Raw genomic sequence first — 57,765 nt, 5'->3', positions numbered from 1 at the left:
AAAAAAAAAAAAAAAAAAAAAAAAAAAAAAAAGCTAAACACAACACTAGAAAAAGATTGTGTGTGGACTGAATAAACACAGTTTTTTTTTTTCTTGTCATTCCCTGAATAACCCAAAGACTATTTGGGTAGTGTTTACATTGTATGAAGCATAACTATTTACATAGCTTTGACATTATGTTAGCTATCTAGAGATGATTTAGCGTCCACAGGAGGATATGTGTAGGTACTGTGCAAATACTACTCTTATTTTTTATGAGACAATTGAGCATCTACAGATTTGATATCCACAGGAGCCCTAAAACCAATCATCTGAGTATATGAGGAATGATTATATTCTATGATTGGGGAATCTAACTTCATTTCTTTGCCAAAATTCAGGACCCTAAAGGCAACTTTTTGTATTCACATCCAGTAGAAATGTTGGCTTGTAGCTTATGATAGCCTCTTGTTCCCACAGTAGCTAAGAACACGGGTCAGTGGCCAAAGTTGATCCTCAATTGAGTGACCTGGGGAAAGCTGCTGTATGTCCTGATTTGCGTATTTGTAACGTGGGGATAATAACAGTACAGACCTCACAGGATTATTGCAGTTAATTTACAAGAAACTCTTTAGAATCTGTTTGGCACATTTCTTGTGCTCAGTACATTTTACATTTCATTATTCTTGGGCAGATTGGATTTACTCTAACAAGACCTCTGAGAGCAGGGCCTAGGAGTGTGTATTTTAAATAAGTATTCCCAAAAGATTCTGCCATACACTGGCTTCTGGGGACCATAAATGCTCCAAACATCTTTTTTTTTGGTACCGGGCATCAAATTCAGGACCTTCTGATCCACTGAGCTAAATCCCTGGCCCCAAACATCTTATTTTATGAATTACTCACCCAAGTTCATAAAGAGCTTGCATAATCTACTGCTTAATCTATCATTAATCATTGCTGGTTTGAACAAGTGCAAGTAACACTGAGTTTGATTTTTAGATGCTTTCTGTACCCAGGGATGTTTTATCTCCAGGGAAGCTAAAGGGCACCAGGGTCACAGAACTGGCAAGGGTGGGAAACCCAGTTCTAGCCACCAAACTCAACTCTTTCAACATCTGCAGCTAGAGTACCAAAGCCCATGAATTACTTTTTTCACTTCCTCCATCCCTAGTCCCCCAAGTTCATTGATAAGGATGACCTTGACCATCAGATTTGTTCTCCAGTCTGACCACATGCAGCCAAGGCAGGGGGCCTTGCTGTGATTTGTGTGCGTGACCCAAGAGGAGCCAATGAACTGGCTCTGAAGTCACCAGGCTTCTCAGACACCAGAACAGAGAAGCCACCGGGAGGACACAGGACATTGTCCATTTGGAAGCAAATTTTCACTTTCTTCCGTAGCCATACTTAAAGGTAAAGCTTCCTTTCTCTTCCTCGACCCCTACAAACCCATGAAAACCTAGGGAACTGTTTTAATGTTTCTTCTTTATGTAAATAATAACAGAAGAATTTTTAGTGAGGCACAGGCTACCCAGCTAAAAACTATGGAATAGTCTTTACTATGGAATGTGGGCAGAAAGGATGTGGTCCATTTCAGAGACACAGCCTGGAAGGAAAGAAGCCTGCCCTCCCTGCCCTTCCCAGCCCCCTTTCTGCTCTCTGGAATGTGGACAGGGCTGAGAGCAGAGAGGTGGCTCCAGATGTATAAGGCCCACCCTGAATTGCACAAGGAGAAAGAGGTGTCCTATATTTAAGCCATTTGGAGTTCATATCACCTAAATCCCCCTCCTAATTCAGAATTCAAGTATCTAATGCAGCTGGGTGTGGTGGCACATGCCACCAGAACTCAGGAGGCTGAAGCAGAAAGATTGCTGTGAGTTTGAGGCCAGCCCGGGCTACATAGTGAGTTCAAAACTAGTTTAAATTCCATACATAGGAAGACCTTCTCTCAAAACAAAGAATCTACTACAGTATCCTACCTCCTCCTACTGTGGGTGGTCAAGGCCAGGCAATGGCTTTGGTTTCAGACTTTGGGCTTGAATTCATGCACTGTCAGACACTATTAATTTGCTAAGGCTACACTAACAGAGTATCACAGGCTGAATGGCTTAAACAACAGGAATTCACTGTTGGTTCAGGAGCTGGGAAGTTCCAGATCAGAGGGCGCCAGGATGGGCCCAGTGCAGGTACTTCCCTCCACTCCTGGTAGCACCTTGGCTGGTATTCACAGCTTCCATCTCTACCTTCGACCTCATGTGATATTCTCTTCCTGTCTCTTAGCCTTCCCTCTGTCTCTGTGTTTAATTCTCCCTTTTATGAGGACATCATGCATATTGGTAAGGGCCCACTGTCATGATCTCATTTTAGTTTGACTTCCTCTATAAAGACCCTATCGGCATACGAGGTCATATTCTGAGGTACTGAAGGTTAACACAGTTCAACCCATCCCATTAACTCCCTTTACCCACACAGATTTGGGGTATGACTTAATGTCTTAAAATTTCATTTCCCCCTTTGGAAGTCTGTAGGACACATTGCAATTTTTGTGTTTCTGTTTGAAGGTGGGAGACCCCTCCTACCAGCCAACCATCATTAAATATATGCAGTAGTCTTTGTCAGTTTTTTCAGGCTACTATCAGCCCCTTCCAGCACCTGGACTCAGTTATTGCCTTGCAAGACCTGTGGCCCCTCTGCCATGAAAATACAGGATAGGCCAGACATTCCCTTTCTCAGCCTCCTGCATAGCTACACAACCCAACTGACCATTCCACCTCTCAATGAGGCTGCGAGTTCGGAAAACTCTTTTTGATTAAAGCTATCTATTCTATTGCTTGCAAGTAACAGCCTTGAAAGGTACACCACACAAAATGTAAGGCAAGTGGTTGACTGGGAGAGTGGAGCAGCTTCCAGGCAATCTACCAGGATGTAAATAGCAGGAAAATCAGCACAGAAGAATACAGTACAATGGCTTTCACTTCAGAAAGACTCAGATTCAAATCTCAGCTGTGCCGCTTACTAGCTAAGAGACTGTGAGGAAGTTAATTAACTCTAGGCATCCTTTTCCTCATCTGCCAAGTGATGATAACAGTAAGTTACTTAAAATTGATTGGGAAGATTAAATAATAATATACCTAAAACTCTTCAGTGGTGATACAGGTGATGGTTCATGTTATGGGTCAATATGACTGAGTCACCTGGGTACTTAGTGAAATACTGCTTTGGGTTTGTCTGTAGGTGAGTCTTGGATGGTATTAACATTTGAATCAGTAGACATAGTAAATCAAATTGCCCACCTGAATGTGGGTGGGCTTCCTTCATTCACATGAAAGCCTAGATAGAACAAAAGTTGACCTCTCTCAAGTAAGAGGGAATTCTGCTGGCAGAAAGCCTAAGATTCAAAATGTACTATCAACTGTCCTGGGTCTCTAGGTCACTGACTTCAGAACTTAAGACTTGTCAGCTTGCAGAATCACGAGCCAGTTCTTACAACAAATCTCCGACTCTAACACTATCTTTGGATGAATATTGCTATCCGTCTAGATATAGGTCTAAGTAAACGTGCAGATAGCTCCTGCCAGTTCTTTTTCTCTGGAGAACTCAAACACACAATAATACAAGGAACAATAATGTATGCTCAGTAACTATGGTAGCTAATTGTTACTAATTCTATTGTTATGCTACAAATGATGTGACCAGCACACAGGCCTCAGCCAAGGCCCCTCAAACACAATAGCAGCCTCCTCCTATTTTCCTGAAGTCTGGGAAAATTCATTGACCTTTCTTCTAGAACCCTGAACCTGTTGCTCTTGCCTGTCCCAAGAGCATGTATATGCACATGTATGTGCATGTGCACACACACACACACACATGCCCATGAACATGCACTTCCAGGAGACAATCGAGGCCAGACTGCGTGAAGCAGATCCCAAGAGTGCCCTGTGCATTTCTGCCTCTGGCCTCTTTCTTCCCATAGCCTCCAGGAGTCATTCTTCTCCTCCTTCCTTGCAGTCTCCTAGGAAAAGAAAGCACATGACTCACAGGGGCTGTGTCTTGGGACATTGGTTAGGGGAAAGTCTGCAGAGAGAAAGAGCAAGTGGGAGATATCCCTGGGACAGGCAGACTTTACTGCCCACTGCAGGAGTCTCCCACCTACTGCCCCTGCCCAGGATAGCTCTCAAAATGGTGGCTCAGCTGCTGGGCACAGAGAAGGACACAGCTCTGCCATGCAGTGCTGAGGAGGCCTGGGAGCAGCTCGGTGCAGTTGACAAATCCAGCGCCCAGCCTCATAATCCCCTGCTTCTACCCACTGAGGTTTTTGTGTCCCTTCAAGCATGGCTCCCTGATCCTAACCCTGCCCCCCTGCCCCCTAGGTACAGGAAGCCTGGGATGGGCTGCAGGCTGGCAACCTCCAAACCCAAGACCTTAGGCTCCAGAGCCCACAAGGGATCTTGTTAAAACAGATTCATCATCCATAGCTAAACACAGCAATAGGATCCCTGGGATTGGACCCCAGAATTGCCTTTTTAACAAGCTCTTCAAATATGTTAGTATGCACTAAGGCATGGCCAGAGGAAACAGCCCCAAGCTGAAAGAAATTTCTGCCCCTGCCTGAGCCAGGTCTCCTGGTTTCTTGGTGTCTGTGATATTAGGTCATTGCTTGACCTCTCTGAGCTTATTTCCTCATCTGAAATGTGGGAATGATAATGGACTAATAGGAAAATGTAAATGTTTAGTTGCTAAACTGAGTGTGGTCGTGGGTAATCCCAGTACTCAGGAGATGGAGGCAGGAGGATTACCAAGAGTTTGAGGCCAACCTGGGCTATGTAGTGAGTTAGATCAAGAGGTGAGGCAGGAGGATCACTGTGCATTTGAGGCCAGCCTGAGCTACAAGTGAGTTCAAGGCCAGCCTGAAACACATATCATGACCTTATCTCCAAAAAACAAAGAAAAACAAGCAAAGAATGTATTGGGCACAGTGGCACATGCCTATGATCTCAGCACTAGGGAGGCTGAGGCAGGAAGAGAATCATCACTAGTTTGAAGCCAGCCTGGACTGCATAGTGATTATAAGGCTAGCTTGAACTACACAGTGAAACCCTTTTAAAAATATATCTGGTTGCTATGGTTGAATGTCCCCATCCAAAATCATTTTTGAAATTTAGTCCCCATTGTGAAATACTAAAAAGGTAGGCACTTAATTGAACTATGGTATTTGAAGGTAGGATCTTTGGTCAGTAATTAAGGTTAAATGTGGCCATAAGGGCGATGCCCTAGTCCAATGGGACTAGGGCTTGGTAAGAGAAGGAGAGAGCTGAGCAAGAATGCCTGGTCTTTCTTGGTATGTGATGCCCCACACCACCTCAGGACTCTGCAGAGTCCCCAGCAAGAAGGAGCTCATTCTATTCAGCTGCCTGATCCTGAATTTTCTAGCTTTCAAATTCATGAACTGAACAAAACTCTTTTCCTTACAAATTACCCAACCAGTGGCATTCAGTAATAGCAACAGAAAATGGACTAAGACAGTGAAGGGCCCATCATTATGAGATATTACTGAGCATATGTAACTGCTCCCCTCCAAACCATCTTTGGCCCAGATGTAAAATGTGGAACGTCACATCTTTCCATGTGAGTACTGTGCCTTCTAGACTATGCAAGCAAGCCCAAGAAGCACTCTTCCCAAACAGCTGCATCATGTAACCATGTGCCTTTAAAAAAAAATACACGGCACCTTCCTGAGCACCTTATATGGGTCATGTTCTACCAACAATTCTGCCTGATGGGCAATATCATCCCCAATTTAAGGTAAGGAAACTTTTTTTTTTTTTTGTACCAGAGATTGAACTCAGGTCCTTGCGCTTGCAAGGCAGGCCACCGAACCGCTGAGCTAAATCCCCGGCCCCTGGAAACTTGTCTTAAAGAAAAGATATGGAAACTTGTTCAACGTCACAGGTCCACCAAATGGCAAAGTTGGAATTTGAACTCAGGCCTCACTCAGGAACCCACCTATCCCACCTCCACAATGCTGTTCATCCAGAAGAGCTCCTAAAATGCCCATTTTTCTAGAATTAAAAATTCACATTAGTATCTCTAGGCAAAATCTGTTTATAGGCTAAATCCTTATAATTAAAAATACTCTTCTAGATGGGTGTGGTGGTGCACACCTGTAATACCAACACTCAGGAGGCTGAGGCAGGAGGATCACTGTGAGTTCAAGACCAGCCTGGGCCACATAGTGAGTTCCAGGTCAGTCTCAACTACATAGTGAGACCCTGTCTCAAAACCCACCCTCAAAAAAACATTCTTCTAACTTAAATAGAAAATGCCAATGAGAAATGGTAGTCTATGTTTGAACTCTTCACTGAGCACAGGCCTCCAAGAAAATAGTGCTCTACAATTTGTAAAGTAGGAATATCTTTTGAAAAGGAAATTACATACTTGGGAGGATTCCTCTTACTGCCCACTCAGCTCTCTGAAACTTGTCTCTCCACAGGTTTTTTTTTAACACCCTCAGATAGAGTCAAGGTCTTACATCACAACTCACCCCACAAAACCTGCACCTTCAGGCCTGTGCACCCTGAACTCCACGCACGGAGTTCTGGGAAGGAGGGCTGTGTTGATACAGCAACATTCAGCACTGGGTTTTGCATGAAACAGGTACTCAACAAATGTGATACTGGTATTCAGTAAATGTGATTTGATCATGTTTGTCATGATTGATAGGGGAGAGAATGAAGGTGTTACTGATTCCTTGGGTTCTCATTTTATTGAAAGAATCAGACAAAAGCACTTTGGCCTGCAGCTGACCCAGAGGATTCAGGAAAGGAGTATCCCACTTCTGGTCCCTGGCTTCTCCACAGCACAAGGCAAAAGATTTGACAATCAACAGACAGACCTGACTGAAGAAGGGCCCAACACCCAGGAGAAAAGTCTAGATAAAAGACTGAAGGCATACCCTTCCACAGAGACTTTGTGAAAGACAGTCTTGGAAGATAGGCTTGGAGAGAGTGACAGGTAAATGAGCATCTCCCGGGATCCCCTGGGTGGGGCCTATATTCTGTTGTGGGAGGCCAGGTTCAGCGGGAATAATCACCAGAGGGGGTGGTCCTGAAGAAGAAGACATTTAATCTAGTGTTATGTTTCAGCTCTGGCACTGCTGTCAATATCCACCAAAAAGTGCTCTGAATTATTACAGGTAAATACAGGGGGGGAGCTAATTGCTTTTACTAAAATCAGAGTCCTCTTTGTTTTGGTGAAGGGTTGTGCTTGAGTGGTTCCTAGGGTTTGTCAATATCTAGCTGACATTTGGTGCCACTGCTACTGAATTTACTACCATAGACAGGGTAACATAGTGGTGGCTGGTAATTGATTTTCTCTCCATGCTAATACCAGGATTGCCCAGAGGTCATAAATAATACTGTGACTCAATCCCAAAGAATGGGGCACTGGACCAAAGAATCTGCAAACCCTAGCACAAAAAAACAAACAAAAAGGACCAGGGATTTAGCTCAGTGGTTCCGCCACCTGCCTTACAAGCATAAGGACCGGAGTCCAATCCCCAGTACCAAAAGTACAACACAAAACAAACAGAAACATGAAAAGACAAGGCTACAAGATGCCTCCCAAAACTTGCAACTCAAATCAGTACAGGGGGCAACGACAGGAAGGAAATCATAAGCTACACAGCAGATAGGTCTCAAAGGAAACTAACGGAGGTAAAACAGTTCTACAAGGCGCTTGATAAATTTTAAAAAGATATAACTAATCACATAATGAGAACAATGAAACAAATACCAGCAAATCTAGAAAAGACACTAATAAACAGCTAGTAGAGCTAAAGAAAGACATGAAAAACATGAATGCCCAGCATAGAAAAGAATGGGAGCAGAAAACTTCTCAGACATGGAAAGAGAATTGAACATACAGATACATAAAACATATAGAACCATGGATAGCCACAGTCAGAAAAAACCCACTCCACACCACATAATAATTAAAATAACAGAAATACAACACAAGAACAAAATCTTAAAGGTTGCTAGAGAAAAGCAACAAATCATCTACAAAGGAAAACCTGTCAGAATTACAACAAATTTCTCAACACAAACATTAAAGGCAAGATCATGGAATGAAGTGTTGGAAGCTCTTAAAGAAAACAACTTCTAAGCCAGACTCCTATATCATGCAAAATTATCCCTCACTGATGGAGAAATAAGATATTTCCATGATAAAGAAAACCTAAAGAAATGTATGACCACCCAACCAATACTCAAAAAAATCCTTAAAGACATCCTAACAGGAGACAATGAAGCTAAGAATGTCAAAGGCCCAATAAAATGAATGCATCACATAGGGCTAGTAATTAAGTAGCAGGAAAAGAAGTAAAACAGCAGCAGAAACTTAATACAATAATAGGAATGTCAGTGTCTATAAATTATAACTATAATGTAAAAGGACTTAACTCACTAATCAAAAGACATAGATTAGCAAAATGGATCAAGAAATAAAACCCAATGTTTTTCTGCATACAAGAAACACATTTAACACAAAAAGAAATTCATAGACTAAAAATCAAAACGTGGAAAACAATAACCCATGCAATGGGAATCCAAAAATAAGCAGGAGCAATTATCCAATTTTCAGAAAAAGTGGATTTCAAGCCAAAGCTGATCAAAAGAGGCAAAGAAGAACATTATGTAATGGTTAACAGAACTATTCAAAAGGAAGAGATAACAATTACAAACATATATGCACCAAATCACAGCACACCCAATTTCAGATAAAAGCACCATAGCACAGGAACCAGGCTTGTAGTTTTATTCTCAGGCACAAAGGTGTAGGGAGGTGGCACATGGAACAAAGAAATCCCAAGCTGAGCCAAACAAAGGAAAAAGGTGTACAGCTTTTAAATCACATAAGGGCAGGCAGGACCTTGGCTTCTGGATGTCACCTCATGTACAGATGGAGTTTTAGGTGTGCCTGCTCTCTTCCTTACCATGTCTCTTCATGAGACACTTGTCTCTTCACCATTTTAAGACTCCGCCTCAGGGTATGATTTTTACTATGTTAGTAAAATAGAGGTGAATAGAAGTTATATCAGTGACTATTCTATGCATACATTTTTCTCTTACCGCCTGGAATTTGTTCCTTATCATCTGGGAAAGATCTTAATTGGATTTTGGAGAAGGGCAGATCTGCTCTGCTTCACAGGGTTTGATTTTAATGATCTTGAGCTTTTGTTTGTTTGTTTGTTCGACTTTGGCTTTTTGGTATCTCTGCAGACTACAGAGTCTTTGAAGGCTGTGCTGAGTTCTCACCCTCCTATCTCTTAGTATGTTATCTGAATTTCGTAGCCTGGAAGACTGACACACTAAGTAACTCCTAATTCCCTAGTATGTTTGTTAATCCCATAAATCTGAGGGATAGTTTAGTATTTTAAAAGCATGCATTTTGTTTAAGTAGCCCTTCTCTGAAGAATGTTTACTTTCCTGCTAAAAAAAAGAAAAGGAGCTGCCTCAGACAGTTTCATGGAAAAAAAACCAGAATAGTGATATATACACCTGTACTCCTAAATGGTCCAAAAATAAGTTTAAAGACTATCTAATGGTTCAGCTTAACAAATACTTTTGAGGATCTGCTCTGTATTTGACAATCCAACACATGGAGCCAAAGATGAATGCCAATCCATCCCAACCCTAGTGGACTGATTTTCAGTTGGAATAGAAGTACAAGGGAAGATCAAACTATATGGTAAATATTTAAAATTTTAGAATTTATTACAATAAAGATCTATTGCCATTAATCCTCCTCAAAATACTTCCTCTTGCTTCAAACACACTTATTCCACCATTCTTTCTACCTTCTGCAGCATTTCTGGAAGCCCTCTTTTGTGTCTTTATGTCAAAAAATATGGTGAATTCTGCCACTTAGTGCCAGCAGGCTCATAAAAACATTGCAGTGCCTCTTCATCCACTTTATTCACTGGATCTAGCTTGATGTGATTTCTGCTCTTCCCCAAAGTCAAAATGACCATGAAAGGTAAGTATTTTGAATGTTTTCATCACTTGGAGACAGCTGTAGCAGTGCTACTAAAGACATAAAAGAGGACCTCCAGAGCTGCTTTGGAAAGTGGCAAGGACAATGGGGTAAGTGAAGGGAAGTGTTTTGAGGAGGATCAATGGTGGTATGCCTTTTGCTGCAATACATTTTTAAAATAGTTAAGCCTTAACCACATTTTTTATTTCCTATATGAGGGCATTCTGATGTGAGAGGTATATATAAATTTTATCCAGAATAGCTGAATATTTACTCTCCTCTGCTGAGAACCATTCTCCTGTTGCAGCCAAATCATCATCCCTTACATAGATTAATTTTTCCTAGAGCTCTAGCTAAAATCCTGTTTAGAAAAAAATCTTTCTTTTCCTTTATCACATCCTTCAAAATAGCTTGAGACTAATTTTAACAGTCTTCCAAAATATTCCACCTTCTGAAGAGACACCAAGGGATAAGAACATCTTATTCATTAGGCAAAATATCATTGAATGCGAGTTTGAATTGGTAGCTTTGCATAATACGAATTTAAAATTACAACATATACCTGTAGCAAAAGAGCTATTTGAGCCAAAAGTTAATAGTTAAATAGTCATCTTATCTTTCCTATTTGCTATATTGTTACCCCAGCTTTCCACAAATGTTTGATTTATTTCTCTAAACAGATATTAATAAACTTTAGAACTTCCATTTTGTTTTTCACTTCAACAGACGCAAAACGAATTTATTTTCTTCTGTTATAATTGATTCATTTTCCATTATTCCAGTTTGCTTGCGATGAGTTGCATGTGAAGTACAGAATGTTTGCAGGATGTACAATTTAGCCATTTGGATTTCATCCATTTCTCCAGCACTCCACTGTTCAAACATTAATTAAATCATTCTGCAGAGTTTTAGAACAGAATCAACAACTGAGCTTTAACGAGAGGAGGATGAGTAATGGACAGAGATTTCTCAAAATCAAATTTTGAAGCTACCAAGTGTTGGTCAGTGGTAGAGTACTTGCCTAGTATGTGAAGGGGTGTTCACTCCCTAGCACTACAAAACAAAAACTTAAGATTGAGGCAGGGAGTGGAGGGAGGGAGAGTAAAGAAGGACTGCCTTGATCAGCTTTCTGTTATTATGACAAATACCTGAGATATAAGGTGGAAAGTTTTATTTTTGTCTCACAGTTTTAGATGTTTAAGTCCATGGTCAGTTGATCCTGTTGGTTTTGGGTCTGTGGTGAAGCAGACATTACAGTGGAAGCATGTAGTGGAGAAAGCTGTTCACCTCATGGCTGGGACACAGAAGAAAAACGGAAAGAGATCAGGGCCCCACAGTCCCTTTGAGGGCATGTTCTCATTGACCTAAAGACTTTCCACTAGGCCCTGCCTCCTAAAGATTTCACAATAGTGCCACACTGAGGGCTAAGACTTTAACACATGGGCTTTGGGGGACATTCCTCATCCAAACTATAGCAAGGACCAAGGGAAGATGTGGCCCCACCACCCTCCTGAAGGTGTAGGTAATATTCACCTTGGCTATGGTGTCTCAGAGGAAAGGCAAGCCATGAGCAACAATGTATGGACACTGTCCTCTTCACATCCATCCAAGTTCTGATGTTCTTCCCAATATTTCAGAAGTTCCACTATATGAGCAAAACAATGACACCCACATCTTTAGTGGTTCTTCCCTCTCCACTTTTGAAGCTCAGTTTCTCCTCAAAATGCTTCCTCAGTGCCTGGCTAAGCTTATATCTTCAGCTTCTCATTTCCACATGCAAATTCAACAACTTCCCACTATAGCTACTTCCTGATAACTCCATGCTTACATCTTCCATCTCCAAAGCTACTATCTCAGGGACATTTCAGATGTTCCCTAAGTGCCATGAGACCCAAGAGATCCTAATCAGCAGGAGACTGGGAAAGACAGACAATAGACATGGAGCTCTCTCCGAAACCAGCGAAGTAGCTTTTCTGCTGGGCTAGTTCTGGGAACCAGTGATCTTGAAAGATAACCATGAGGGTCCCACTATTTGTGGATGCTGAGAAAAACATAGAAACACAAGAAAAACATAGAAACTCAAGAAAAACAGTTTGTAGCACTGTCTACTCTGTCTGTGCTTATGAAAGCTGTGATTCCCTTTCAAACTGTCTGGGGACTTATCTTTTGATCCCTCTGGTCCACAGCCTGCTCTTCCCCTGGAGGGCCCAAGGTGACTTTACTCACCTTGAAATACTTGAAACTTGATCATAGACTGCTTACGACACCTCTTGAGTTGTTTAGCTTTTATGTTACACTTAAAGTTTTCCGCATGGGATATTTGATCTCATATCCTTGACAGCAAGAGAGGCCCCTGGCACCAGCTGGTAATCTGGACATGGCTGTAGGCATAGCAAGATTAGGAGGATTGGTTACTCTTTTGCCTATACTGATAGTGTTAAGATGTATGGTAGGAAAGCTGGAATCCATAATGAATAGAAAGATCTACTTTTGTTTGAGAATATACAAACTAGCAAGGGGACCTATGGCACTTTTTAAAAGATAATAGAGTCTAAAATAATATTTTTAATTATTTGGACACTTTAGACATGAGTTATCTAATTTTCTTAGTCTTTTATTCCATTTGATATTTGTAGTGTTCTAGCTTGGATCAGCAATGTCTCACAGAGACCCAAGTGTTAAGGGTTTGTTTGTCAGCCTGTGGAGCTCTCTTTCCAGCTGTCATGAGTAAGCAGTCTCTCTGCCAGGCACTACTGCCATTATGCACTGCCTCACCGCAGGGCCTAATCCCATGTCCCTAAGTGACCATGGGCTGAAACCTTTGAAACCATGAGCAGCTACTTGACACAGTTGGGTTATAACACAAATGCTACAGGGATCGAGGGAGAAAAAGAGAAGGCACTCTGGAGCTGTATTTAGCATGTCACTTTGGGGGTGGGGTGGGGGGACAGGGTCTCACTATGTAGCCCTTCTCATTTGCAGAAATCCTCCTGCCTTAGCCTCTCAAGTGCTGGGATTATAGGCATGTGCAACCATGCCTAGAATTTTTTTTGGGGGATGGTGGTGGTTCTAGCCTATGATTTAAGTCTTGGAAGATGAGTCATTGATTGAGCCCTTACGTACAGAACAAGAAAACATATTTGTGATGGAGGTGTACTTTATACCAAGACAGAGAGACAGAGTATACCAAGAAAGATCCTAGAGTATACCAAGAAAGGCAGACTGTTGTTTGGGGAGGAACTGCTTAAGGCTCTGGGGTGTGTGTGCGTGCGTGTGTGTGTGTGTGTGTGTGTGTGTGTGTCTGTGTCTATACTCTTGTGTGTATGTTTAGCAGGGAATGGATGATGACACTAGAGAAATAATCATATTAAAGCCATGTACTATTTATATTTTACCCAGTAGATAAAAGGAAAGCAGTTGAGTTTCTTTCAGTCATGGAAGTAAAATGATTATAGAGGTTTAGGAATGTTCTGCTATAAAGAAAGAATTGGAGGGATATCATTCCAGAGGCCAAGAAACCAGAGTCTTGCTTAGACTCCTGCTCATCAGTCTATACAAGAGCATAAAGAGCTGGAATAAAGCAGGAGGTTTTAGAGAAATATAGGAGAGAAAGCACTGACAGATCTGGGGCCATATGAAATGTGAGGTGGCATGTAGCTTGGGAATATTCCAAACACCTAACTTGTTCTGTGCTGTTTTTGTTTTGAAGTATATTCCCCACCCCTTCAAGAGTGCAAGATCTTACCAGACCCCACATCTTGTAGGGAACTCCCTCTCCCCTCAGGAATGTTACATAAGAGCTCATCAGAGTCCATATATGGATTCCTAACCTAGTCTCTACCCTCAACTACCTCAAAACACACAGAGATATCCTATATCTCATTGGCATGTTGTATATCATTGACTGTCACTTTAAGAGCTTAGGCCATAGCAAGTTTATATTCTGCTGGCCGCTTCTCTGAAGATCTAGAGTTCAGGCTTTAAGGTGATCCCATTAGCTAGTCTCCAAAGCCTTGCCTGCCAATGCCTGTATCTTGCAACGGCATTAAAGGGCCTCACATGACTCCATCTCCATGGTAGTGTTCAAGCCAGCTTTTCCCAAAATTCATACAAGATAAACCTCAGGGGCTTGGAAGTGTAGCTCAGTGGTAGACCACGAAGCTCTGGGTTCAATCCCCAGCATCCCCTCAAAGGAGGATACCTCAACTTATATTACTTTCCTTTCCAGAGGCTTGTTTCCATCCTAACACAAGTAGACTTTTAACAATCTAATATTCTAATTGAAGAGCACTTTAACAATTTTGGAGCTCATTTACTATGTAGTCCACATACCTACCTCATCTATGGAATAATTGCTTTGTTCATACCACTCTCCTCCTCTTTAAGCACTGTGTGCTTTGGATAACAGTAACTGTGTGACTTGAGAAATCATAACTGAATCATCTCCTTATTTCCATAATATGCAACAGAGGATCAGGGAGAGAGAGAGGGAAGGAGAATTTTGAGGCAACCCCTGAACAACAAAGCCCACCTGTTGACATAAGTGAATCCTGGAAACAGGGTGTTTTTCTTTTTCTTACTGATAAGAGAGACTACATTTATATTTGCACCAATAAATAAAAATATTACTCATGGTTTCTGACTTTTTGTATCAGCTCACAATGTATCCTTTCATTTGAAAAACACAGTCAATTTCACACTGTGGCAAAATACCCTAATTAGAGATATCCTGCAGTTATCCAAATCCCTTTCCTCCTCTGCATACTTTCCCTTCTCCCACAGCAGACTCCTTCTACAGAACCCCCTCCCTAGCCCATGACATCAATCAGAGTTCAGACTTAAGACAAGCATTGAGCAGTTCTGGGCTCTGGTGCAAGTATGATTTCTATAAAAAGGCACTTAGAAAACAAAGAGCAATGTTGCCATTTTGCCTTTAATGGAAAAGTGACCAGCAGTTACAGTTAGAAAAAAAAAAGTTCTTTTATTAAAAAAAAATTCTACCCAACTTGTAGACAATCACTGTTTGAATTTTCAGAAATACACATACACTTAAAAACCAATAATCTTTATAAAAATAAACTCTGAACATGTGATTAAAAGGGGAGAGGCCCAGTCTTTTTTAGCTGCACAACTGCATAATAAAAAGGACACAGTTTGCCTGAGATGGTTCACCCCACCGTGGAGGGGGCTTTGACTTTGGACGACAGAGCCTGCTTAAAGCGCCTCTTCAGGTCCTGCATATTGGGGGAGCGTGGCCGGGGTATGATAGAGGCCCTTCTCCGCTCCCCACTGAGGCTGTGCAGCTTGCTTACTTCCTTGCAGAGGTGCTGAAACACATCACAGACATCTTCATAGTTTTCACTAGTAGATATTTCAAGGAATAGGCTGCCCAGCTCATTGGCTAGCTGCATACCGTCATGTGTTTGCACCTGCCGGGCATGCAGAAGGTCCCCCTTGTTGGCCACAATGATGACAGGGACTTTGGAGTCAGGGTGGACCTTACGGACCTGCTGGTAGAGGGGCCGGATGGACTGGTAGCTGTTGTAGTCTGTGATGGAATAGACCAGCAGAAAGCCATCTGCCCACTGCACACACTTGGACAGGGAATCCACTGCCTGGCTGAGGCTGTCTTGGGCCTGATAAAGATCAAAATGAGATGTGGTCAAGGAAGCCTTCAGTGAGAGATGAGTTTAAAATATATCATCAAAATAACCATTGAAGAAACTTTGGAAAAAGAAAGCATTAAATATAGTTGTCAGGTTCTACCCAGCTTCTGCAGAAGGAGGCTTTTGATAGAGAAACTGTACATGCTCAAACTCCCTGGCTACATTATTTTATTAGCTGTTATTGATGCATTATTTTTAACCTCCCTGCTTGACCTGGTGAACCATGGCTGACTGAAGAACAACTTTAAACCAGAATGGCTCAATTTTTAGAGAACTACTTCATAATAAACAAAACTTTGAAAATAAGCCAAGACAAATATCTTTTCCCAAACCCATAAAAATATTTTTAGCAGGCAACTTCATGAGAATGCTACAGAAACAAATTCCTTTCTTTGGATTCTTCCCCAAGACCTTTCCTCCCTAGAAGGGATTAGCATTAATAACTTGTTGGTTAAGTTACATTCCAGACCACTGGCCAAGAGGTTATCTGATTGCAATTACTGACTTAAAAAAAGCAGCCAACAACAGGAGGACTTGGGGAGTCCTTGGTAGGAAGAAGACCCTCTCCCACCAGAATCCCATCCTTTCTTGCTTTTGTTTACTAGTTAACTTTTATAAGGTGTTGAGAATCAAACGGGGCATGGAGGGGGGCTTGGGGTCAAGACCATACAGACGCTAAACACACTCTTTACCACCAACCTATACCCCCAGCCCAGATTTTCTTATTTGTTTATTTCATGCCTGAGCTCTGAAAGTGGTGAGACCTGCCTTAGTGACTGACTGGGGTCAGGACTGCAAAGTGAAGGTAGGCATCAGGTCAGTGACCCATATATGGAGTCTGGGAAGGTCTCCTGTAACATTCCTGAGGGAAGAGGGAGTTCCCAATCAGATGCACGGTCTGCTAATTTTCTGCAGTCTCAAAGGTGCCTCTAATCAACCCCCTCCATTGGAGAGTTTACAACACCCCAATCCCAGACCTGTCAGCAGACAGCCCTACATTTAAATGCACACCATAGGCATTTAGTCGTCTTGCTCAGGACAGTCCTACAGGCTGGCTATGCTCGGGTAGCCCGGAAGGGGTGAGCTGTTCGCTCCAGTCAGTCCTTACCTGGACGCTACCAGGTGTGTCCTGGATCTGCAGGGATAGCTGGTCCCCTTCGACAAAGACAAGCCGGGAATACAACTTGCCTGGAAATATGAAGGAAGAGTTTACTTTTAAATTCCCTTACTCGCATCAGAAAACAAACATGCAGGCAGAAAAACAGAAGCACAAAGTTATTCTAACCTGTATTCGGTTCATAGTCGCCAATGAAACGCTTGGTCAGGAAGCGAACAATCATTGCTGAAAAGGAAACAGGAACATCGACTCGGGGAGGAACAGGACAAGAATGCAAACTGGGGACACTCCGGTGGAGCTGGGGCGAGTGCTGATGGGCCGCCGAGTCCCGCGCACTGCCCGCAAAGCTCGCACAGTTCTGCAAAGCCTAGGGTGTAGCCGAGTGGCCTTCCGAGGTACTGGGACAGGCACGACCAGAGGGAGCCCCCTCCCGCACCCCAATCTCGACCAGGCGCCAACGGAGGCCACAGCCCACGATGCACCGAAGAAACAGGTGGGCAGAAGGGCGCCAGGACGGATGGGAACCCTTCCGTGGCCAACCCGGCCAGGTTCCTTCGGTCCGGCCCTCCCACCTCCGCCGAAGCCCTGGATCTCAGAAGCGCGGTCCCCGCCCCACTCACCGCTCTTGCCCACGCGCCCGGCGCCCAGCACAGCCAGCTTGATGTCTTTGGGCAGGGGGTAGTCGGAGGACGACTCCGGGATGGGCGCGAGCAGAAAGTGCCCGGACATGGTGGGCAGCCGCATGGAGCTCGTCCCTCGGCGGGGCGAGCGAGCCTACCGGTCCGGGCCGCGCCCGCAACCAGGGGATCCTCAGAGCCCGGAGCTCGAGACCCGGCGCTGTCCGGGCCCGCAGCTTTTAAAGGGCAGGGCGCGAGGGGAGTCGGGGAAGTGGCGCGGCCTCCAGCTCCTCCCACTTCCCGCCCCTTTCCCGGAGCGGCTCCCGGGAGGTTGTTGCCCAGTCTCCGTCAGCATGAGGGCAACTCCCTGCTTGACGCGCTCTACTGGAGACCCCGGTATCCCGCCACCATCCTGGCGCCCACTGGAGCTCTCTGCTCCCGCTGTGCCTGCCCAGCTTGCTGGCCCCTTCATCGTACTGAAGCACACCTGAGTCTTTAGTTCTGTGAGTGAATTTTAGTTTGGGGTCGGTGGAGGAAAGAAAAAGAGAAGTACAATCAATTAGATACATCTTCAATACTGGGAGGAATAGATTCCTATTGATTTTGCCCTTTTTATTTTTAAAAGGTGCTGATGGGTGACATTAATCTGGGGAAAGGGAGGGGTCATAAGCCCTAAATAGGTATCCATTACTGCAACTGCAGTCACTTGCTTCCCCTTGAGGGCAGCCACTGCAGCTCAGGATCCAGACCTGGCAGCCGCTTCCCTGCTGGCGCTGGGCGGGCTGATTCATCCCGGAACACTCAAGAGCATTCCACCTTCTCTGTGCTGCAGTTCAGGATTCCTCCATCATTCATCCCGTACTCTGCACTTGAGTCATGAATGTGCTTCATTATTTCAGTATTTACTTCTAGTACAGATGGGGTTGAGAGAGTAGGAAGAAGAGAACAGAGGAGAGGTATGCCCAGTTCTTGGAGCCCACCATGGCGAGCAAAACTAAGTTTATCCTTGCAGTTAAAAAAAACCTTCACATTTTTCATGTCCCGTGTTCCAGCCTTATCTGTTCAACTGCCTATAAGCCCCAAACTATTCACACCCTTTCCCTATCCTGGTTTTTATCAATTAACTTCTACTGTGTGATAAGCCAAGCAAAACTTAATGGCTTAGAGCAACAATCAACTGTACTTGCTTACAGGGATGTAGCTGGGGCTTGTGGGGGGGGTGGTCTGCTACCTAATATAGGTCAGGCAAGCTCTGCTGATCTTGGCTGATTCCTTTGCTGCAGATAGAGCTCCCAACTCCTGGAGGAAAGATCAGGTCAGATGCCTCAGGATGGGCTCACTCAGGTCTGGTAGATGGCTGTAGGGTGTGACAGCAAAGGGGCAGTAGCTGAGTCACACATCTCCCTCCAGCAGGCTGGCAGGGCTTATTATCATGGAGGTTGAGCAGAATTCCAAGAGTGAGTACAAGTGTTCAAAGCTTCATGAGATCTAGGCTCTTGGTGTGGAATCTGCCACTTGTGTTGCATTCTGCTGGCCAAAGCAAGTCAGGAGGCCAGCCTTAATTCCACAGGTGGAGAAATATACCCTCTTTGTGGAAGGAGGGGCAATGGCCCACATGAAAGGACTTGGCGGAAAGCAGTAGAGAACATGATGGTTGTGCTTCCACCCACCCAGTAGACAAAACCAGGCCTTGTGAGTTGTCCAGTTTCATTTCATTGGTTAATCTCCAGGTCCCATCATTTCTGCTATCTACATTTCTTGCTGTCTCTTCCTCTCTATCGCTATTTCTCCTTTCTCAATTGAAGAATCCTAAACAACCCTGAAATAGGCTAGAATAGATGATGACTCAGTTTGTTTCTCCTTTGAAGAAGCCTTCTCTGATCACTACCAGTACCCCTACTGCACCTTGTGGGTACTCAGCCTCAGGAAACCCTTGGTAGCATTGACCTCAGCCACCTTTATTTTGTGGTGGAATATTTATTTTATGTTTGTCTCCAGAGAGCAGGAGCCCCAGTTTATAGCTCTAGAATGTAGTAGTACCTGTTGTAATAAACTGGCTTTCTGAATAAATGGATAAATGTTTCACTGTATGAACTTGAAAAGACAGAAGTTTATCATTATCCCAATGAATTGCTTTCGAAAGCAACTTGTTACAGAGGAAATGTCCCAAGAAACATTTGAGATGAATTGCCATATTGGAGTTATTCTGATAGTGATGGTTCACAAGGCAATCTTCCTCTATTTAACTTTAAAGACAAGAAACTATAGGGCACCTTTCTCCCAGAGAGGGGGAAAGGGAACCATGAAGACAAGAACTCCTTAGAAAGCAAAGGTGAAACATTTAGGTTCCAGGGATTGTGAGTGGCCTGTTGGGGGGCTGGTCTGCTTTCTCTTGATTCTCTTGGCTTCTTGTTGGATACAAGATGGCTCCTGTAGCATCAAGTCCTCACCCAAATAGAAAAGGGAAGATTATTTGCTTTGAAGGGAAGGTTATTTTTACTATGAAATAGAATTCTCACAAGAACTCAACTGATTTCTCTTACATATTACAAGCCAGAGCAGAGAAGCTAAAGAAAGATGATCCGAAAATCTAGCAAATAAAGTTAGGATGGTCATGACTACCTTAGACAATCATTTGTCCTCTCCAGTGGGTGGAGACAATACTGCCCTAATTCAAAACCAAGAAAGATAACTGAGGATGGCTGTTACACAATTGCCACAAACTTCCTTCATTTCTCTGGAGTTAAAATGCAGAATATCGGGTTTGAACTTATAGCTAAGTGGTACAGCACGTAATTTTTTTAAAAAAAAATTAAAGGAAAAGAGCCCCTTCTTGGGCCTTGAATCTTAAGCATATCTCTTCACCTCATTCCCAATTTTATTTTCACTGTGTGGAATAAGATCATTTTAGCTTAAGGTCATCTGATAAGAATTACTGAAACTATTTTCTACCCAGGGATAATTATGTTCCATTTTCCATTTACATTGCACTTTTGCATAGAAGAGCTCAAAATGTTATCCCATTCTCCTTGTAAAGGTTCTTTGCATTTATAGATATTCAAGATAATCTGTGACCTTTTTGAGAAGACAATAAGCCACTAGAGAATTATAAATAGCCTTGCCTAAATTGTTGCTGCTTGTGTTCTATTTTGTTTTAGATTCGTGTCCAGAGTTACATAAAATTGTGGTGCAACCAATATAATACAGGCATGCTTTTAAAAAAGATAATAGAAAAGCGTAGGCATAGAGATACACACATCTGTGGGTGTTTAGAATGAGGGTGAAGGGCAGAATTTGATAAAACAGAGCCAGGCGTGGGTGGTACACGCCTGTAATCCAACGCTCAAAAGGCTGAAGCAGGAGGATTGCTAGGAGTTTGACCAGCCTGGCTACATAGTCCATTCCAGGTCAGTCTCAAGTACATAGTAAGACCCTGTCTCAAAAAACAAAAACAAACAAAAAAATTGATAAAACACAAATTATGTCAGACTTAGGAAGTTAAGTCTTTATCAGCCAAATGAGAGCTTGAATTCTAGTGTGTGGGCAAAATTTGCCAAGGGCCCTCTAGTTCATGAACATTCCCTCTCAACCTACCACCCAGTCCCTGAATTTTTAATTTACTAATGCCTCAGAGGCTCTTCCTTTGAGTTACTCTTCCCACAACAGGAATCATTCTGTGCTCTCCCAGCTCCCTGCATTATTTCAATTTGGTCGTCAACATTATTGAAAATCTCCTCTCTGCAAGCTTCTTTGGAAAGAACATAAAAAGCAGCTATTATCAAACATTCACTGAGAGGACAGTGAAGTATCAAACATACCTACCTGCTTTCTCTGATATCTGTAGTGAAAAAATTGCCATTTGCAAACATTGCCGAGTTTACTAAAAATATTCTCAAATAGTTATCTTAATGTTTAAGTGTATTAATCCTGTAAAATGGGTTAAAAGAATCTTCTAAATTGAGGTTCCAGTAAACATAGTAATTTATCTAAAGTAACAGAGTAGTGGAGATCCCAAGGACTCTTACAAATCTTGACCCTTCCCACCAGTGTGGGGGGCAGGATGAACACTTTGGTCACCTACATGAAGGACAAAGCACAGGTCAAGTGCAGGCTCCAAAAGAACTGCAACAGGGAGTTAAATCTGAGGTGGGCAAAGGTTTCTGTGAATGCTACCAGGAGAAGCAAACTGGTCTCTGCAGCCTAAGTAGTGTGTGACAGGAGCTGCAGCAGAGACAGGAGTATATGAAGTGCAGGGAACAGCCTGTCCAAAATCACTGGGCAGGAAACATATGGCAAGCTTCAGGAACGTTGAGTAGTCTCATGGGGGAGGATGTGGTGGGGATCCAAAAAGTTGAGTCTACAGCCATATACCCTGAATGTGCTCGATCTCATATGATCTTGGAAGCTTAAGCAGGGTTGGGCATGGTTAGTACTTGGATGGGAGGAAAACCAAAAAGTTGCTTGAAGACTAGCCTTTGGATGGCAGTATGTGTCAAGCTAAGGAATTTTGGTGGTGGTAAGGAATTTTGAGACAAGGTCTATTGATTTTAGGCTGGTTTTGAACTATGTGGCCTGGGCTGGCCTCAAACTTGTGGCAATCCTCCTGTGCTGAGATTACTGGCATGCACCACTATGCCTGGCAAGGTTAAGGAATTTCCAGGAGGCTGTGGAAAGGCTGTTCCCACTGGGGCCAACACTGTCTGTGCTAGGAGCATACAAAGGACAGGATACCGTCTCTGCTCTCAATGATCTTGTGTTAAGATTTAATTACTCACCTTTCATGAGCACTTCTCTTCCTTCTCAAGTGGATCAAAAATTAAAATCCAGTTGCATCTTCCCTTAGCCACCACCTCATTAGAGTACCCCACTGGAATTCTTTTCTAAGCTATGCCATTTCCATAAATTCTAATCTTGCTGGAAAAGTATGTCTGAGAACAATTTTTTCTATGCCTTCTCCATTAGTGGCTTTTGCGAGATGGCCTGTCAGGTGCTCCCTTACCACACACACTTCACTGTTTGAAAAGAATTACAACACAGAACCTCAGCTGCTTATTCCTTCCTCAATACATATTTCCCAGCTCACCATAACAGCTGCAGATGCTGCCTCACTGTTACTATTTATCACTTAATGTCCAAGAATCTGCAAGTTTTCTGCATGCATAATACCATTTTCCTTCCTTAAGGAATGCTAGATATGAACAAATATGGTATAAATGCTCATATTCTAAGTAAATCAAGTCCAGTTTCAAATTACTTCTCTTATGCTTGGAAAAGAATAAACCTTATTTAAATTTTAGCAATTTTATTGCAAAATTTTAGCAAATATTTATAGTATAACATTTTCCCATTCCAATAGAAAATTATTAATACTACCCTAACAGGAATATGGAAGAGACATGAACTTGAGTATTTTATTTTTACCACACATTCAAAGACTTCAAAAGAAGTATGATATAAATTTGGATATGGGTTCAATTGAATAAAAACAGAAGATAATTAACTAGTTCAGAAAAGAGAATTAAAAAGTTCATAATCATGGCTCTAACTTTAACAAAGGGCTAAATAGGGCCAAGGATTCAGCTCTTGGCACTGTACCTGCCTCAAAAGCAAAAGGTCCCGAGTTTGATCCCTGGTACCAAAAAAAGGGTGGTGGTGGGGAAATATTTCATAGTATTTTTCTTCATTTTCATTGTTAAGTATAAGAAAAGAGAATTGTATAAGGGGTGAAATTTATAAATTCACAATGTGTGGGGACTGCTCATTATTTAAAAGGAGCTACATTTCAAGGCAGACATGTAATTTTATCAATGCACACACAAATACACTTCAAGCTTAAATTTCTATTGAATTCATCTCTTCATTTAACCTTCTAAAACCATAGGACATCCACTCAGGACTGCCCAAGAGAAAGGTGGAACTACCAATCTAGAGCTTCAGAGATTGTGAGCTTAAGTATGTTAAAGAAGGGTTCTCAAACTTCAGCATGCATTTTTTTTTCATTAAGTTTACTGGTACATAGAGCTTGTTAAAGATGGAGGGCTGAGCCCCACCCCAAGAATTTCAGATTCAATAGGTTTGTTTTGTAGTGCTGGGGACAGAACCCAGGGCCTCATACACTAAGCAAACCATCTACTACATCCCCAGCCCTAGATCTATATTTTTAACAAGTTCCTAGATGATGCTACTGTTGCTGGCCAGAGGACCACACTTTGAGAGCCATTGGTTTAGATTACACAGGAAGAAATTAAGAGAGAAGTCAATCACAAATGTGGAGTATCAAGGAGTCAGGTGGGTGAAGAACCTTAGAGAAGATCGCAGAAGTCTCTGGAAAAGAAATTGGTTGGCCCTGCCAAATACGGAGATAACAAATTAAAATAGGCCTCTACATGTATTAAATAACCAAGTTTTTGGCAACCTTAGAGGATACAGTTGCGTAATAATGGGAGGCAGAAGCCAGATTTGCAGTGGGCGACCAGGAAATGTAACTATCAAAGGAACCAGAAAGGCACAGGAAAAGACAGTCTGGCTAATGTGTTAGGTTTTCAAGTCTAAAGGCTGAAATCAAGGCAGTGAAATGGGGCCAGGATACAAGATAAATGAGGAATAATTTGGGTGTCAAGAAGCAACAGCTGTACCTGGGCATGGTGGCACACAATTGTTATCCCAGCAATGCCAACACCCTCAGAGGCTGAGGCAAAAGGATCACAAATTACAGCCCGGCCTGGGCAACTTAGTGAGATAGTCTCAAAAAATGAAAAGGGTTGGGAACGTAGCATAGCGTGAAGGTTCATGGTTCAATATTGAGTATTGCCAAAAGAGGAGGGTGGCATAGAAACAAGAGCTCTGTCAAGGCCAGCTCTCCCTTTGTTCTTTTACACTTCCATTTACTTTGTGGGAATATTTCTGCTTCTTCTACATCGTCACCTCCTTAAGGAATACAGTTCTATGGTGCTGCCTTCATCCTCCTTCCCCAGCAGAATATTTCCTAATTTAAGATCTATAGATACAAGTTGATTAAAAACTTAAGGCTCCTTCAATAAAACATACTAGGAATCAAAAAGTATTAGGGCCGGGAACTTGGTTCAGTGGTTTCGCCGCCTGCCTTGCAAGCGCATAGGGGCCAAGTTTGATACCTCTCTGTACTGAAACAAAATTATTACAAAGAGTAATAAAGGCACAGAAAAATAAAGTCTGTTGTTTTTCATAGACATTAGGGGACAATCTTGATAAAACTTGAGCAGAGGCTATGCAAAGAAAAGGGGACAAACCATAGAGATCTATGAAGGAAAAAACCTTCTACACAGAGGAAACATTAAATACAAAAGGTCTGAAACAAGAATGTGCTTGGCATATATATCAAAGGCTCAGCAAGGAAGCTGTGATTGAAACCAACTTTGAGGACAAAGTCGTCAAAATCAGAAAGGTTGCCCAGATAATGGAGCGTTTTGTAGGCCAGGGTCATTGTCAGGTCAGGAATGATATTCAAAACTGTGAGGCTAAATATCACCCAGAGAATAAAGGTATGGAAACATTGGGAGACTAGAAAGTGATCCTGTAGACTGCAAAGGAGATAAAAGGAAACCAGGAAAGTGTTCAAATTCAGTACAGAAAAATGTAACATTTCCTCTCACCAAATTACCAAGACTGTATAGTAATAATCACTGCTGGGGAGTGCTATGAAGCCAGCATTTTCATGCATTGCAGACTGGAGTGCAAAGTGGTACAAGCCTTTAAGAATCCATTTTCAAAATGAATCAAGCATCTGGAAAACACACATTCTTTAACTGAGATTTGCTTGTGAGGAATATATCTTTAAAGATTAACTCAAAACACTAAAAAAATTTTATGCATATTCATATTACTGCCATTAAAGGCTTTTCGGAAAATTGCTGTGCTAGCAAATGGAATTTTCCCTAAGAATGTTTTTCCACACCAGTTCTCACTCTTCCCATTCTCAATGTCCAGCTTCATCAGCTGTTCTGAATTGATACATCCCCATTTCCTCTCTAAGTGACAATACCACTTTTTACCAGGCTGTAGTAAGATTGCACAAAAGACCTGTAGGAATCATGTGCATTAGTTCTCTATCCTCACTGTTATAGACAGCTAAGCTAAGGAGAAATATTATATAGGCTGTCGGACAGGGTTAGGCTTTGAATTCAAACAAAGGTAAAAACACATTACAATGGCCGGAGGTGCATCTATTTGAGGCCAAGCCTCAAGATAAAAGATGAAATGACCATGCTTAGGTGGCAACAACTGTTCTAATGAAGTCTAGATAAATATCAGTTACCTCCATGGGTGACCAGGAACCTCACTCATTCCTTCCTGAAAAGTTCTTTGTTCCTTCATGTACTTGTTACTTGACTTTCCCCATTGAATCAATGCTAAGTGACTTTAAAATCTTAAATTAAAATTTCCCATGTACATTTAGAGGTCCAGTATTATTTCCTATATTTTACTGAGCAGGTGACAGGTGAGGATAAAACTTGCTGGGAGAAATGAAGGGATGCCCAAGTTCTCTTGACTATTCCCCAACAAATGAGTTTTAACAATCCCAAGTATTCATAAGCACAAATTACTGGCTCTCAAATCTTGGAGAAATGTTTTGTAAACTCTACACGAAAATAAAGTTGAACATACAGAAATCAGAATGTAGATGTTTATTTTTTGAAGAGCAGTATTTATTAACCTAATTCAAAGAGAATTTATTGAATGTTTACGATGTATCAGGCACTAGGAATGTAAAGTTTCATATGACAATCCCTAAATACAGGTAGAGGAAGTGTTTTTTATTTTCACCACTGAAATTTTAAACCTAGGGAATCTCAACTGAGATACATCTCTAGACTTTATTTTTTGAGAGAAGTCACTGGGCTTAAACCTGCAATCCTCTTGCCTCAGCCTCCCAGAGTGATAGGTGTGCATCAAAACACTCAGTTTTAAAAAATTAAAACATTGGTGGTTTTGAGTATAACTCAGAACAGCTCTTGCTTAGCATGTAGAAGGCCCTGGGTTGTTCCCAGCACCACCAAAAAAAAAAAAAACCCTAACCCATCTGTCATGGGAACAACTATGTAGGAAACTAAGGAGTTGCCTTCAAACTGTTTCCTTTCTAATGATAAGCAGTCTTCAATCCTCTTCTTACAATCGGGCAAGGTATCACCTACAACTTGTTAGATGTTGAAGGACAAATAGGAATTCACCAACTGAACCAAGGAATTTCAGGCAAAGCCAGGTACATGTGCAAAAAAACCGGGAAAAACGAATTTTTCCTAACAGCTAAAGCATAAATGTAACAAAATGAAAAGAAAAACAATTTAGTAGGAGCTAAATACCAGGTCAAGTATGTGATGGTACTGAGGGTATTTACATTCATTCAATTGTATACATTTTAAATATGTGCAATTCTTTGCCTATCAACTATACCTTAACAAAGCCATGTTAAAAAAAAAAAAAAGGACTACCCACCCCTTATAAACTATTGGTCATCAGGTCTCCAATAGTCAAGACTGCCTGAGGAAATCCTTGGCATCAAGATTATGGATTCAGTCCCAGCTTTGTCAGCTTCTGGAAGGGTGACAATTGTGCGATTCCTTCTTTTTCTTAGCATAAAATAAGGTAGTTCCCACATCTTTAAGCAGTCAAAAGGATCACACAGCATACCTTTAATAGGTATGGTCAGGAAAGGTTAGTAGTGTAATTCTCACTGATAATACACTACTAGAAGGCTAGCTGCATTGCTGCAGGATGCTCAGAGTGCACAATAAACAAAGATGACCTCTCATGAGGCCATGGTACAGGAGAGCCTTGCCCTGCCCAGAGCTGCTAGCCTTATACTGTGTTTGTGGCAGTGGTAGCTGATACACCTGCCTAGTGGCTGGGCCATACTGTCAGCCTGCTACATTAAAAAAGACCTCTCAATTTCACTGTCATGTAGTTTCTACACAACTCCAAGAGCATTTTAGGTGTTCCCACTGCATACAGTATCAAGAGCTGTGAGTTAACTACTTATGACCAACCACCACATGGTCAATTTTTCTTTTTCTTTTTTTGGTACTGGGGATTATTGAACTTGGGACCTTGTGTTTGCAAGGAAGGCAGAGGAACCACTGTGCTAAATCCCTGGCCCCAGATGGTCAATTCTAACATTTAAGACTGTTACTCTGTACCCTAAACCAAGGCAAAAGCTTATGGGCACAATGGTTTTCTTTTAGCCACACTGCCTATTTAATACAGATGCTTTATCCTTAAACCAGAGATGTTAGTTTACAAAAAAACCCTAGAATTTGAAGCATTTCATTTAGATTTAGATGCTGCAAGAGTATTCTGCATTTGAGGAAGTCATTCCAACTAGTCTACAATCAAGTGCTCCCCATTTCTAAAGCTTAACAGAAACTGGTACTGGAGCAGCTGTTGAAGAATCTCCAAACCAATAAAGACCTAGAGATACATGAAGTAGGCCATGTACCTCAAAGCTGTCAGGCATATTCTGCCGGTACTACCTCAAAGGAAGAGTCCTACAGGTTACCACCAATAAGAACACCCTGTGAGAGGAAGAGCCAAAGGAAAAAAAACCATCATCAGGACCAGGACCCTATTTTTCAAGGCAGTAAATGCAGTGGCTGTCAGTGACCATGAGAAAAGGGAGGAAATAATTTTCTTCAGTATGTTTAAGATATGAATTCTGTTTTTTGCTCTACACAAAAGAATTTTGAATGAGATCTTTACATATACCAATAATTTACAAATCATGACAATAAAAATTATAAAGATAATTTGGGGAATAACAATATTAAAGTACTATTATATACAAAGTTAAAGCTAAAAAAATGGAAATTTCAATTTCATGAGTACTTCATACTATACAAAGTATAGGAGAGGCAAATCATATGTACCCTTAAAAAATGAAATAAATGAAATTATTTTGAGTAATGATCTAATTCTGATCTTCCAAAATACTCTAAACAAACTGGGCGTGGTGGCACACACCTGTAATCCTAACACTCAGGGGTCTGAGGCAATTCAAGGTGAGAAACCCTATCTCAAAAAACCAATACTCTTAGTTGTGAAGGAAAACTATTGAGGTTCTCAACTGGTAGATAATGAAAAGCTGACAGTTACTGAATGTGATACCACGTTGTGCTTACTATTTCCATCTCATCCTCACCACACCTTTCTCAAGTAAGAAAACTGGGCCACAGGTTAAGCAACTTTCAACATTAATAACCAGTCTAGAAACTGCTATACAACAATATAATACTGCTTTTAGAAATGGCAAAAAACAATGGGAGGATAAATTTCAAATATAATCATCTTATTTTCATTTCTGTAGTACTGGGGATTGAACCCAGGGCCTTTACACAGAGCTACATACATCCCTAACCCTTTTTATTATTTAGGGGGTATCATACTAAGTCACCAAACCCCACAGGTTACGCTTCAACTTGCAATCCTCCTGCTTCAGCCTCCGAGTGCTAGGATTATAGGCATGCCACCATCATGCCCAGCCAGTAATTGTATATGCAACTCTCCACTACTACAATGCAAATGTAAGGACAGTTCATAACTACTATCTATTATGTTAAGCATTCACTGAGATTCAAATCTAGGCTTGCTGATTACAAAAGCAATATTGTCCCTATTTCCCAACCTACTTTACTAGAAAGAAATCCAAGGTGATTATTTTATTCACCAAAGCCACTACTACTTGGAAATACAAAGATTGTCAAGTTGAGCCCAGTATCGGACAGAACATTACTTGTTTACTAAATACAAAAACACAGTAAATATAACCTAAGAGGGTAGCAACAGAGTAAATGTAGAATATAAACAAAATAGACTCAAGGCATGTTATAGTGAGGGTTCTGTTTGAATGACAAAGGTTAAGGCTGTTTATAAATTTGCTTATTAGTCCCCTTATAAAGGAGCTAGAGAAACTAGCCTAGACCCCAATCCAAACCAAGTGTTCTTCCCTCTTCTGACCAGGTGGGAATAGTGCGTGTACTGTACCTCTCTGACGGATGGCAACAAGGCATCATCTCTGAAGTGGGGGACCAGGATTTCACTGGACACCAAACTTGCCAGCACTTTGCTCTAGGACTTCCTAGCCTCTAGAGCTGCAAACATTTAAGATTCTATTGCGGGAGATTAAATAAAAAGGGATGGGTTGTGGTACTGTGTGGACATGCACCAATACTCCACAAGGAATGTGATCACGTGCTACAAAAACATGTACTTTTAATAAACAAAATCTCTAGCATTTACATACTTTCCAAGTGTTTCAAGAAATGCTCAAAGCAATTCAGAACTAGAACATACAACAGGGTGCTTTAAACAATTTAAGTGAAATCCCATATATTGACTTCCATTTATTTTGATACATCTTAAACCTAAGTGTAAATAAGGTTCAAATGGTATTGATAGTGTGAAAAGGAAGAAAATGGGTAAAGGGGAAGTGGGAAGGACAGGGGAGGGGAGGGGAGGGGAAAGAAGGGAAAAGAAACAATGTAAAAAAAGGAAAAAATGGCCACAAAGCCTTTCTAAATAGGGAAGGGAAAGGGTGTCAAGGGAGGGAAGGGGTCTGGGGAAAAAAGAAACCAAGACTTATTATGTAAAGATATAAGATCCCAGTGATAAATAACTATTGTTTGCTTTAAATGTACCAATAAACTTAATGGGGGAAAAAAAAATTTTTTTTTGATACATCTTGTCCAAAACATGATTTAGAGGATTTTCAAGCCAATATAAATATTTCATAAATATGTGGTCATTTAGGTATACATTTGCTCTATACCTGACATCTTTCGGTGAGAAAACACTGAAGAGTAAAGACCTCACACAATTAACTGGGTATAATGAGAATTTGCTCCAAATATTGTTTCTCTGAGGTAAAGGCACCACACACCTGCTCAATTAAGAAAACCATCCTTACAACACAGGATGATTTTTTATTTTTTAAGTTGGGCTTAGGGCACTCAGCTGCTGATTAGGAGCTTCAAGGCAGAGCTACAGCCCCAGCTTACGCCATGAATTCATAGGGAATAGGTTCCAACAACTCAGGCTCCTTCCCATTGGTTCTCACGAAGTGTGCTTCTCTGGGTGGGGCAGGCTGTTCAGGGGAAAAAAAAAAAGCTTTTATGTAAAGTACTACAAATCAACATTTAAAGTATTCTTTGAAATAATGTTTACACTCAATTCTTAAATGTCATGAAAAAAATCAGCAGATTTTAAAGAGGTATGCAAAATTAATACCGAGTCAAGGTCTCACCTGGCGCTTCAGCTGAACCCAAGTCCCTTTTTCTTTGGCTTCCTTCTTTTTCTGATCATTTTCCTTGACACGTTTCAGGAAGCTATCTCGACTCTTTGAGTGTTTAATGTGCTCAATACGCACATTAATCCTCTTGGCAAGTATCTTGCCCCTGGAGAGAGCAGAAATTTTTAACAAATGCTTTAAAAAAAAAAAAAAAAAAAAATGGAAATACAGAAAGCCGTTTAGACAGTGCCATATAGTAAATAAATTTAATTAATCAAGATGGTTAAGTAATGGCCTGATTGTATGTAATCATTAATTCCATTACAAGATGCTGCGAAAATCCCTGTATCAAACAAAGGTACTCTTCTGAGGTGAGAGCCCCTGAACACTAGTAATTTAATCAAAACCAGATCACCACTAAAATACTTTCTTTGTTATAAAAAGAACTGCTTAATACCAAACTGTGTAAGACTTTCCAACAAATCTACTTTAATTTGTTTCCTCTGACAGGTTACAAGACAAACATTCAGTTTGCCTGAGTTTTAAAAGGATATTATTTCTTTTGCCCCACTTGAATGACCAATAAAGACATTAAGTCCAATTGGCAAAGTGAAAGGGGGTATATGAAGGAATGCTAATTAGTCAGACAACTATGACATTACTTACTTAACTTGCTTGTTTACAACAATGCCAACAGCATGCTGGGTAACATTGTAGACTCTTCCAGTTTTGCCATGGTAACATTTGTGTGGCATCCCTTTTTGAACAGTACCCATTCCCTGGTCAAGGTTAGAGACAATGTTATTATTCCAGCAATCTCCCTTCCTTCTATCCTTTTATTAGTGTGACTAAGATATTTTAAGATTTCCTTTAAATGCTAACTCAAGAGCTTTCAGAGCCGGTGAAATGTGTTTTTCACATTGCTTTTTCAATCACAAAGACAGTCATCATTAAGCTCTGGAGTGTTAAGATATAGTTCAACACTGGTCACAGAAGAACACAGATTTTACTGGGGCGTTCATAAAGGCAGCACTCTCCATCTCTAGCAAAACTTAAATTTTGGGGCCAGGGATTTAGCTCAGTGGTTCCGCCAGCAGACGCACAAGCACAAGGACAGGAGTTCAATCCCCAGTACCCAAAAGAAAAAAAAAATAAATAAAAAACACCAAGATATTCTTTTTCATCATAATCAAATGACACCCCCTATTTTCTACTACTTAACTTTTAGCAGGTAGTGAAAAAAATTAAGACCCATTAAGAATAAAACTTTATTTTTTTGGTATCAGGGATCAAAACCGGGTCCTTGCACTAAGAATAAAAGTTTAAAACAGCCCTTCTTTAGTCTTACACTTTTTTCCCCCCAGCACCAGGGATTAAACCTATGGTCTTTATACTGAGCTACATTATCTATCCCTAGCCCATCTTATTTTGACATGCCCTCACTAATTTGCTCAAACTTTCCATTTTCCTGCCTTAGCCTCCCAGAGTGCTGCAATTACAAGTATTTGAATTCCTACAGGATTTATATCCAATTTTTCTAACTTCATTTGTGCTCAATTTTATAACTTACCTTGATGTCTACAATATCACCCTTTTTGTAGATTCGCATGTATGTAGCCAAAGGAACAACCCCTGAAAAAAGAGTCCATTTAAGACAAAAATCCACAAAAACACTTTTAAAAAAAGCTAGGCTTCCACTTTCCAACACACATCTTTTCTTTTTTCACTGCAAAACTAGAGATTGAAGCCAGAAGCACTGAGCTACATTCCCAATCTTTTTGATAACTTTTGACATAAGGGTCACTAAATCACCAAAGCTGGCTTCAAACTTAAGATGTCTTCCCTCAGGTTTTTGAGTAATTATGATTTCGGGTATGCACCAAGCCAGGTGCACACACTTTGACAGTTTAGATATTTTAAAATCTTGCCAATAGACAATTTCTCCAGAAAGCAAAGCCAGTCTACTACAGGACAACTTCTCTCCAAACTTTAATCCTATACTTATTAGAAATAACTCAGGTATGTTCTGGTTATTTACTATTACTGATGAACATGCTTTCCCTCAAGGAGGGTCAATTTACTTACCATGTTTTCTAAAAGGCCTAGAGAACATATACCGGGTTCCCCTCCTTTTCCCCTTTGTGTTCGTCATTTTGGCAAATTACTGAAAGCAGAAAGTATAAAAATTAGTCAAATATCAACTAAGTTTGTTGGCATCTGCCCCTTTAACTGCTCCCCCCAAAAGACCTATAGTTTCAATGCTCTATTTCAGTGGTAATTTGAAATCTAAGAGGCTGGATGGAGCACCCACCAATCGCTATTTCCTTTAAAGGATAAAATCCCTGTCATTTTAGCAGCTAAGGTCTTCGCCAAAACAGCCCAAGTTCTGTAACATTGAAACTCCTAAGCACAATTAAGTATTAAATCAGTATACCTTCCCTATCAGAATATAAAAACACGTATCTATAAAACCCAGCCAAGAATGCTAAAAACCTTGCAATCACAGTACTATCTAGGTAACTTACTATTGGAGAACATAACACTCAGCCTCAGATTCAAAGGGTGGATAAAACCCTTTTTCTTACTGACCCAATTTTCTGTGAGTGTATTTCAACGTTATCATCTGCTTAAGCAACAATTTCTCAACTCACTACATAATGCTATTTATTATTTGTTTACTAGAATATGTAAAGAGGATAGAAAGGGAAAACATATACTGGTAAACTAAGTCTAGGCTGTCATTTCCTGGAAGATCTACATTTAAGCTCACATTTCTATTCGTAAAACGGAGTTAGCACTTTTACACTGAAGTAATGTCTATATAAGGAACTCAGCAATTTTGGTGGATTACTCTGTAACTGGGATCTTCTTTCTTTTTTGAGGCAGGGTCTTGCTATATAGCTCAAGCCAGTCTTTAACTATGTATGTAGTCCAAGATTGCCTCAAATACCTTCTGTGTCCCTCCCAAGGATAAATGGTTATTTTGTCATTTTCTAATAATTCACCTATTTATAGCAGTGATAGTGAACCTTTTAGAGATGAGTGCCAAACTGCAACCCAAAACTGAATTCTCTTTTTAGAGTAATAAGGCAACTACATAACTTGTTCTAATCCTTAACATTCTCCCAAACAGTATGAAATTTATATTTATGCTCCACATATTCAAGTCACTTTGGGGAGCCCAAAGGCAGCAAAATCAGTAATGTAATTTCTGACCCCAAAGCCCGTGTTTCTCCAAGCCCTTTTTTCAGAGTAAAATATCCATTCTACCCATAAACCCCACATACATAAAACAAGTTTTTTAACACAATACTCATCGTGCAAGCCAATGACGGATAGTCTATAAAAGTTAAATTAAAAAGAGAAAAAAAAAATGAGATCCATCCTATAGTGAACCCTTGTTTCAACTCTGGTAGTTGGCTGTTTGTTGGCTGTTAATATATCCAGACTAGACCATAAGTTTCTGAAGTTTCTACTAAATAACTTTCACCCTAAACTTGTAAATCACGTACACTGTTTTGGAATCTAATATATGCTGTGCAGAATTAAACCAAACACCTCCTTCAGTATACATATTTGTGTGGATACTTTTAAAATTACTTTCTCTTCCTCTAAACGGCACCTGGGGCCAAAATTTAAGTGATTGGCCTCGCCAGACACAGAAACCGACGCCACAATCCCAAGTCCCCACTCAACAGCATCACTTGCTTAGGGATCAGACAGCGTAAAGATGCCACAGTGAAATGAGTTCGAAAAGTATCATGTCATGTGATCCTACAAATGGTGGCACGAGGGCTCAGGGCACCAAAGCTGGAGTTATGGAGACATACAAAGGACTTGTGTCTCCACCGGATCAACCCTATTCCCCTCGTGGCCAAAAGTCGGCTCCGTCTTTTTCTAGACAGTCCCTTTACAGAGCGGCGGCCTGGGACTCCGGCCCTCAGTCCCACACAGTGCACGAAGCGGACCTGGCAGGACATGCTAGGTTCTGCCCAGGGCAGTAGATTCCACACGGTCTAAACTGTCTCCCTAGGATCCTAACACACAGCATCGGCGGACACAGAGTTGTAATTAGAGTCTGTAGAACGCAAGAAGCCGAGAGCCACGCGGACACCCTACCTGGAAGATGGCGGTTCCGGCGGAAAAGAAGGAGGCGGCGCAGTGGCGCGCGCCTTACAAGGGCCTGTAGGCTGCCCGCGGCGCTGCCTGAAAGAAGTGCCAACCGGAATTGGCTTTTCTGGGCCAGGAAGTCGTCCCTGAGAACAGAGACTCCGTTAGGATATAGTACTATCCTCTTGCAAACAAGATAGAATCGGCCAACGCAAGCTGTCACTTGGATTGTGTCAGACAGTCCGGAAAGGGGCCTTCAAAGGCGTCAACAGGACGCCGACGTCTTGAACGTGCTGACGTATACTCTTGCGTCACGTCCTCGCCAAAAGCGAGCTTCTGCGTCACGTCCTTGACAGAAGCGAGCGCCTGCGTTTCCAAGTTGCGGTGGGCTGTTCGCGCGTGCCGCAGGAATTTTGGGGATCCTCGAAACTGCTGCTTTATAGGTTGTAGAGGTGATTACATGGACACAAAAATTAATTATAATTAAACAAATGCATGTAGTTTGTATGGCTTTCAGATTTCCATCTATTCTTATAAACGCACCCCCTGGAGAGTAATACCACTTTGGAAAGCAGTTGGGGAAAATCTAGTAAAACCGAAGATTTTAAAACGCTACTGTTGTGTAGGAACTATGATATGTGAACAAGGATATACATAAAAGCACTGTGGGTGGAAGCAAAAAATTAGAAATGTTCAGGACATAATGTAAGAATACATTATGCGTTGTAAACAGGATGAAGTAAATATATGCTGGCCAAACAAGACTGAAGTTAAACAGGGTAAGGCAAAAGGATGATGTAGAAGAAATACATAGTATGTAATTACAGTTTAAAAGCTGTAAAACAATGTTGTACGTTGCTTACATGTACGCTGGACCAATAGACTCAAATCTGTTCTCAAGGCTTGTTTGGATGTAAGTCAATACAGCTAAGATCTGGATGTTTACATGCTATAGATAGCAAAAGGCAGAAGAATCTTCTGTTTACCTAACTAACCCAAGTTGTTTGTATGTCAGGACAGTTGTAACTTGAGGGTCCACTGTATGTGTAATGAAAATGCTCAATAAATAAAAGGGAATGAAAAACAAGTTTAGAAATATGGCATCTTCCCACCTTTCAGCTGTCTACCTCATTTTTATCAGGGTAGAAAGATGCTCTCTTTCCACCTATAATGTGCCACCTTTATGGTTCTGTTTAATCTCATATTCCTTTCTAACTCCTATTCCAGATTTTCATTTTTATTCCATCAAGCTTTTACTTGAAAATCATGAAATTACTGGTTTTGTAAATCAGAAATGTTCAGGGACCAGAGATATAGCTCAGTGATAAAGCACTTGCCTAGTATGAATGAAGCACAAGCACCTCAAATGACACTAGCACCTCAGAACAAAACTGCCATCAGCAGTTGTCATATGGTTTACCTAAAAATAGTTACCTCTCCTCTCCCATTCTGTTTTCTATTTATTCTTTTTCCCCAGTCATGCTACTAAAACTTTTCTTTTCAAGGCATAAAGTACTTCTGTGTTGCCTATCTTAGTTACTTTATTCATTGGTGGGACAAAATACCTGATAACTGAAACTTAAAGGAGAGGCTTATTTTAGCTTATGTTTTAGTCCATAATCTGATGACTCCAAGCAGAATGGCACGGCAGAGGCATACTGGAGAAAAAGTTGTTCACTTCATAATCTAATCACCTTCCAAAGGTCCTGCCTATGATCTCCTGAGGCTTTGGGGGACCATCTAGATACAGCATAAACCAAAACTGTCCAGCCTGAAACACAAACTATTTTTGTCTGTTTTCATCTCAGATGCACTGGACTTCGTTGGATGCTTCTTGAAATTCTACCATTTTTGACCACTCCACGGTCTCTTGCTGTTTTTCCTTCCTGTTGTTTTCTTTGAAACAAGAAAGGTATCTTTGAGTTTTGAAACTAAATTACCTGGTCTTCTCTTTCAACACTGCTTTCCTAGGTAATTTTATTTGCTCCTATCATTTCAAATGTTCTTGTATGCTGCTTACTACCAGATTTGCTTCTTTAATTCAAGTGTCTCCTAAAAACTTCTACTCAACTTGGCATCTATTCTTAGATACCCTTAGCAGCTCAAAGTTAATATGTCCAAAATAAAGCTTTTGATTCCCATCCCTAAGCCTGTTTCTGCTCCATTGTTTGTCATGTCCGTAAATGGCATGAGCCTGTGTTATGGTCTAGATTTAAAATGCACCTCCCCATCTCATGTGTTTGGAAGATGATTGGATCATGAAGGGAGTTACTGATGTATTCATAGCTGACTTACTGTTAGGAAGTGGGAATCTGGTTAGAGGCAGGTCACTGGGGGTGTGACCTGTAAGGGTTCAATCTTGTCCCAGCTCTTGTCTTCTCACTCTGCTTCCTAGTCACAATGAGGTGAGCAACTTTTCTCAGCCCATCCTTTCCAACATGCCATTTTTGCCTTGGAGCCAGCCAGCCATTGAATAAACCAACTAAACCTGTTAGCTAAAATAAATTTCTCCTCCTTTAAGTGGCACGTGTTAGATATTTCGTCCCAGTTGTGATGAGAAACTGAGTGAGACAAGCAAGACATCCTGAAATCTTATTTTCATCTTGAAATTGTCCCTTATCTCCATATTGAGCCCATCAGCACATTTTGTTAGAGTTCCATTAATAAAATATTCCTGCAGTTTGCCTACCTCTTTGCATCTCTGTGGCTATCCCAACTAGTAATCTGATTCTGAACCATAGTAGTAAGCCTTTATGGTTGCTTTTTTCTCTCTTGCTCTAGTCTTTCCATTTTCTACATGGTAGCCAGAGTGGTCTTTTTAAAAATGTAAACTGGAACTGAGGCTCTATCTCAGTGGCAGATCATTTGCCTAACAGGCATGAGGCCCTGGGTTCTATCCCCAGGGCCACAAAAACAAAACCAAAATGTAACTTATTATACCCTTGCTCATAACCTTCCATAGGCTTTCCATTGTCTTTACACTACAATACAAACTCCTTGAGTCTTCCATAATCCTGAATAAACCATTTCTTGCCCATCTCTTCACTTTACTTGGTGTTTTTCATTTCTTCACTCCTTATGTTGTTTTCAGGTCTTCTTCAAGTCCATAAACAGTGCAGGCTATAGCCTTAGGATCTTTATGCATGCTGTTCCCTTTGCCTTTGTCACCTTTCTCATTTTGCTTCCTGCAAGATTTCCTAAAACAAGTGATGCCAATGATGGAAAAACCAGTGGGAGTCAGATGAAGACTCAACGAACATTCTAAGTAGAAGTAGTGTGGTATGCACACATGCGTATAAGCAATGTAGTGTGGTTTGTGCAAGACAAGAAAGTGGAAAAGGTAGGAAAGTAGATGGTGAAGGTTCTTAGGGTGCTGCTGAGTCATGGGCTGGGTTGTAGCTCAGTGGAGGACATTTTTTCCATGCACAAGGCTCTAAGTTCAACTCCAGAACAACAAAATGAAAACTAGAATCATTTTCTGTAGACAACAATGAAATCTATGACAAATTTCAAGAAGAGGCTTGATGATGATAATGGTGATAGCTAATATTTGCTGAACTCTTATTCTGACTGACAGTAAGTAATTTACAAATAGAATCTCATTTAAGCATCACAACAATCCCACCAAGTGACTGGTTCTATTGTTCCTGTGCCTATAAAAGGTTCTACAGTGTAAAAGTTGCTTTTCAGCTTTTTCATTACTGGGTATTCAGCTTTCTTAAGTCAGTAAATTGGGATTTGTACATCGGTTTTTCAGTTTTTGAAATTTTGTTCTTGCTTCGTGTTATTTGCATGCTTGTGATTGAAGTGTACATACATATAGATATCTTTAATGGAGTTCAGGAGAGTACAAAATTAGATACAGGTTATTTTTGGGTAGGGAATGGTTTGTGGTGTTTGGGATAAAACCCAAGACCTCACTCATGCTAGGCAAGAGCTCTACCACTGAGCTATACCTCCAACACTAGATGAGGGTTGTTATGGTTTATATCTAGATTTTCCCCAAAGCCTCAAGGACTGATAGGTGGGGCTTTTTGGAGTGGCTGGATCATGGGTAAGTAATACTGGATTAGTACAGTGATGGGCTTATAGCTGAGCGTGACATTGAGGGATGAATCCTAGTGGAAATAGGTGGGTCACTGTAGGCATGGCCCAGAGGGTGTATATATACTGTACATCCTTCCTTCTCTCTTGGTGATGTACTGCTTCCTGCCTGCCATACTCTGATCGGTTTCTTCTCTGTCATGCCACTTCTACAAACTGTGAGCCAAAATAAACCTTTCTTCTTTTAACTTGTAAGAGTTGGGTATTTTGTCCCAGCAATGAAAAAGTGACTAAGACAAGGGTAATCAATTATTTTAACCTGGAAATCCCATAGATAAATTATTAATTACTTATAAGCAATATTCCTAATAATCAAGTTAACTCATTTATATTGTTAGTTGAATTGGATGTTGAAAGAATTTTTTAAAAAACTAGATACGTTGGATTGATTTGTTCTTAGCAGTTAAAATCTATTCCTCCTTCCAAGTAGTCCCCTTATTTACTTTTTTTATGGACTAAAGTTTTATTAATTCCAGTATATTGTAGAGAAAGTTATAACTGGACTTTTATTTTTTCAGTTTTTTAAATTAATACGTTTGTAGTGCAGAATGATTGCATCTATCATGGGAAGTTCATACATGTACATACCACATTTTAATTCTATTTTCATCTCCTTCCCCTTCCTTCCCTCCCTCTCCTTTATCTTTTGCTCTTTATGTTTTGGGATTCTCATATAAGAGAAACACTAAATATTTAAGCTTGTGTGTCTGATTTATTTCACTTAACATTGTGATCTCAAAGTGCAGCCATTTTCCTACAGATCACTCACATTTACCCCTTTTTACAGCAGAGTAGTACTCTATTTGTATAAATTCGACATTATTTTTATCCATTCATTTGTTGATGGACATATAGGTCACTTTCACAATTTATCTATTATGAACTGTGCCGCTATAAACATGGATATGTGTATATCACTATAATATGATGTCTCACTCTTGGGAAGATTCCTAGAAGAGGAATAGCTGTTTTGCTCTTCTGGATCTCTTCTGGTTCCATATGAATTTTAGGATTGTTTTCTCTAGTTTTGTAAGAAATGTTATTGGTATTTTGTTTATGATTGTGTTAAATCTTTATGTCATGTTTGGAAGTATGGCTGTTTTCACTGCCTGTCCAGGTACAAGGAGTATCTTTCCTTCTTTTGATGTCCTCTTCAATCTCCCTTTTAAGAGTATTGTAGTTTTAATTGTAGAGATCTTTTACTTCCTTGGTTAGACTAATTCTTAAGTATTATATTTTTCTTTTTTTTAATTACATTTTTCTTGATGCTATCGTAAATGGTAATTACAGCACTTGGAAGGGTCACCATGAAATTGAGGCCAGCTTGTACTACATAGTGAGATGCTTGAAAGAAAGAAAGAAAGAAACTGCAGAGGGTAGACCTAGAGTTGAACTCAACTGAAGTTGCATCAGTTCACCATTTTGGATATGATGTAGGAGTTTGTTTGTTTGTTTTTGGTACCGGGGATTGAACTCGGGTCCTTGCATTTGCCAGGCAGGCGCTGGAACCACTGAGCTAAATTCCCAGCCCTGAAGTAGTATTTTGGATTGAAGTTGCTTTATCTAAAAAAATAAGACAGTCAGGCCGGGTGTAGTGGTGCATGCCTGATCCCAACACTCGTTTGGATATGATGTAGGAGTTTGTTTGTTTGTTTTTGGTACCGGGGATTGAACTCGGGTCCTTGCATTTGCCAGGCAGGCGCTGGAACCACTGAGCTAAATTCCCAGCCCTGAAGTAGTATTTTGGATTGAAGTTGCTTTATCTAAAAAAATAAGACAGTCAGGCCGGGTGTAGTGGTGCATGCCTGATCCCAACACTCGTGAGGCTGAGGCAGGAGAATCGCTGTGAGTTCGAGACCAGCCTGGGCTACATAGTGAATTCCAGGTCAGTCTCAACTACATAGTGAGACCCTGTCTCAAAAAAAAAAAAAAAAAAAAAATTGTAAAAAAAAAAAAAAAAAAAAAAAAAAAGACAGTGATCTTTGGGTGGCTTTGGATAGCTTAGCAAAGTCCTGTGGTCTAGCAGGAAACAACGGAGATTATTGAGTCTGTGAGCTAATGCCAAAAAATCAGAATATTTAATGAATGCCAGTACCTCTTAGTGTTCCTAACAAGAAACACCCAGAAACTCCAGAAGATAAATGGAAAGCTACTCTTAAAATTTTAAATATTACTATTTCCCTTCTGTGGCTTGCTAGACATAGTACTCTTACCTTTGTGATCAATAGCCAAATTTTTGTTAGGTTATAAAAAATTTGGCTGTACACAGTACTGTGCCTGTATACAGTACATTGTGCTTCCAGGAATTGGATATTTGAGGCTTGGGAACTACCAAGGAGGTATGAATGCTTGCTTATATAATATCAGGGGATTTGAACCAGTAGGGTCCCTTTGTCAATAGATCTGGCTATGCATCCTTGCAAAGAGCAATAGTCAACCCGAGAGTAACTTTTCCATTGTACTTTGTTTAGGAGCTGTGCAGATTTATGGGCAAGCAAATAGAATTGACTCTTGCTGAGACACCACCAGGAGGCCCTCCTTAATCCCTGAGGTTCTATACTGAATCTGTGGAGATTTCACTTATTCCATCTGTCTCATCATTAATTTGGATCTTGTTATTTGCTATGGCTCACTCTTGCCTTATAAATTTCCCTAAAAATTTATAGAACATTACCTTTAATCTGATATCAATTCTTAGTTACTAAAATTAGTACCTCTATTGAAATAGTTGAGAAAGTTGAAATAGTTGAGGAAGCATTGGTTTCCACTGAGAAGAGTTTCTCATGGAATTTCTGAGAAATCACTATTGCCAGTAGTGGAATGAGGCAGACCCTATCAAATTATTGACCAAGTAGAGACAGGAAATGTATAAAAGTGATGAAGGCAGTTGAGGAAGCTATTGATATGGTTTATGGGAAAGCACAATTTGAAAATGTGGACATGTGTACAGTGTTAAGAGTTTTGTAATAGGTGGGAAGCATCTAGTAGACTGGTAATAAGTACACATGTGTTTTGTATGTGTATTTGTTTGTGGTACTGGGAATTGAACCCATGGTTTCAAACATACTGGGCAAGTGCTGTATCACTTTAACTACATTGCTAACCCTTTCTAAATTTGAGTTTGAGACAAGGTCTTGCTAAGTGGCTCAGACTGGCCTTTAACTTACCGTCACATTCCCTCAGCCTGATGCGTAGCTGGAATTACACGTATGCACCACCATCCCTGGCTCACTAATACTCACTTCTAATGACTCATCATTTTCCTAGGTGACACTATCACCTGGAGCAATGAATGTATATTTCTGGCAAAGTTACTTTTATTTGCGAAGAAGGGAAGAAACTCATCCTCTGACCTCGTATATTTGCTTCATGATGATTTAGACGAGGGCACTCAAATAAAATTCATGTTTTTAGTCCTCATTGATTGATTGATTATGGTAACCTGGACCTGAGCTGAGAGCCTTCATAGTCTGATTTCAGACTCACTGAAGATTAAAGATTGTGAAGATTAAAGATTAATGTGAACTCACCAGGAAGAAAAGTACCTTCACAAGTTACTATTTTTGTCATCTCTGAACTAGACAGCTAGTGGTGGAAATAATTTACTCAAAGAGGTCGAGGCCTTCACAGACATGAAAATAGGCCAGGAGTTAGTAGGGGGGACATCACTTATATAGGAATATAGTAGAGATGGGTCCCTATATCCAAATTTGTGAAAAAGAAGGTTTCTTTTTCCACTATGGGAAACAGTACAAGCTTTGGAAGAAGATAGACAAGGTTCTATCTCACCATTCTATCAGTTCCTGTGTTTAAAGGGGTCTTACTGGGGCTAGTAGTATAATCCCACCTAGTTGGGAGACTGAGGCAGGAGAATCACAAGTTTGAGTCTAGACTGGGAACTTCATGAGACCCTGTCTTAAAATAAAAATTAAAAAGGACTAGGGATGGAGACCAATGCTCCCTGAGTTGAATTACAGTAAACACACACACACACACACACACACACACACACACACACACACGCTTGGATTTAAATTATTACATGAGATCATGAATATAGGATATCTTTTGCATTTTGTACCATACCTGGCACCTGATAAGTAAAAAGCACATAATTTTTCTTGCCCTCCTTTATGTCTCTTCATAGTCCAGCAGACCTCAGAGTCTGTTCTGTAAACACTGTCTCTAAGACCCTTGTGAGAGATCTCTGAGTCCAAACTATTTTCATGTGGTGGAGGTGTATCTGAGTGGTAGAGCACATACTTAGCACTAGTGAGGCCCTGGGTTTAATCCCAGCACAGCAAAGAAATAATTTATTTTCATAATAACATTAAGACAGTATTTGCCTTCAATCTTCACTCTTCAGTACATATCTGTTATGTATGGTGTGTGACAAAAAAGAAAATGTGCATGAGATATTTGTGCTACCTGACCAGAACAATGGGCATGTAGAGAGAAAAAGTACTTTACTGTCTTGGTTGAGAGCTGAGCTAACACCCTGAACCTGTCTCTATTCTACTAGACACTTCGTACTTGAAAGAATAACAAACTATGGTTCAGACTTTGGGTACAATATTTGGTAAGCATTTTTGAAAAATGAATTAAACCAGATTGTTATTTAGATGAAAACAACTGGTAGTGTTTGCTGCCAAAATATGAGCTCTTAGTTGAAAATTAGCAATTTGGAAAATTTGTAAACCACAAAACTTTGTAGGCCCCCAAAACTTTTCTCATGAGGTCAGTGAGATGATTAGCAGATGTTGTTTTATATTGAGTAATGTGTCAACATATGGATGATTTGTGTAACTAACTGAAGCCTATTTTCCAAGTAATCAATACATAATGTTACCAAATAATTTTGAACTGTAAGAGAGATCAGTAGATTTTAAAATAACAGGCTAAAATTTCATTGCTAGAGTTTCATATTTCACCTTGCAACTAATCTTTTAAAAAGCTGTCACCTGTTGAGTGTTGGTCACTATGAAACAGGAATAGACACAGTTTTCTGAAAGATTATTAAATTACCCTCTCTTTTTAATAAAATGTCTATATGAGTTTAGAATTTCTTCATTGTCTTAGTTACTTTCTCATTGCTGGGACAAAATATCCAACACCCACAAATTAAAGGAGGAAATGTTTATTTTAGCTCACAGTTTGTAGAGATTTCAGTCCCTAGTCAGCTGGCTCCAAGGCAGGGTGGCACGGCCAAAGGGCATGGCAGAAGAGAAAAAGTGCATAGCATGCCAGGCAGAAGGCAGTGAGCTCGCTTTCCCTCTTGCCCTTTGTATTCCCTCTGGGCTACAAGCTCATTGGTTGGTGCCGTCTACACCCAGGGTGAGGCTTCATTGTCCACAGCTATGCTAAACCAATCAATAGACTAACCCTATTATCACACACCCATGATCCAGCCACCTGGCAAAAGCCACACCTGTGAGCATATGAAGGTTTGGGGACATCTAGATAAAAGACATAACATCCATACTTTAATCAAACAGCATATGGCACTAGATTCTATGCAGAAACAGCTATGAGGATCCAGGTGTCTTCAGTTGAGCTAGACACTAAGAAATTTATAAAAGTGCCATAATTACATTTTTTTGGCAAAGTGGTTGTTTTTTTATAAAGTACTATAACATTTAGTGGGGATTTTATTAATTTTATATAAATATATTTATTTCCAAAATCCTTCATTTTAGTTTCTAACATGGTAAATATTGATACATAAATCTACATAAACAAAAGTTCTTATCAGTTCTCAATGATTTTTAGGAGATAAAAGGGTCCTGAGGTTAAAAAGCTAAAAAAGGGCCAGGCTCAGTGGTTCTGCTGCCTGCTCATAAGCACAAGGACCCAAGTTTGATCCCCCTTACCAAAAAAAAAAAAAAAAAAAAAAAAAAAAAAAAAAAAAAAAAAACCCAAAAGAAAAACCTAAAAAACACTGTTGATCCATTTCTTATGCTACTGCTGTTATACTTAATCCTGCAAAAGGAAAGTCAGGGGTGTCACTGGGAGTTCCTATTTCTTTTTCTTTTTGGGGGGAGGGTTCTTTAAATTGGGGAGCCTCACACTGATCTACCCTAACCCTTCACACATCCCTAACCATTTTTTTAGTTTGTATTTTCTTTTTCTTTTCTTTTTTTTTTTTTGGTACCAGGGATCAAACTCAGAGAACCTTGCATTTGTGAGGCAGGCATGGTGCCACTGAGCTAAATCCCCAGCCCCTTTAGTTTGTATTTTTGACATGGGAATTTCTAACTCACTATGATGCCCAGCCCAGGTTTGACCTTTTAGTTCCCCTGCCTTACCTTCTGAGAGCACTGGGATTATAGGTATGCACTGACAGGCCAGCTAGCAATTCATTTCTCTCTCTCTCTCTCTCTCTAACTATCCATTTCTATTATACTATTTGAGTGAGTCCCTGGCGCCAGAATATGTGCTTTTCTGTAGTGATTTTGTGCCTTCAAAGTTTGCTGGGAATGTGGACTCCATATTATTCTCATTTGGCTTTGTGGGTTTTTGGATAAGTTATAGTACTTTATTGCTGAATTATCTCCAACTGAAAGTTTTGGATTTTTAACTTTGATTTGTACTATAATCCTGCTGATTTTGCTTCACTATTATTCTGTAATATCCTTAGACTTTTAGTAAAATTGCTCATAAACCAACCAGGTCAATTTATTGGCAAATCGTTAAGAACCAGCACTTGGCTATGCTTGTTAAAGTTTTATCTGAGGGACATTAAAAAAAAAAAAAAGACCCCAACCAGGCATGGTGCCATAAACCTGTAATCCCAGCACTCTGGAGGCTGAGGCAGGAAGATCTCTGAGATTTCAAGACCAGCCTGGGCTACATAGTGAGTTCCAGGGCAGTCTGAACTACATAGTGAGACCCTGTCTCAAAACAAACAAACAAAAAAAACCCCAAGAAGTTTCCTTTGAAACAATCTTTCTGGTTGTCAAGTGAAATACATGGGCAATTAGGCTTCTTATCGCTACCTCTGAGGTATTGTTCAGGTACTTGACTGTACTGTGATAGATTAAGAGCCTGTAGTTGAAATATTTTGACTATAGTATTTGCTGATAAAGGACTAAAATATTTCTAGACATTAGCATATTACTCTGGCTAAAGTTTCATGTATGCCAAGAATCTTTTAAATAGATGCATTTGGGGAAATTGCTAATAATTTAAACCATTATGATGAACCACATTGATATAAACATATTTCTGCAAGGTAATTGAAATAAAATGCTTTTTAATGTCAGATGTGGTGCACACCTGTGATTCCAGCATTCAGGAGGCTGAGGCAGTTTGACTGCCATGAGTTCAAGGCCACTCTGGGCTACATAGTGAGGTCAAGGCCAGTCTGGACTAGACCTTGTCTAAAAAAAAAAAAAACTTTAAAAAATTTGTCACTGAGACTTGTAGCTGATAATTAAAATGTAAATTGAGGAACATTTGTCAGATGTTAGTTTAATGCTGCTAATTTGTACTACACTTTCAAAGTCTGTAGATGAAGTTCTTCTGCCAACTGTTTTTTTGGTATTGGGATCAAACATGTGTCCTAGTGCTTTTGATGTAGGCACCAGAACCACTAAGCCAAATCCCCCACCCTGCCAACTCTTCTTTAAACTAGCTTTCAAATGTCCATGATGCTTGATTTCTGTAGTATAAGAAAGCTTTTTTACATGCTTATATTGGCTCCATTTAAATTGTTTTCTAGAATTCTACTGCATTTTAGTTTACCTAAAAGATTCTTGAAACTGGGAAAAAAAATCTTTCTAAGGCAGTGTTCTCATTACTTAGACAAAGTAAATTTCAGAAAATTATAAGTCTTGTAAGTGTAGAGATTCTATTCCTGTAGGCTTACTGCTTTATATCCAGTGCTAAGGGTATAGCAGATGTTCAAAAACTATTTGGAAAGACAGAGGGAGAGATGGAAATGGAAGGGAGTGAGGAGCTGGCCCAACTGGATTAGTATTAATACATGTAACTTTAATAGCTATAGTGGAGTCTTAAGAAAATTATTGTTCATGGTTAAGTTGAAGAATCTTACAAAGAATTAGTGTGTATAGCCCTTATGAGATTGACCAATGACTCCGACTTGGTCTTTTTCCCAGTTGACTTGTTTCCTCCAGCAGTGCTCAGATATAAAGTATACATCTATGTTCAAATGGGAAGGGGAGCAAGAAAGGGGGGAGGAAGAAAGGAGGGAAGGGACAAGAAAAAAAGTAAAAATAGGAAAATGGAAACAAAGCTTTTGTATCTAGGGAGGGGAGGGGGCTTCAGAGAAGGGGAAGAATGGGAAAAAAGAAGAAGCAGGATACAACACGTTTAGGTGCAAATTTCCTATGATGAATGCTATTATGTATATCTAACATGTACCAAGAAATGTTTTGCTAAAAAAAATTTTGCATGGAAAAAAAAAAGTATATATCTATGGGTCACCTGGCAGTGGTCAACTGCTGGCCATCCATGGGAATAAATGAAATCTCTAAGCTCTTGACATTTAAATTCTAGTGAAGAAAATAAATAATAAATATAGAAGTTTTTGAAGAGGAGTAACAAAATCTTGCTTGTTTTGTAAAAATTAACTGTAATCCCAGCATTCTGGGAGGCTGAGGCAGGAGGATCACACCTTCAAACCCAGCTTGGGCAACTTTGCAGCTTAGGAGACACTGTCTCAAAATGACAGACTTTAAAAAATGGCTGGATTCTATGTCAGGCTGATGCTCATCCTCTCCAAATGTCTTTTCTGCATTATAATACCTACTTCACAAATTAGTACAATGTCAGATTCTAGTGTCTCCCTTAGGTCAGTCAGGATGAGCCTTTCGATCCCTGGCTAGGCAGAGTCAATGCCCCTCTTCAGCCTGAAGCAGTTATAAGAATATAGATTTTTGGCCCCTCTGCATCCCTTAAGAATAGGAATCAAAATCTTATGGGAAGAAATGATGTAAGATAGAAGAAATAAAGATGGGTGGAAAGGGGATAAGGCTTTTTTTTTAGGGAAACAAAACATTTATTTGTTTTTTTGTTGTTGTTTTCGGTACTGGGAATCAAACGTGGATCCTTGCTCTTGTGAGGACAAAACATCTATTAAGAGGCATGAAAATGCATAAACTCATTTATAAATAAGTGTAGTATAATTTACTCAGTGAAAAAATAGCTAAAATCCATGAGCAAACTGTATTTTATATTTGAATGATTACATATTTGATTTCCAATCATTTCTCCCTCCATCATGATCTATTAGTAGCAGCAATTTTACAGTGAATACAGAAAAAGCTGTTACTAATAATTATCACATGGGAAGAAATTTTTCAAGAATGCTCTTTAAAAATGAATCAGTCCAAACAAATTCAAATACAAGCAATACATAAGACCTGGGGTTTATCTTCAGAAAAGTAGAAAATAACATTTATTCATTAAAGAATGACAAAGAAATAATACACATGGATATTATAAAACATTCTTAACCAGTGATTGCAATTATATTTATAAATGTTCATTCAAATATTATTGTTCAAAAAATTCAAATTCTCATTAAAAGTAACACTAAATGTGGACACACCTGGATATTTCTTTCTTTTTTTTTTTTTTTTTTTTGGTATCAGGGATAGAACTCGGGACCTTGTGCTTACGAGGCAGATGCTGGAACCACTGAGCTAAATCCCTAACCCTAATGTTTCTTTTGATTTAATAACAATCTTGTCAACAGGAGGCAAGTGACACTTAAAATACTGTTGTTGGTTTTGTTGACTTTTGCCTGCAGATGATTTTTCACAGTTTGTGTATTTTATCTGCAAGGACCTGAGGAACATCTCACAACAGCTCATTAAAAACTCATTTTTATAAAATGACTCATTATTACAAAACAAATATCCTAAAACACAAGATAAGCTCAGAAAATAATAGGGCAAAAATCAGTTTTCTTTGGCAAGAAATTATTAATTCCTCACCCAATATTGGTTTACTGTTATATGGAAAGTGTCTGAACACTTTGGTGTTTACCAACAAACTATTTAACAAGCTGAAGAAATTTTATAAACTATGCTTCCATAATAGCTAGGAAAGGTTTATGACAAAGTTGAACTGAAATCAATTTGATTACTGTTTTTAATGAGTCTTCCTTCAAAATCTCCCTCCTAATTCTGGCCTGAGTCTCAGGCATTAATAAAAGTTCCTTTATCTGTTTCACTTTGGACTTCAGACCCATCCTTCCTTGTTCCAAAGCTTCGCTAATTAAGTCTTGGGTTCCAAAAGGTTTCTTGCCAATCACTATTGAAGACTCAGTGATAAAAACCATCACTTTGCTTTTTTGTTTCCGTGGGGTAAAGATCCATGTGGTAATGTTTCTTCTCCAAATCTGTGGTGGATAAGCTTTTCGTACCACTCAGGGTCTTTTTCACTCCATGCTTTCAGAGCCAGAGGGCGCTTTGGACAATTTCATATAGGTCAGGTGAGGCTTAAAACTTTTGTTTTCTCTGGCCAGGATGCCTTTTTCTTAAAACATCCTGTTTGCAGTCTGTGTAGTCTCCAAAAGAGGGGGAATGTGTTTTCTGTTCACCAGCTTCAGGAAGACAACCTGATTTCCGAAAGTGCCAATCCCTTGGAAGGGCAACGTCAGACGCCTGCCCTCGAGGACATCTACCCACAGCTTCAATTCCAAAAGCGCATCCACACCAATGGTCCCTTCATCTTCGTTTAATAACTGTATCACCAGCCGGGTAATATGAAAGGAACCATCACCCACCACTGCTTTGGCCAGTCACTTATCTTGTATTACTGCATTTTTCAGGGTCTTAACTTCTCCTGTAATCTTCTTGTTGGTGATGGGAATGGACAGGAGATAGTTGGGTTGATAATCTTTATGCTTTCTTTTTCCTCTTTTTTTTTTTTCCGCTCTTGATTCCTTTTCCTCACTCTTCTTCGAGTTTATCTGAAGCACATCAGTGCCTCCGCAGGCATCATCAATGCAGTGGTAAACAGCGTGCTGCTCAGAGACTCTGCAGGCTCAGCCCCTTCTCTGCACACCCTGTCACACATGCCGGAACTTGGTCCCCAGGTGAGTAGGTTCAGCCCATGACAGCAAGCTCCAGGTCAGGAACATCATGGTGGAAGAGCCTGGTGGAGCAAGGCTGCTCAATTCCTTTTAGTTTTTTTTTTTTTTTGTTTGTTTGTTTGTTTTGAAACAGGGTCTTGCTATGTAGCTCAGGCTGGCCTTGAACTCACTGTGTAGCCCAGGCTGGCCTCAAACTTGCCTTAGCCTCCCAAGTGCTGGGATTATAGGTGCACAGCACCACACCCAGCTGGAAAAATCATTATTATTTTTTTAATTGTACTTTAAGAAGACAGCAACTTGTGGTACACAAAGTTACCAAAGCCCATCCATAATCAGTATTCTCATGTTTAATTTACATTTCTTTCCTTCCAGACCCAGCACACCTAAAAATCCCTAAGGAATTCCCTAGGTCTATAAATCAGTTTAGTCGATAAATTAACAGCAGGAACCTGATCTTAAAAGAAAAGACTGAGAGTATGTGCACCCATGTTTATAGCAGCACAGTTTGTAATAGCTAAATCTTGGAAACAGCCTATTTGCCCATCTGTTGGAAACTGGATAAAGAAGTTGTGGTTTTTCTATAAAATGGAATATTACTCAGCCATAAAGAACGAGAAAATAGATTCATTCATAGGAAAATGGATACATATTGAAGATATACTCCTAAGTGAAATAAATAAGTCACACATGTGTAAATACCGAATAGTTTCCCTGGTGTGAATAATCTGCAACAATGCATAAGATCCTAATAAGATTACTGACATTTAGAAATGGGAAGAAAGGAGCTAAAGGTGTAGGGAAGGTGGGATGGGTAGGGGAAGAGTAAAAAGGGAAAAGAAAAAAATGTGAGAGAATGAAAAGATGAAAATAAAGTGTTTGTAGATGGGGAGGGGAGGAGGGGGTGAAGGGAGGGCAGAGGTAAGGGGAAAAATGAGAATCAAGACTTGTCATGTAGAGGTACAAGATCCCAACAATGAATGTAACTGTACTGTATCCCTAAAATGTACCAATAAATTCAATTAAAACTGAAAAGAAAAAGAAAAGAAAAGACTGAGAGAATGAAAAGAATGCTTAGATCATCCATTTAAAAAAAAAAAAACGATAGCAACATGCTGGGCAGGGATTTAGCTCAGTGGTTTCGCTGCCTGCCTCGAAAGCACAAAGTCTTGAGTTCAATCCCCAGTACCAAAAAGAAAGAAAGAAAGGAAAATAACAACAAAGGCTCATACTTTTGTCTGTAAAATAGGCCAATATTTTCCTGTGGGATAGACCAACATTTTTTCTTTTTCCTATAAGTCAGGACTAAGAACTTCCTATAGACTCACAAATTCCATAAATTACCAACCCTTAAGAGAAACAGAAATGTTACCTGTTTCAGAAAATAGTGTGCCTCTCTCTAGAGGGCCTACACTCTTCTTTCTTTGAGGGTATACTATTTTGTTTTGTTTTGTTTTTTAAGATGGGATCTCACTATGTAGTCCAGGCTGTCCTTGAACTCACTATGTAGTCCAGGCTGGCCCCAAACTTGCAGCAGTCCTCCTACCCCAGCTGCCAAAGTGCTGGAATTATAGGCATGCATCACTATGCCTGTGTACTTCTAATATTCTGCCCTGTACATCCTTTTATTCCTCTTAAAAAAGGGGAGGGAGCTGGAAAGTTAGCTCAGTGAGAAAGCCCTGGATTTATTTCCAGTACTGAAACACACACACACACACACACACACACACACACACACACACACACACACACTGTGAAAAGACAACCTACAAAAATGAAGAAACATTTGTAAATAATGTATTATCTAATTAGAAATTTATTAAATTTCTATTAAAAACTCTAAGAGTTCAGACTATCTGTCCACCTATCTAATCTGTCTATTTATGTATCTAGTCTAGTGATCCAGAGGATTGAACAAGTGCCTAACACAAGATTCATTTTTCTTAAATGGGTAAAAGAATTGGTATTTTTAGAAAGAAAATGTACAAATATCTAATGAATACATAAAAATATTCCTGAAATTATGAGTACTAAGGAAAAACATCAAACTGCAAAGATGTGGGAAAATGGAGAAAATGCTTCCAGTAAAAATATAAAATAGTGCAGCCACTTTGCAAAATACCCTAGCAAATGCTCAAAAGGTTAAACATAGTTAGCATGTGACTCAACAATTCCACTCCTAGCTATCAGGAGGAAAAAAATGTGCTTACAGAAAGATTTTTTATGTGAATTTAAGAACAGCAGTATTCACAATAGCCAAAAAGTGGAAACTTGCTCAAATATGCATCAATTAATGAATGGATAAATTAAATGTAGTATATCTGTATAGTATATTATTACCTGACGGTGAAAAGGAATGAAATACTGAGACATAGTATAGCATGAACAAACCTCTGAAATATTAGACTCAGGGAGGAAGCAAGATAACCCATATCTCTTAGATCCTAAACAAGAAGTCAGAAAAGTGTTTAACAGTAATTTTTAAATGTGCCGTGAAGACCCAGCAGAGACCTTGAGATCATCAACAGCATGACACTTAATCTAGGTCAGAAGAGGCTTCCCAGAGAAGAGTGAGGGAACAGCACAGGCAATGTGGGCTCAACATATTTTGAATCATTACCAGTCATCTTTGCATCCTTAACCTTGAACAGTATTTATTTATCAGAGGCTACAAAATTATGAATAAGTTATTTTGTTGATCAATGATATGTTGTTTAGGAAAAAAAATTTAATAAATTAATACAAATAATAGGCATATTTCTAAAAATAATTTTTTGTTTTTATGTTTGAAGCAGAGTCTCACTATGTATTCCTGGCTGGCCTCGAACTCACTATATAGCCCAGGCTAACCTTGAACTCAAAGTGATCCTCCTGCTTCAGCCTTCAGAGTGCTAGAATTACAGGTGTGAGCCAGCATGCCCAGCCCTATTGTCAATTCTTTCAGGTATATATCTAGAAATTGAATTGGTGGTTCAATGAGCAAGCACCGTTTTATATTCTCATCAACAATGTGCAAGAGTTCCAGTTTTCTTTTTGTTTGTTTTTGTTGTGGTGGTTATATATATTGTGTGTGTGTGTGTGTGTGTGTGTGTGTGTGTGTGTAATATATGGCTAAGCTCTTCTCCCAAAGATTCTGATTTTATTTAACTGAGACCTAGGTATAATTTTTTAAAAAATCTTGCAGATGTGCTAATGACTCCTTGAAGGAATATTTACCAAGTGACCTTGTCCATTATTTCCAATTCATTAATATGCCTTGAATCAACCATTGATTCATTCAATCATATTCATTTATTCAGTTTTCAACTTTTCTATTTGAATATTCTATCTTAGAGAAATTATGTATATGATTCTCCAATTTCCAGTAACTTTTAGCATCTCCTAGAAATTTCTGCTTTCTTTCTGCTGGATTTTCAGTGGGTTACTAACTAATAAAATTAAACTCTGAATAACATCCTTCCCACAAATTTCACACCATGCTGCTTCTTTTGGAAGTAGGCAATAGCAAAGGAGAGCAAAATTAAGTAGTCTAGACAAGGATAAAAATCTATTTGCAGTTTGTGTTTTATCAGAGGTGACTTGCCAGTCAGATGGTATGTTAAAATTATCCAGAATAAAAAAATAAGTAGTTTTATGAAAACTTTTTTGTTCCTGTTTCATCCACGCCAGCATCTACTTTTTTCCTTCTGAATTATTCCAAAGAAACCTCAGTCACCAGCTAACTCATTTCATCTATAAATATTTCAGTATGTATCTCTGAAGCAACCAGAATATTGTTAAAACACTTTAAAAATAAACAGCAACCTGGCAGAGTGGCACATGCCTGTAATCTTTGCACACAGGAGGCTGAGGCAGGAGGATCACCATGAATTCAAGGCCAGCCTGGCTACATAGTGAATTCAAGTCCAGCCTGAACTACACAGTGAAACCCTGTCCCAAAAAAACCCATAAAACAATCTTTTAATATTTTCAAACATCCAGTTACTAATCACATTTCAATTATTTTATAACTTTTTAATAACCTTTTAAAACTCAGGATTCAAGTAAGGGTCACATGACTATTTTAATGTCTTTTAGATTTCTTTTCATCTAGAGATTTCTTCAAAACTTATGCTTCTCTAGTACTTTATTTGTGGAATAAACCAGCTGATTCCATAAAGTACCCCATAGTTTGGATTCTGCTGATTCTTACTCCACTGTGTTTTCTTTTGGTACCGGGACTTGTGAGGCAGGTGCCGGAACCACTGGGCTAAATCCTGGCCCTTCACTCTTTTGTTTATTTGTTTGTTTGAAACAGGGTCTCACTATGTAGTTGAGACTGACCTGGAGCTCACTATATAGCCCAGGCTGGTTTTATGCTCACAGCAATCCTCCTACCTCAGCCTCCTGAGTGCAGGGATTAAAGGCGTGTGCCACCATGCCTAGCTTTCTCCACTGTGTTTTAACATGTTTCTCTGTCCTCTCTGTTTCCTATGGATTGCGAATCTGATAAAGACCTGTAAAAGAAATTAATAATTAATAATGGCCTATCATGTTTAATTTTCAGGTGTGTGGGTAAAGCAGTATTGTCTTCAGAAGGGGTCTGGTGAGTTGAAATTGCCCAGTTCTGTTTAGAATGAGAGCACACAGTGGAGATTGAGATCGTGATTGTGGAGCAAGATGGTATGGGAGAAAGCTCTCAAAATGATATAGGACCTGCTTTTTGCCTTACCCCTTGCAGCCTGTGCCAGGTTTATTCTGTATGGAATCATAATGCCTGAAGCTCTGTCCACTGGGAAGATTGTCTTCCACCCATCTCCGGGCCATTTTTGAGTGGGGCTGTTGTTTAGCAGCTCTACATTTCTAGCTGGTTCCATCACACTACACATATCCATTAATAAACCTAATCCACTTTTACCTTCTCTGCTAACTGACTACAGAGAGCTCCATAAAAAGCCACAGGTATGTGTTTAGAGAGGAGCACCAAAGCAGTAGGAACAGATGCTATGGGATGAAACCACTTCCTCTTGAAGTTTATTTCTAGACCTGCCGGAGCTTGGTTCCATCACAGATGCTCCTTGACTTACAATGGGGTTAAATCCCAACAAACCCAAAGAAAGTTGCAAATATGTGTAGACACCCATTTAATCTACCTATCCTGAAAAAGCACCACTGCTTAGCAACACAGCATACTGTAGAACTTTGAGTTGTTTCCCCTTTTGATCATGGGACTGACTACGACTGCCAGCAAGGTAAGAGAGTTCAAGCCACATATTGCAATCCTGGGGGGAAAATCTAGATTCCAAATTATAAGTATGGTTTCTATTGAATGCATGTTACTTTCACACAATCATAAAATTGAAAAATTGTGAGTTAGACAATCTTAAATTGGGGACTATCTGTATATTGATGGAGTGTGGGAAATGCTTCCTCCAAATATAGCATCCAGAAATTTGAAGTAACAGCAGAAATAGGTTATAGAAAGTAAAAAGCCCTTTGCCCCTTCTCTGAAGCAGCCATAAAACTTACCTGACTTTCCACTGAAAAAGAGGTCTTGAGATCCTTATTTCAAGGCTACCCTATCTTTGGAGGAAAGGAATGATGGCAAGAGATGCCAAGAGGAGTCTGATCCAACAAGCCTTGAAAAGTCCCCCCTCACCTCAGTGTATTACCATGAAATCATGCTTTTTTGTCCTTCAATCATAGCTATGTGACTATCCATAAAAATACAGTTTTTCTGGTTTCTTTGAGTTTTTATTTCTGAGGACTCCTGTGTTATGTATGACAATAAATGTTTTTACTTTTCTGTTGTTAATCTATCTTTTGTTATAGAGGTATCAGCCATGAACTCTGTGACAGGTTAGGAAAAGATACTGCTTTTTCTCTCCTAAAATATCATTTATAACTAACAATGAACATGGCTAAACATCTCCAGGTCTCAATGGCCATTTTTGACTTAGAGTCAGATATTCAGGCTCCATCAGGTCTCTCTAACAGCCTCGTGCTGCTTTTAACGTGAAAAATAATCATCAGTGGAAGAGGTCATGGCTTTACTTGGGTATATTGGCCCTTGTTAGGAACACCCTGTTACTCTTCTGATTGCCAGATTCTTCTGTTCCATGGGATCTGCTGGTCAGGCTGTGTGTAATGTAGCCTGGACATATATCAGAGCCACTTTATACATTATGTCCACTCAGAACTAGTAGTCTTATAATATAGGCACCAAGGAGTCAGGTAAAAGCAGCAGCCAATAAAAGTGGGGGGCGCTTAAATTGCTAGTGAAATTTTAACTATCACTAAGCCTTGTACCTCCTATGTGATAGGTGAGGCAAGGAGCAGATACCATCTCTCTTTTAGAAAGACGCACTCCCTGGTGGCCGTGGTGGCACATGCTTGTAATCCTAGCACTTGGAAGGCTAAAGCAGGAGGATTGCTATGAGTTCAAGACCAGCTGTGGGATACATAGTGAGATTGAGGGCAGCCTAAACTGCATAGGAAGATCCTGTCTCAAAAAAAAAAAAAATCAAAACAAGACAAAACTTTTTAAAGTTAAAAAAAAGAGAACGATCCTATATCCCCACAGACTACTGGGCACTGAGGAACTTCCTCTATGTAGGACTTTTAGAGGTTTTATCAGTTTCTTGGTATAGGTGTGTTTTACCAACAGATCTAAAGTGTTTGCTTTTTCCTGATCACTAGATCCAATTATCATAATGTCATCAGTATAATGGGCCACTGTGATTGTAAACTATCAATATAAACAAGATTCCCTCAGAGCATATTAAGGTAGTTGATTTAACCCTGAGGCAGGAAAATTAAGATATATTACTGTTCTTGACAAATTAAGGCAAACTGTTTTTAGGTTTGTTTTTTTTTTCAGACAGAAAAGAGAGGTAGTAACAGTATTTTCTAGGTTATGACCTGCAAATTAGGTACCAGAAAGTGTTGTCTTTGGAGCAGCCAACCAAAAGCAACCCAACAGAGAGAAAGCCAGAGTAACAAATATGCAGCCTCACTTGGTTTCCAATCTCTAGCCACCTGCTGGTGCCTCCAATTAGCCAAGCCTAACTGAAACACAATTCTACAGTCAGCCTGTGAAATACAAAGCTGAGCGCAGAATGTGGAGATGGTTTGGGAAATTAGGATGTCTTTAGGAGGTGTTTTGGTCACTTTCTTGTTACTGAAACAAAACACCCAACACCCAAAGTTAAAGGGCAAAGGTTTATTATACCTCACAGTTTGCAGAGGTTTTCTGTCCAGAGTTGGCTGGCTTCGAGGAAAAGAGGCATGTCAGAAGGCACGGCAGAGGAGAAACAGTCTGTGGCAGGTGAGGCAATAAGGCAGTGAAGCAGCAAAGCAGCAGGCCCCAGAAACAAGCCTCCCCATCCCCTACTTTTTTCATTGTTTATTGGCACACATTTAAGTATACAATACAGTTATATTCATCATTGGGATCTTGTACCTTTACATGATGTATCTTGATTCTTATTTTTCCCCAATTCTCTGCCCCCCCTTCACATCCTCCATCCTTCCCTATTGACAAAAACTTTGTTTCCATTTTTTCATATTTTTTCTTTTCCCCTACTTTCCTTTCCCCTACCCTTCCCACCTCCCCTACTTCTGTAGACCTTTTCTTCCTATTTCACGTTATCAATTATACATTTTGATCCTTATTTACACTTTAAGATTTTCACACCAGACAAACTATTCGGCATTTATACGTATGTCCTATTTATTTCACTTAAGAGTATGACCTTGAGTGTGGGATTTAGCTCAGTGGTTCTGCCGCCTGCCTTGCAAGTGCAAGATCCTGAGTTTGATCTCCAGTACCCCCCTCACCAAAAAAA

The 57,765-nt window shown here is 40.0% G+C and overlaps 2 protein-coding genes, 2 non-coding genes and 1 pseudogene across 5 annotated transcripts; all 5 read right to left on the bottom strand.

The window, feature by feature from the left end:
- Nucleotides 1–10,664: 10,664 nt before the first annotated feature.
- Nucleotides 10,665–17,825, bottom strand: Rasl11a (RAS like family 11 member A). 2 transcript variants are annotated; one of them, XM_010623832.2, is made up of 6 exons: nucleotides 17,415–17,825; nucleotides 16,963–17,019; nucleotides 16,786–16,865; nucleotides 15,425–15,647; nucleotides 11,545–11,656; nucleotides 10,665–11,305 (listed from the first exon to the last, which is right to left on the bottom strand). In XM_010623832.2, the coding sequence occupies exons 1-5, from the start codon at nucleotides 17,536–17,538 to the stop codon at nucleotides 11,550–11,552; spliced, it is 591 nt and encodes a 196-aa protein (XP_010622134.1). In that variant the 5' UTR covers nucleotides 17,539–17,825; the 3' UTR covers nucleotides 10,665–11,305; nucleotides 11,545–11,549. The 2 variants fall into 2 exon arrangements, with proteins under 2 accessions (XP_010622134.1, XP_010622133.1); XM_010623831.3 differs by lacking the exons at nucleotides 10,665–11,305; nucleotides 11,545–11,656 and having other exon boundaries at nucleotides 14,941–15,647; nucleotides 17,415–17,708.
- Nucleotides 17,826–30,322: 12,497 nt separating this feature from the next.
- Rpl21 (ribosomal protein L21) lies at nucleotides 30,323–35,018 on the bottom strand. The gene is made up of 6 exons (XM_010623830.3): nucleotides 34,786–35,018; nucleotides 32,752–32,830; nucleotides 32,237–32,298; nucleotides 31,333–31,445; nucleotides 30,682–30,832; nucleotides 30,323–30,522 (listed from the first exon to the last, which is right to left on the bottom strand). The coding sequence occupies exons 2-6, from the start codon at nucleotides 32,816–32,818 to the stop codon at nucleotides 30,433–30,435; spliced, it is 483 nt and encodes a 160-aa protein (XP_010622132.1). The 5' UTR covers nucleotides 32,819–32,830; nucleotides 34,786–35,018; the 3' UTR covers nucleotides 30,323–30,432.
- On the bottom strand, nucleotides 31,159–31,289 carry LOC117284670. Its single transcript, XR_004515761.1, has one exon. It is a non-coding gene; the product is annotated as a small nucleolar RNA SNORA27 (small nucleolar RNA).
- On the bottom strand, nucleotides 31,554–31,623 carry LOC117284666. The gene has a single exon (XR_004515757.1). It is a non-coding gene; the product is annotated as a small nucleolar RNA SNORD102 (small nucleolar RNA).
- Nucleotides 35,019–48,956: 13,938 nt separating the features above from the next.
- On the bottom strand, nucleotides 48,957–54,745 carry LOC104862180 (annotated as a pseudogene).
- Between the last annotated feature and the right edge of the window lie 3,020 nt (nucleotides 54,746–57,765).

The sequence above is a fragment of the Fukomys damarensis genome, unplaced genomic scaffold, assembly GCF_012274545.1.
Source record: "Fukomys damarensis isolate Sample0158 unplaced genomic scaffold, DMR_v1.0_HiC HiC_scaffold_38, whole genome shotgun sequence".
In the NCBI taxonomy this organism is placed as follows: Eukaryota; Metazoa; Chordata; class Mammalia; order Rodentia; family Bathyergidae; genus Fukomys; species Fukomys damarensis.
This window is presented reverse-complemented; position numbering and strand designations above follow the sequence as displayed.

Excerpts from the sequence above, each read along its gene's own strand:
- Rasl11a (XM_010623831.3), bottom strand. The coding sequence starts at position 17,538 with ATGCGGCTGCCCACCATGTCCGGGCACTTTCTGCTCGCGCCCATCCCG. Across the intron at positions 17,020-17,414 it reads CGGGCGCGTGGGCAAGAGCG|CAATGATTGTTCGCTTCCTG; the intron begins GTGAGTGGGGCG and ends TTTCCTTTTCAG. Across the intron at positions 16,866-16,962 it reads CGACTATGAACCGAATACAG|GCAAGTTGTATTCCCGGCTT; the intron begins GTTAGAATAACT and ends TCATATTTCCAG.
- Rpl21 (XM_010623830.3), bottom strand. The coding sequence starts at position 32,818 with ATGACGAACACAAAGGGGAAAAGGAGGGGAACCCGGTATATGTTCTCT. Across the intron at positions 31,446-32,236 it reads GTGATATTGTAGACATCAAG|GGAATGGGTACTGTTCAAAA; the intron begins GTAAGTTATAAA and ends AACCTTGACCAG. Across the intron at positions 30,833-31,332 it reads GTTGTAAACAAGCAAGTTAA|GGGCAAGATACTTGCCAAGA; the intron begins GTAAGTAATGTC and ends TGCTCTCTCCAG.